The sequence below is a fragment of the Schistocerca gregaria genome, unplaced genomic scaffold (genome assembly GCF_023897955.1).
Source record: "Schistocerca gregaria isolate iqSchGreg1 unplaced genomic scaffold, iqSchGreg1.2 ptg000405l, whole genome shotgun sequence".
NCBI lineage: Eukaryota > Metazoa > Arthropoda > Insecta > Orthoptera > Acrididae > Schistocerca > Schistocerca gregaria.
Genome location: NW_026061842.1, coordinates 1,604,351 through 1,676,439, shown reverse-complemented (window position 1 = coordinate 1,676,439; position 72,089 = coordinate 1,604,351).

Sequence of the window (72,089 nt, the reverse complement as noted above, 5' to 3'; positions counted from 1 at the left end):
CGCAGTACGCGACATAGGTTTGCAGACGATAAATGTAACCGTTTCAGAGAGAAGAGCGGCCAGTGTGACGATCTGGCTTAAGTCGATTCGATAACAAATGACGAAAACGGACGGATATCTCAGGTTTTTACTACATATGAACACTTTTCACATTCTCGCGTGCAACGCGGCTGCTAGTCCTCCTTTCATGCTAAATCTTAAGGTCCTAGGTCATGTCCAAGCCACCAAAGCCGGCTAAAAAGTGAATAATCGACAACTAAAACTTGAATAGTACTACTTCTTACTGGCTATTACTTCAACTTAGAAGCTTCTTCTGTGTTCTACTATGGTGCTTTTAGTGTTTCGGCATACCGCAGCACGCGACATAGCTTTGCAGACGATAAATAAAACCGTTTCATAGAGAAGAAAGGCCAATGTGACGATCTGGCTTTAAGTCGATTCGATAAGCAATGACGAAAACGGACGGATTTCTCAGGTTTTTACTACATATGAACACTTTTCACATTCTCCCGTGGAACGCGGCTGCAAGTCCTCCTTTCATGGAAAATCTTATGGTCCTAGGTCATGTCCAAGCCACCAAAGCCGGCTAAAAAGTGAATAATCGACAACTAAAACTTCAATTGTACTACTTCTTACTGGCTATTACTTCAACTTAGAAGCTTCATCTGTGTTCTACTATGTTGCTTTTAGTGTTTCCGCATACCGCAGCACGCGACATAGCTTTGCAGACGATAAATGTAAACGTCTCTGAGAGAAAAGCGGCCAATGTGACGATCTGGCATTAAGTCGATTCGATAACAAATGACGAAATCGGACGGATTTCTCAGGTTTTTACTACATATAAACACTTTTCACATTCTCCCGTGCAACGGGACTGCTAGTCATCCTTTCATGCAAAATCTTAAGGTCCTAGGTCATATCCAAGCCACCAAAGCCGGCTAAAAAGTGAATAATCGATAACTAAAACTTGAATTGTACTACTTCTTACTGGCTATTACTTCAACTTAGAAGCTTCTTCTGTGTTCTACTATGGTGCTTTTAGTGTCTCCGCATACCGCAGCACGCGACATAGCTTTGCAGACGATAATTGTAACCGTCTCAGAGAGAAAAGCGGCCAATGTGACGATCCGGCTTTAAGTCGAATCGATAACAAATGTCGAAAACGGACGGATTTCTCAGGTTTTTACTACATATGAACACTTTTCACATTATCCCGTGCAACGCGGCTGCTAGTCCTCCTTTCATGCAAAATCTTATAGTCCTAGGTCATGTCATATCCACCAAAGCCGGCTAAAAAGTGAATAATCGACAACTAAAACTTGAATTGTACTACTTCTTACTGGCTATTACTTCAACTTAGAAGCTTCTTCTGTGTTCTACTATGGTGCTTTTGGTATCTCCGCATACCGCAGCACGCGACATAGCTTTGCAGACGATAAATGTAACCGTCTCAGATAGAAAAGCGGCCAATGTGACGATCTGGCTTTAAGTCGATTCGATAACAAATGACGAAAATGGACGGATTTCTCAGGTTTTTACTACATATGAACACATTTCACATTCTCCCATGCAACGCGGCTGCTAGTCCTCCTTTCATGCAAAATCTTAAGGTTCGAGGTCATGTCCAAGCCACCAAAGCCGGCTAAAAGGTGAATAATCGATAACAAAATCTTGAATTGTACTACTTCTTACTGGCTATTACTTCAAATTAGAAGCTTCTTCTGTATTCTACTATGGTGCTTTCAGTGTTTCCGCATACCGCAGCACGCGACATAGCTTTGCAGACGATAAATGTAACCGTCTCAGAGAGAAAAGCGGCCAATGTGACGATCTGGCTTTAAGCCGATTCGATAACAAAGGACGAAAACGGACGGATTTCTCAGGTTTTTACTACATATGAACACTTTTCACATTCTCCCGTGCAACGCGGCTCCTAGTCCTCCTTTCATGCAAATTCTTAAGGTCCTAGTTCATGTCATAGCCACCAAAGCCGGCTAAAAGGTGAACAATCGACAACTAAAACTGAAATTGTACTACTTCTTACTGGCTATTACTTCAACTTAGAAGCTTCTTCTGTGTTCTACTATGGTGCTTTTGGTGTCTCCGCATACCGCAGCACGCGACATGGCTTTGCAGACGATAAATGTAACCGTCTCAGAAAAAAAAGCGGCCAATGTGACGATCTGGCTTTAAGTCGATTCGATAACAAAGACGAAACCGGACGGATTTCTCAGGTTTTTACTACATATGAACACTTTTCACATTCTCCCGTGCAACGCGGCTGCTAGTCCTCCTTTCATGCGAAATCTTAAGGTCCTAGGTCATGTCCAAGCCACCAAAGCCGGCTAAAAAGTGAATAATCGACAACTAAAACTTGAATTGTACTACTTCTTACTGGCTATTACTTCAACTTAGAAGCTTCTTCTGTGTTCTACTATGGTGCTTTTAGTGTTTCCGCATACCGCAGCACGCGACATAGCTTTGCAGACAATAAATGTAACCGTTTCAGAGAGAAGAGCGGCCAGTGTGACGATCTGGCTTTAAATCGATTCGATAACAAATGACGAAAACGGACGGATGTCTCAGGTTTTTACTACGTATGAACACTTTTTACATTCTACCGTGAACGCGGCTGCTAGTCCCACATTCATGCAAAATCGTAAGGTTCCACCTCATGTCAAAGCCACCCAAGCCGGCTGAAAAGTGAATAATCAATAACTAAAACTTGAATTGTACTACTTCTTACTGGTTATTACTTCAACTTAGAAGCTTCTTCTGTGTTCTACTATGGTGCTTTTAGAGTCTCCGCATACCGCAGCACGTGACATAGCTTTGCAGACGATAAATGTAACTGTTTCAGAGAGAAAAGCGGCCAATGTGACGATCTGGCTTTAAGTCGATTCGATAAGAAATGACGAAAACGGACGGATTTCTCAGGTTTTTACTACATATGAACACTTTTCACATTCTCCCGTGCAACGCGGCTGCTATTCCTCCTTTCGTGCAAAATCTTAATGTCCTACGTCATATCCAAGCCACCAAAGCCGGATAAAAAGTGAATAATCGATAACTAAAACTTGAATTGTACTACTTCTTACTGGCTATTACTTCAACTTAGAAGCTTCTTCTGAGTTCTACTATGGTGCTTTTAGTGTCTTCGCATACCGCAGCACGCGACATAGCTTTGCAGACGATAAATGTAACCGTCTCAGACAGAAAAGCGGCCAAAGTGACGATCTGGCTTTAAGTCGATTCGATAACAAATGACGAAAACGGACGGATTTCTCAGGTTTTTACTACATATGAACACTTTTCACATTCTCCCGTGCAACGCCGCTGCTAGTCCTCCTTTCATGCAAAACCTTAAGGTCCTTGGTCATGTCCAAGCCACCAAAGCCGGCTAAAAAAGAATAATCGATAACTAAAACTTGAAATGTACTACATATTATTGGCTATTACTTCAACTTAGAAGCTCCTTCTGTGTTCTACTATGGTGCTTTTAGTGTCTCCGCATACCGCAGCACGCGACATAGCTTTGCAGACGATAAATGTAACCGTCTCAGAGAGAAAAGCGGCCAATGTGACGATCTGGCTTTAAGTCGATTCGATAACAAATGACGAAAATTGACGGATTTCTCAGGTTTTTACTACATATGAACACTTTTCACATTCTCCCGTGCAACGCGGCTGCTAGTCCTCCTTTCATGCAAAATCTTAAGGTCCTAGGTCATGTCCAAGCCACCAAAGCCGGCTAAAAAGTGAATAATCAACAACTAAAACTTGAATTGTACTACTTCTTACTGGCTATAACTTCAACTTAGAAGCTTCTTCTGTGTTCTACTATGGTGATATTAGTGTCTCCGCATAACGCAGCACGCGACATAGCTTTGCAGACAACAAATGTAACCGTCTCAGAGAGAAAAGCGGCCAATGTGACGATCTGGCTTTAAGTCAATTCGATAACAAATGACGAAAACGGACGGATTTCTCAGGTTTTTACTACATATGAACACTTTTCACATTCTCCCGTGCAACGCGGCTGCTAGTCCTCCTTTCATGCAAAATCTTAAGGTCCTAGGTCATGTCCAAGCCACCAAAGCCGGCTAGAAAGTGAATAATCGACAACTAAAACTTGAATTGTACTACTTCTCACTGGCTTTTACTTCAACTTAGAAGCTTCATCTGTGTTCTACTATGGTGCTTTTAGTGTTTCCGCATACCGCAGCACGCGACATAGCTTTGCAGACGATAAATGTAACCGTTTCAGAGAGAAGAGTGGCCATTGTGACGATCTGGCTTTAAATCGATTCGATAACAAATGACGAAAACGGGCGGTTTTCTCAGGTTTTTACTACATATGAACACTTTTCACATTCCCCCGTGCAACGCGGCTGCTAGACTTCTTTCATGCAAAATCTTAAGGTCCTAGGTCATGTCCAAGCCACCAAAGCCGGCTAGAAAGTGAATAATCGACAACTAAAACTTGAATTGTACTACTTCTCACTGGCTTTTACTTCAACTTAGAAGCTTCTTCTGTGTTCTACTATGTTGCTTTTAGTGTTTCCGCATACCGCAGCACATGAAAAATCTTTGTAGACGATAAATGTAACCGTTTCAGAGAGAAGAGCCGCCAATGTGACGATCTGGCTTTCAGTCGATTCGATAACAAATGACGAAAACGGATTTCTCAGGTTTTTACTACATATGAACACTTTTCACATTCTCCCGTGCAACGCGGCTGCTAGTCCTCCTTTCATGCAATATCTTAAGGTCCTAGCTCATGTCCAAGCCACCAAAGCCGGCTAAATGGTGAATAATCGATAACTAAAACTTGAATTGTACTACTTCTTACTGGCTATTACTTCAACATAGAAGCTTCTTCTGTGTTCTAATTTGGTGCTTTTAGAGTCTCCGCATACCACAGCACGCGACATAGATTTGCAGACGATAAATGTGACCCTCTCAGAGAGAAAAGCGGCCAATGTGACGATCTGGCTTTCAGTCGATTTGACAACAAATGACGAAAACAGACGGATTTCTCTTGTCTTTACTACATATGAACACATTTGACATTCTCCCGTGCAACGCGGCTGCAAGTACTCCTTTCATGCAAAATCTTAAGGTCCTAGGTCATGTCCAAGCCACCAAAGCCGGCTAAAAAGTGAATAATCGACAACTAAAACTTGAATTGTACTACTTCTTACTGGCTATTACTTCAACATAGAAGCTTCTTCTGTGTTCTACTATGGTGCTTTTAGTGTTTCAGCATACCGCAGCACGCGACATACCCTTGCAGACGATAAATGTAACCGTCTCAGAGAGAAAAGCGGCCAATGTGACGATCTGGCTTTAAGTCGATTCGATAACAAATGACGAAAACGGATGGATTTCTCACGTTTTTGCTACATATGAACACTTTTCACATTCTCGCGTGCAACGCGGCTGCTAGTCCTCCTTTCATGCAATATCTTAAGGTCCTAGCTCATGTCCAAGCCACCAAAGCCGGCTAAATGGTGAATAATCGATAACTAAAACTTGAATTGTACTACTTCTTACTGGCTATTGCTTCAACTTAGAAGCTTCTTCTGTGTTCTACTATGGTGCTTTTAGAGTCTCCGCATACCGCAGCACGTGACATAGCTTTGCAGACGATAAATGTAACTGTTTCAGAGAGAAAAGCGGCCAATGTGACGATCTGGCTATAAGTCGATTCGATAACAATTGACGAAAACGGACGGATTTCTCAGGTTTTTACTACATATGAACACTTTTCACATTCTCCCGTGCAACGTGTCTGCTAGTCCTCCTTTCATGCAAAATCTTAAGATCGTAGGACATGTCCAAGCCACCAAAGCCGGCTAAAAAGTGAATAATCGACAACTAAAACTTGAGTAGTACTACTTCTTACTGGCTATTACTTCCACTTACAAGCTTCTTCTGTGTTCTACTATGGTGCTTATAGTGTCTCCGCATACCGCAGCACGCGACATAGCCTTGCAGACAATAAATGTAACCTTCTCAGAGAGAAAAGCGGCCAATGTGACAATCTGGACTTAAGTCGATTCGATAACAAATGACGAAAACGGACGGATTTCTCAGGTTTTTACTACATATGAACACATTTCACATTCTCCCGTGCAACGCGGCTGCAAGTACTCCTTTCATGCAAAATCTTAAGGTCCTAGGTCATGTCCAAGCCACCAAAGCCGGCTAAAAAGTGAATAATCGGCAACTAAAACTTGAATAGTATTACTTCTTACTGGCTATTACTTCAACATAGAAGCTTCTTCTGTGTTCTACTACGGTGCTTTTAGTGTCTCCGCACACCGGAGCACGCGACATAGCTTTGCAGAAGATAAATGTAACCGTCTCAGAGAGAAAAGCGGCCAATGTGACGATCTGGCTTTAAGTCGATTCGATAACAAATGACGAAAACGGACGGATTTCTCAGGTTTTTACTACATATGAACACTTTTCACATTCTCCCGTGCAACGCGGCTGCTAGTCCTCCTTTCATGCAAAATCTTAAGGTCCTAGGTCATGTCCAAGCCACCAAAGCCGGGTAAAAGTGATTAATCGACAGCTAAAACTTGAATTGTACTACTTCTTACTGGCTATTACTTCAACTTAGAAGCTTCTTCTGTGTTCTACTATGGTGATATTAGTGTCTCCGCATAACGCAGCACGCGACATAGCTTTGCAGACAACAAATGTAACCGTCTCAGAGAGAAAAGCGGCCAATGTGACGATCTGGCTTTAAGTCAATTCGATAACAAATGACGAAAACGGACGGATTTCTCAGGTTTTTACTACATATGAACACTTTTCACATTCTCCCGTGCAACGCGGCTGCTAGTCCTCCTTTCATGCAAAATCTTAAGGTCCTAGGTCATGTCCAAGCCACCAAAGCCGGCTAGAAAGTGAATAATCGACAACTAAAACTTGAATTGTACTACTTCTCACTGGCTTTTACTTCAACTTAGAAGCTTCATCTGTGTTCTACTATGGTGCTTTTAGTGTTTCCGCATACCGCAGCACGCGACATAGCTTTGCAGACGATAAATGTAACCGTTTCAGAGAGAAGAGTGGCCATTGTGACGATCTGGCTTTAAATCGATTCGATAACAAATGACGAAAACGGACGGTTTTCTCAGGTTTTTACTACATATGAACACTTTTCACATTCCCCCGTGCAACGCGGCTGCTAGACTTCTTTCATGCAAAATCTTAAGGTAATAGGTCATGTCCAAGCCACCAAAGCCGGCTAAAAAGTGATTAATCGACAACTAAAACTTCAATTGTACTACTTCTTACTGGCTATTACTTCAACTTACAAGTTTCTTCTGTGTTCTAATATGGTGCTTTTAGTGTCTCCGCATACCGCAGCACGCGACATTGCTTTGCAGACGATAAATGTAACCGTCTCAGAGAGAAAAGCGGCCAATGTGACGACCTGGCTTTAAGTCGATTCGATAACAAATGACGAAAACGGACGGATGTCTCAGGTTTTTACTACATATGAACACTTTTCACATTCTCCCGTGCAACGCGGCTGCTAGTCCTACTTACATGCAAAATCGTAAGGTTCCACCTCATGTCCAAGCCACCAAAGCCGGCTAAAAAGTGAATAATCAATAACTAAAACTTGAATAGTACTACTTCTTACTGGCTATTACTTCCACTTAGAAGCTTATTCTGTGTCCTACTATGGTGCTTTTAGTGTCTCCGCATACCGCAGCACGCGACATAGATTTGCAGACAATAAATGTAACCTTCTCAGAGAGAAAAGCGGCCAATGTGACGATCTGCATTTAAGTCGATTCGATAACAAATGACGAAAACGGAAGGATTTCTCTGGTTTTTACTACATATGAACACATTTCACATTCTCCCGTGCAACGCGGCTGCAAGTACTCCATGCATGCAAAATCTTAAGGTCCTAGGTCATGTCCAAGCCACCAAAGCCGGCGAATAAGTGAATAATCGACAACTAAAACTTGAATGGTACTACTTCTTACTGGCTATTACTTCAACTTAGAAGCTTCTTCTGTGTTCTACTATGGTGATTTTAGTGTCTTCGCATAACGCAGCACGCGACATAGCTTTGCAGACAACAAATGTAACCGTCTCAGAGAGAAAAGCGGCCAATGTGACGATCTGGCTTTAAGTCGATTCGATAACAAATGACGAAAACGGACGGATTTCTCAGGTTTTTACTACATATGAACACTTTTCACATTCTCCCGTGCAACGCGGCTGCTAGTCCTCCTTTCATGCAAAATCTTAAGGTCCTAGGTCATGTCCAAGCCACCAAAGCCGGCTAGAAAGTGAATAATCGACAACTAAAACTGAAATTGTACTACTTCTTACTGGCTATTACTTCAACTTAGAAGCTTCTTCTGTGTTCTACTATGGTGCTTTTGGTGTCTCCGCATACCGCAGCACGCGACATAGCTTTGCAGACGATAAATGTAACCGTCTCAGAAAAAAAAGCGGCCAATGTGACGATCTGGCTTTAAGTCGATTCGATAACAAAGACGAAACCGGACGGATTTCTCAGGTTTTTACTACATATGAACACTTTTCACGTTCTCCCGTGCAACGCGGCTGCTAGTCCTCCTTTCATGCGAAATCTTAAGGTCCTAGGTCATGTCCAAGCCACCAAAGCCGGCTAAAAAGTGAATAATCGACAACTAAAACTTGAATTGTACTACTTCTTACTGGCTATTACTTCAACTTAGAAGCTTCTTCTGTGTTCTACTATGGTGCTTTTAGTGTTTCCGCATACCGCAGCACGCGACATAGCTTTGCAGACAATAAATGTAACCGTTTCAGAGAGAAGAGCGGCCAGTGTGACGATCTGGCTTTAAATCGATTCGATAACAAATGACGAAAACGGACGGATGTCTCAGGTTTTTACTACATATGAACACTTTTCACATTCTCCCGTGCAACGCGGCTGCTATTCCTCCTTTCGTGCAAAATCTTAATGTCCTAGGTCATATCCAAGCCACCAAAGCCGGATAAAAAGTGAATAATCGATAACTAAAACTTGAATTGTACTACTTCTTACTGGCTATTACTTCAACTTAGAAGCTTCTTCTGAGTTCTACTATGGTGCTTTTAGTGTCTTCGCATACCGCAGCACGCGACATAGCTTTGCAGACGATAAATGTAACCGTCTCAGAGAGAAAAGCGGCCAATGTGACGATCTGGCTTTAAGTCGATTCGATAACAAATGACGAAAATTGACGGATTTCTCAGGTTTTTACTACATATGAACACTTTTCACATTCTCCCGTGCAACGCGGCTGCTAGTCCTCCTTTCATGCAAAATCTTAAGGTCCTAGGTCATGTCCAAGCCACCAAAGCCGGCTAAAAAGTGAATAATCAACAACTAAAACTTGAATTGTACTACTTCTTACTGGCTATTACTTCAACTTAGAAGCTTCTTCTGTGTTCTACTATGGTGATATTAGTGTCTCCGCATAACGCAGCACGCGACATAGCTTTGCAGACAACAAATGTAACCGTCTCAGAGAGAAAAGCGGCCAATGTGACGATCTGGCTTTAAGTCAATTCGATAACAAATGACGAAAACGGACGGATTTCTCAGGTTTTTACTACATATGAACACTTTTCACATTCTCCCGTGCAACGCGGCTGCTAGTCCTCCTTTCATGCAAAATCTTAAGGTCCTAGGTCATGTCCAAGCCACCAAAGCCGGCTAGAAAGTGAATAATCGACAACTAAAACTTGAATTGTACTACTTCTCACTGGCTTTTACTTCAACTTAGAAGCTTCATCTGTGTTCTACTATGGTGCTTTTAGTGTTTCCGCATACCGCAGCACGCGACATAGCTTTGCAGACGATAAATGTAACCGTTTCAGAGAGAAGAGTGGCCATTGTGACGATCTGGCTTTAAATCGATTCGATAACAAATGACGAAAACGGACGGTTTTCTCAGGTTTTTACTACATATGAACACTTTTCACATTCCCCCGTGCAACGCGGCTGCTAGACTTCTTTCATGCAAAATCTTAAGGTAATAGGTCATGTCCAAGCCACCAAAGCCGGCTAAAAAGTGATTAATCGACAACTAAAACTTCAATTGTACTACTTCTTACTGGCTATTACTTCAACTTACAAGTTTCTTCTGTGTTCTAATATGGTGCTTTTAGTGTCTCCGCATACCGCAGCACGCGACATTGCTTTGCAGACGATAAATGTAACCGTCTCAGAGAGAAAAGCGGCCAATGTGACGACCTGGCTTTAAGTCGATTCGATAACAAATGACGAAAACGGACGGATGTCTCAGGTTTTTACTACATATGAACACTTTTCACATTCTCCCGTGCAACGCGGCTGCTAGTCCTACTTACATGCAAAATCGTAAGGTTCCACCTCATGTCCAAGCCACCAAAGCCGGCTAAAAAGTGAATAATCAATAACTAAAACTTGAATAGTACTACTTCTTACTGGCTATTACTTCCACTTAGAAGCTTATTCTGTGTCCTACTATGGTGCTTTTAGTGTCTTTGCATACCGCAGCACGCGACATAGCTTTGCAGACAATAAATGTAACCTTCTCAGAGAGAAAAGCGGCCAATGTGACGATCTGCATTTAAGTCGATTCGATAACAAATGACGAAAACGGACGGATTTCTCTGGTTTTTACTACATATGAACACATTTCACATTCTCCCGTGCAACGCGGCTGCAAGTACTCCATGCATGCAAAATCTTAAGGTCCTAGGTCATGTCCAAGCCACCAAAGCCGGCGAAAAAGTGAATAATCGACAACTAAAACTTGAATGGTACTACTTCTTACTGGCTATTACTTCAACTTAGAAGCTTCTTCTGTGTTCTACTATGGTGATTTTAGTGTCTCCGCATAACGCAGCACGCGACATAGCTTTGCAGACAACAAATGTAACCGTCTCAGAGAGAAAAGCGGCCAATGTGACGATCTGGCTTTAAGTCGATTCGATAACAAATGACGAAAACGGACGGATTTCTCAGGTTTTTACTACATATGAACACTTTTCACATTCTCCCGTGCAACGCGGCTGCTAGTCCTCCTTTCATGCAAAATCTTAAGGTCCTAGGTCATGTCCAAGCCACCAAAGCCGGCTAGAAAGTGAATAATCGACAACTAAAACTTGAATTGTACTACTTCTCACTGGCTTTTACTTCAACTTAGAAGCTTCTTCTGTGTTCTACTATGGTGCTTTTAGTGTTTCCGCATACCGCAGCACGCGACATAAATTGGCATTCAGTCGATTCGATAACAAATGACGAAAACAGACGGATTTCTCAGGTTTTTACTACATATGAACACTTTTCACATTTGCCCGTGCAACGCGGCTGCTAGACCTCCTTTCATGCAAAATCTTAAGGTCCTAGGTCATGTCCAAGCCACCAAAGCCGGGTAAAAGTGATTAATCGAAAGCTAAAACTTGAATTGTACTACTTCTTACTGGCTATTACTTCAACATAGAAGCTTCTTCTGTGTTCTACTATGTTGCTTTTAGTGTTTCCGCATACCGCAGCACATGAAAAATCTTTGTAGACGATAAATGTAACCGTTTCAGAGAGAAGAGCCGCCAATGTGACGATCTGGCTTTCAGTCGATTCGATAACAAATGACGAAAATTGACGGATTTCTCAGGTTTTTACTACATATGAACACTTTTCACATTCTCCCGTGCAACGCGGCTGCTAGTCCTCCTTTCATGCAATATCTTAAGGTCCTAGCTCATGTCCAAGCCACCAAAGCCGGCTAAATGGTGAATAATCGATAACTAAAACTTTAATTGTACTACTTCTTACTGGCTATTACTTCAACATAGAAGCTTCTTCTGTGTTCTAATTTGGTGCTTTTAGAGTCTCCGCATACCACAGCACGCGACATAGATTTGCAGACGATAAATGTGACCCTCTCAGAGAGAAAAGCGGCCAATGTGACGATCTGGCTTTCAGTCGATTTGACAACAAATGACGAAAACAGACGGATTTCTCTTGTTTTTACTACATATGAACACATTTGACATTCTCCCGTGCAACGCGGCTGCAAGTACTCCTTTCATGCAAAATCTTAAGGTCCTAGGTCATGTCCAAGCCACCAAAGCCGGCTAAAAAGTGAATAATCGACAACTAAAACTTGAATTGTACTACTTCTTACTGGCTATTACTTCAACATAGAAGCTTCTTCTGTGTTCTACTATGGTGCTTTTAGTGTTTCAGCATACCGCAGCACGCGACATACCCTTGCAGACGATAAATGTAACCGTCTCAGAGAGAAAAGCGGCCAATGTGACGATCTGGCTTTAAGTCGATTCGATAACAAATGACGAAAACGGACGGATTTCTCAGGTTTTTGCTACATATGAACACTTTTCACATTCTCGCGTGCAACGCGGCTGCTAGTCCTCCTTTCATGCAATATCTTAAGGTCCTAGCTCATGTCCAAGCCACCAAAGCCGGCTAAATGGTGAATAATCGATAACTAAAACTTGAATTGTACTACTTCTTACTGGCTATTGCTTCAACTTAGAAGCTTCTTCTGTGTTCTACTATGGTGCTTTTAGAGTCTCCGCATACCGCAGCACGTGACATAGCTTTGCAGACGATAAATGTAACTGTTTCAGAGAGAAAAGCGGCCAATGTGACGATCTGGCTATAAGTCGATTCGATAACAATTGACGAAAACGGACGGATTTCTCAGGTTTTTACTACATATGAACACTTTTCACATTCTCCCGTGCAACGTGTCTGCTAGTCCTCCTTTCATGCAAAATCTTAAGATCGTAGGACATGTCCAAGCCACCAAAGCCGGCTAAAAAGTGAATAATCGACAACTAAAACTTGAGTAGTACTACTTCTTACTGGCTATTACTTCCACTTACAAGCTTCTTCTGTGTTCTACTATGGTGCTTATAGTGTCTCCGCATACCGCAGCACGCGACATAGCCTTGCAGACAATAAATGTAACCTTCTCAGAGAGAAAAGCGGCCAATGTGACAATCTGGACTTAAGTCGATTCGATAACAAATGACGAAAACGGACGGATTTCTCAGGTTTTTACTACATATGAACACATTTCACATTCTCCCGTGCAACGCGGCTGCAAGTACTCCTTTCATGCAAAATCTTAAGGTCCTAGGTCATGTCCAAGCCACCAAAGCCGGCTAAAAAGTGAATAATCGGCAACTAAAACTTGAATAGTATTACTTCTTACTGGCTATTACTTCAACATAGAAGCTTCTTCTGTGTTCTACTACGGTGCTTTTAGTGTCTCCGCACACCGCAGCACGCGACATAGCTTTGCAGAAGATAAATGTAACCGTCTCAGAGAGAAAAGCGGCCAATGTGACGATCTGGCTTTCAGTCGATTCGATAACAAATGACGAAAACGTACGGATTTCTCAGGTTTTTACTACATATGAACACTTTTCACATTCTCCCGTGCAACGCGGCTCCTAGACTTCCATTCATGCAAAATCTTAAGGTCATAGGTCATGTCCTAGCCACCAAAGCCGGGTAAAAGTGAATAATCGACAACTAAAACTTGAATTGTACTACTTCTTACTGGCTATTACTTCAACATAGAAGCTTCTTCTGTGTTCTACTATGTTGCTTTTAGTGTTTCCGCATACCGCAGCACATGAAAAAGCTTTGTAGACGATAAATGTAACCGTTTCAGAGAGAAGAGCCGCCAATGTGACGATCTGGCTTTAAGTCGATTCGATAACAATTGACGAAAACGGACGGATTTCTCAGGTTTTTACTACATATGAACACTTTTCACATTCTCCCGTGTAACGCGTCTGCTAGTCCTCCTTTCATGCAAAATCTTATGGTCCTAGGTCATGTCATAGCCACCAAAGCCCGCTAAAAAGTGAACAATCGACAACTAAAACTTGAATTGTACTACTTCTCACTGGCTTTTACTTCAACTTAGAACCTTCTTCTGTGTTCTACTATGGTGCTTTTAGTGTCTCCGCATACCGCAGCACGCGACATAGCTTTGCAGACTATAAATGTAACCGTCTCAGGGAGAAAAGCTGCCAATGTGACAATCTGGCTTTAAGTCGATTCGATAACAAACACGAAGCCGGACGGATTTCTCAGGTTTTTACTACATATGAACACTTTTCACATTCTCCCGTGCAACGCGGCGGCTAGTCTTCCTTTCATGCAAAATCTTAAGGACCTAGGTCATGTCCAAGCCACCAAAGCCGGCTAAAAAGTGATTAATCGACAACTAAAACTTGACTTGTACTACTTCTTACTGGCTATTACTTCAACTTAGAAGCTTCTTCTGTGTTCTAATATGGTGCCTTTAGTGTCTCCGCATACCGCAGCACGCGACATAACTTTGCAGACGATAAATGTGACCGTCTAAGAGATAAAAGCGGCCAAAGTGACGATCTGGCTTTAAGTCGATTCGATAACAAATGACGAAAACGGACGGATTTCTCAGGTAATTACTACATATGAACACTTTTCACATTCTCCCGTGCAACGCGGCTGCTAGTCCTACTTTCATGCAAAATCTTAAGGTTCCACCTCATGTCCAAGCCACCAAAGCCGGCTAAAAAGAGAATAATCAATAACTAAAACTTGAATTGTACTACTTCTTACTTCCTATTACTTCAACTTAGAAGCTTCTTCTGTGTTCTACTATGGTGCTTTTAGTGTCTCCGCATACCGCAGCACGCGACATAGCCTAGCAGACGATAAATGTAACCGTCTCAGAGAGAAAAGCTGCCAATGTGACGATCTGGCTTTAAGTCGATTCGATAACAAAGACGAAGCCGGACGGATTTCTCAGGTTTTTACTACATATGAACACATTTCACATTCTCCCGTGCAACGCGGCGGCTAGTCTTCCTTTCATGCAAAATCTTAAGGACCTAGTTCATGTCCAAGCCACAAAAGCCGGCTAAAAAGTGATTAATCGACAACTAAAACTTGAATTGTACTACTTCTTACTGGCTATTACTTCAACTTACAAGCTTCTTCTGTGTTCTAATATGGTGCTTTTAGTGTCTCCGCATACCACAGCACGCGACATAGATTTGCAGACGATAAATGTGACCGTCTTAGAGAGAAAAGCGGCCAAAGTGACGATCTGGCTTTAAGTCGACTCGTTAACAAATGACGAAAACGGACGGATTTCTCAGGTTTTTACTACATATGAACACTTTTCACATTCTCCCGTGCAACGCGGCTGCTAGTCCTACTTTCATGCAAAATCTTAAGGTTCCACCTCATGTCCAAGCCACCAGAGCCGGCTAAAAAGTGAATAATCAATAACTAAAACTTGAAATGTACTACTTCTTACATCCTATTACTTCAACTTAGAAGCATCTTCTGTGTTCTACTATGGTGCTTTTAGTGTCTCCGCATACCGCAGCACGTGACATAGCTTTGCAGACGATAAATGTAACTGTTTCAGAGAGAAAAGCGGCCAATGTGAAGATCTGGCTTTAAGTCGATTCGATAACAAATGACGAAAACGGACGGATTTCCCAGGTTTTTACTACATATGAACACTTTTCACATTCTCCCATGCAACGCGGCTGGTAGTCCTCCTTTCATGCAAAATCTTAAGGTCCTAGGTCGTGTCGAAGCCACCAAAGCCGGCTAAAAAGTGAATAATCGACAACTAAGACTTCAATTGTACTACTTCTTACTGGCTATTACTTCAACTTAGAAGCTCCTTCTGTGTTCTACTATGGTGCTGTTAGTGTTTCCGCATACCGCAGCACGTGACATAGCTTTGCAGACAATAAATGTAACTGTTTCAGAGAGAAAAGCGGCCCATGTGAAGATCTGGCTTTAAGTCGATTCGATAACAAATGACGAAAACGGACGGATTTCCCAGGTTTTTACTACATATGAACACTTTTCACATTCTCCCATGCAACGCGGCTGCTAGTCTTCCTTTCATGCAAAATCTTAAGGTCCTAGGTCATGTCCAAGCCACCAAAGCCGGCTAAAATGTGAATAATCGACAACTAAAACTTGAATTGTATTACTTCTTACATCCTATTACTTCAACTTAGAAGCTTCTTCTGTGTTCTACTATGGTGCTTTTAGAGTCTCCGCATACCGCAGCACGTGACATAGCGTTGCAGACGATAAATGTGACCGTCTAAGAGAGAAAAGCGGCCAAAGTGACGATCTGGCTTTAAGTCGATTCGATAACGAATGACGAAAACGGACGGATTTCTCAGGTTTTTACTACATATGAACAGTTTTCACATTCTCCCGTGCAACGCGGCTGCTAGTCCTACTTTCATCCAAAATCTTAAGGTTCCACCTCATGTCCAAGCCACCAAAGCCGGCTAAAAAGTGAATAATCAATAACTAAAACTTGAAATGTACTACTTCTTACTTCCTATTACTTCAACTTAGAAGCTTCTTCTGTGTTCTACCATGGCGCTTTTAGTGTCTCCGCATACCGCAGCACGCGACATAGCTTTGCAGACGATAAATGTAACTGTTTCAGAGAGAAAAGCGGCCAATGTGACGATCTGGCTTTAAGTCGATTCGATAACAAATGCTGAAAACGGACGGATTTCTCAGGTTTTTACTACATATGAACACGTTTCACATTCTCCCGTGCAACGCGGCGGCTAGTCTTCCTTTCATGCAAAATCGTAAGGACCTAGGTCATGTACAGTCCACCAAAGCCAGCTAAAAAGTGATTAATCGACAACTAAAATTTGAATTGTACTACGTCTTATTGGCTATTACTTCAACTTACAAGCTTCTTCTGTGTTCTAATATGGTGCTTTTAGAGTCTCCGCATACCGCAGCACGCGACATAGATTTGCAGACGATAAATGTGACCGTCTCAGAGAGAAAAGTGGCCAATGTGACGATCTGGAAGTCAGTCGATTCGATAACAAATGACGAAAACAGACGGATTTCTCAGGTTTTTACTACATATGAACACATTTCACATTCTCCCGTGCAACGCGGCTGCTAGACCTCCTTTCATGCAAAATCTTAAGGTCCTAGGTCATGTCCAAGTCACCAAAGCCGGGTAAAAGTGAATAATCGACAGCTAAAACTTGAATTGTACTACTTCTTACTGGCTATTACTTCAACATAGAAGCTTCTTCTGTGTTCTACTATGTTGCTTTTAGTGTTTCCGCATACCGCAGCACATGAAAAAGCTTTGTAGACGATAAATGTAACCGTTTCAGAGAGAAGAGCCGCCAATGTGACGATCTGGCTTTAAGTCGATTCGATAACAAATGACGAAAACGGACGGATTTCTCAGGTTTTTACTACATATGAACCTTTTCACATTCTCCCGTGCAACGCGTCTGCTAGTCCTCCTTTCATGCAAAATCTTATGGTCCTAGGTCATGTCATAGCCACCAAAGCCCGCTAAAAATGAACAATCGACAACTAAAACTTGAATTGTACTACTTCTCATTGGCTTTTACTTCAACTTAGAACCTTCTTCTGTGTTCTACTATGGTGCTTTTAGTGTTTCCGCATACCGCAGCACGTGACATAGCTTTGCAGACGATAAATGTAACTGTTTCAGAGAGAAAAGCGGCCAATGTGACGATCTGGCTTTAAGTCGATTCGATAACAAATGACGAAAACGGACGGATTTCTCAGATTTTTACTACATATGAACACATTTCACATTCTCCCGTGCAACGCGGCGGCTAGTCTTCCTTTCATGCAAAATCTTAAGGACCTAGGTCATGTCCAAGCCACCAAAGCCGGCTAAAAAGTGATTAACCGACAACTAAAACTTGACTTGTACTACTTGTTACTGGCTATTACTTCAACTTAGAAGCTTCTTCTGTGTTCTACTATGGTGCTTTTAGTGTCTCCGCATACCGCAGCACGCGACATAGCTTTGCAGACTATAAATGTAACCGTCTCAGAGAGAAAAGCTGACAATGTGACGATCTGGCTTTAAGTCGATTCGATAACAAACACGACGCCGGACGGATTTCTCAGGTTTTTACTACATATGAACACTTTTCACATTCTCCCGTGCAACGCGGCGGCTAGTCTTCCTATCATGCAAAATCTTAAGGACCTAGGTCATGTCCAAGCCACCAAAGCCGGCTAAAAAGTGATTAATCGACAACTAAAACTTGACTTGTACTACTTCTTACTGGCTATTACTTCAACTTAGAAGCTTCTTCTGTGTTCTAATATGGTGCCTTTAGTGTCTCCGCATACCGCAGCACGCGACATAACTTTGCAGACGATAAATGTGACCGTCAAAGAGATAAAAGCGGCCAAAGTGACGCTCTGGCTTTAAGTCGATTCGATAACAAATGACGAAAACGGACGGATTTCTCAGGTTTTTACTACATATGAACACTTTTCACATTCTCCCGTGCAACGCGGCTGCTAGTCCTACTTTCATGCAAAATCTTAAGATTCCACCTCATGTCCAAGCCACCAAAGCCGGCTAAAAAGTGAATAATCAATAACTAAAACTTGAATTGTACTACTTCTTACTTCCTATTACTTCAACTTAGAAGCTTCTTCTGTGTTCTACTATGGTGCTTTTAGAGTCTCCGCATACCGCAGCACGCGACATAGATTTGCAGACGATAAATGTGACCGTCTCAGAGAGAAAAGCGGCCAAAGTCACGATCTGGCTTTAAGTCGATTCGATAACAAACACGAAGCCGGACGGATTTCTCAGGTTTTTACTACATATGAACACTTTCCACATTCTCCCGTGCAACGCGGCGGCTAGTCTTCCTTTCATGCAAAATCTTAAGGACCTAGTTCATGTCCAAGCCACCACAGCCGGCTATAAAGTGATTAATCGACAACTAAAACTTGAATTGTACTACTTCTTACTGGCTATTACTTCAACTTTGAAGCTTCTTCTGTGTTCTAATATGGTGCTTTTAGTGTCTCCGCATACCGCAGCACGCGACATAGATTTGCAGACGATAAATGTGACCGTCTCAGAGAGAAAAGCGGCCAAAGTCACGATCTGGCTTTAAGTCGATTCGATAACAAATGACGAAAACGGACGGATTTCTCAGGTTTTTACTACATATGAACACTTTTCACATTCTCCCGTGCAACGCGGCTGCTAGTCCTACTTTCATGCAAAATCTTAAGGTTCCACCTCATGTCCAAGCCACCAAAGCCGGCTAAAAACAGAATAATCAATAACAAAAACTTGAAATGTACTACTTCTTACTTCCTATTACTTCAACTTAGAAGCATCTTCTGTGTTCTACTATGGTGCTTTTAGTGTCTCCGCATACCGCATCACGTGACATAGCTTTGCAGACGATAAATGTAACTGTTTCAGAGAGAAAAGCGGCCAATGTGAAGATCTGGCTTTAAGTCGATTCGATAACAAATGACGAAAACGGACGGATTTCTCAGGTTTTTACTACATATGAACACTTTTCACATTCTCCCATGCAACGCGGCTGGTAGTCCTCCTTTCATGCAAAATCTTAAGGTCCTAGGTCATGTAGAAGCCACCAAAGCCGGCTAAAAAGTGAATAATCGACAACTAAAACTTCAGTTGTACTACTTCTTACTGGCTATTACTTCAACTTAGAAGCTCCTTCTGTGTTCTACTATGGTGCTTTTAGTGTTTCCGCATACCGCAGCACGCGACATATTTTTGTAGACGATAAATGTAAACGTTTCAGAGAGAAGAGCGGCCAATGTGACAATCTGGCTTTAAGTCGATTCGATAACAAATGACGAAAACGGACGGATTTCTCAGGTTTTTACTACATATGAACACTTTTCACATTCTCCCGTGCAACGCGGCTGCAAGTACTCCTTTCATGCAAAATCATAAGGTCCTAGGTCATGTCCAAGCCACCAAAGCCGGCTAAAAAGTGAATAATCGACAACTAAATCTTGAATTGTACTATTTGTTACTGGCTATTACTTCAACTTAGAAGCTTCTTCTATGTTCTACTATGGCGCTTTTAGTGTCTCCGCATACCGCAGCACGCGACATAGCTAAGCAGACGATAAGTGTAACCGTTTCAGAGAGAAGAGCTTCCAATGTGACGATCTGGCTTTAAGTCGATTCGATAACAAATGACGAAAACGGACGGATTTCTCAGGTTTTTACTACATATGAACACTTTTCACATTCTCCCGTGCAACGCGGCTGCTAGTCCTACTTTCATGCAAAATCTTAAGGTTCCACCTCATGTCCAAGCCACCAAAGCCGGCTAAAAAGTGAATAATCAATAACTAAAACTTGAATTGTACTACTTCTTACTTCCTATTACTTCAACTTAGAAGCTTCTTCTGTGTTCTACTATGGTGCTTTTAGAGTCTCCGCATACCGCAGCACGCGACATAGCTTTGCAGACGATAAATGTAACCGTCTCAGAGAGAAGAGCGGCCAATGTGACGATCTGGCTTTAAATCGATTCGATGACAACTGACGAAAACGGACGGATTTCTCAGGTTTTTACTACATATGAACACTTTTCACATTCTCGCGTGCAACGCGGCTACTAGTCCTCCTTTCATGCAAAATCTTAATGTCCTAGGTCATGTCCAAGCCACCAAAGCCGGGTAAAAAGTGAATAATCAACAACTAAAACTTGAATTTTACAACTTCTTACTGGCTATTACTTCGACTTAGAAGCTCCTTCTGTGTTCTACTATGGTGCTTTTAGTGTCTCCGCATACCGCAGCACGCGACATAGCTTTGCAGACGATAAATGTAACCGTCTCAAAGAGAAAAGCGGCCAATGTGACGATCTGTCTTTAAGTCGATTCGATAACAAATGACGAAAACGACGGATTTCTCAGGTTTTTACTACATATGAACACTTTTCACATTCTCCCGTGCAACGCGGCTGCTAGTCTTCCTTTCATGCAAAATCTTAAGGTCCTAGGTCATGTGCAAGCCACCAAAGCCGGCTAAAATGTGAATTATCGACAACTAAAACTTGAATTGTATTACTTCTTACTGGCTATTACTTCAACTTAGAAGCTTCTTCTGTGTTCTACTATGGCGCTTTTAGTGTGTCCGCATACCGCAGCACGCGACATAGCTTTGCAGACGATAAGTGTAACCGTTTTAGAGAGAAGAGCTTCCAATGTGACGATCTGGCTTTAAGTCGGTTCGATAACAAATGACGAAAACGGACGGATTTCTCAGGTTTTTACTACATATGAACACTTTTCACATTCTCCCGTGCAACGCGGCTGCTAGTCCTCCTTTCATGCAAAATCTAAAGGTCTTAGGTCATGTCCAAGCCACCAAAGCCGGCTAAAAAGTGAATAATTGACAACTAAAACTTGAATTTTACTACTTCTTACTGGCTATTACTTCAACTTAGAAGCTTCTTCTGTGTTCTACTGTGGTGCTTTAAGTGTGTCGGCATACCGCAGCATGCGACATAGCTTTGCAGACGATAAGTGTAACCGTTTCAGAGAGAAGAGCGGCCAATGTGACGATCTGGATTAAAGTCGATTCGATAATTAATGAAGAAAACGGACGGATTTCTCAGGTTTTTACTACATATGAACACTTTTCACATTCTCCCGTGCAACGCGGCTGCCAGTCCACCTTTCATGCAAAATTTTAACGTCCTAGGGGTCTCCAAGCCACCAAATCCGGCTAAAAAGTGAATAATCGACAACTAGAACTTGAATTGTACTACTTCTTACTGGCTATTGCTTCAACTTAGTAGCTTCTTCTCTGTTCTACTATGGTGCTTTTTGTGTCTCCGCATACCGCAGCACGCGACATAGCTTTGCAGACGATAAATGTAACCGTCTCAGAGAGAAAAGCGGCCAATGTGATGATCTGGCTTTAAGTCGATTCGATAACAAATGACGAAAACGGACGGATTTCTCAGGTTTTTACTACATATGAACACTTTTCACATTCTCCCGTGCAACGCGGCTCCTAGACCTCCTTTCATGCAAAATCTTAAGGTCCTAGGTCATGTCATAGCCACCAAAGTCGGCTAAAAGTGAATAATCGACAACTAAAACTTGAATTGTACTACTTCTTACTGGCTATTACTTCAACTTAGAAGCTTCTTCTGTGTTCTACTATGGTGCTTTTAGTGTTTCCGCATACCGCAGCACGCGACATAGCTTTGCAGACGATAAATGTAACCGTTTCAGAGAGAAGAGCGGCCAATGTGACGATCTGGCTTTAAATCGATTCTATAACAAATGCCGAAAACGGACGGATTTCTCAGGTTTTTACTACATATGAACACGTTTCACATTCTCCCGTGCAACGCGGCGGCTAGTCTTCCTTTCATGCAAAATCGTAAGGACCTAGGTCATGTCCAGGCCACCAAAGCCAGCTAAAAAGTGATTATTCGACAACTAAAATTTGAATTGTACTACTTCTTACTGGCTATTACTTCAACTTAGAAGCTTCTTCTGTGTTCTAATATGGTGCTTTTAGAGTCTCCGCATACCGCAGCACACGACATAGATTTGCAGACGATAAATGTGACCGTCTCAGAGAGAAAAGTGGCCAATGTGACGATCTGGCAGTCAGTCGATTCGATAACAAATGACGAAAACAGACGGATTTCTCAGGTTTTTACTACATATGAACACATTTCACATTCTCCCGTGCAACGCGGCTGCAAGTACTCCTTTCATGCAAAATCTTAAGGTCCTAGATCATGTCCAAGCCACCAAAGACTTCTAAAATGTGAATAATCGACAACTAAAACTTGAATTGTATTACTTCTTACTGGCTATTACTTCAACTTAGAAGCTTCTTCTGTGTTCTACTATGGCGCTTTTAGTGTGTCCGCATACCGCAGCACGCGACATAGCTTTGCAGACTATAAATGTAACCGTCTCAGAGAGAAAAGCTGCCAATGTGACGATCTGGCTTTAAGTCGATTCGATAACAAACACTAAGCCGGACGGATTTCTCAGGTTTTTACTACATATGAACACTTTTCACATTCTCCCGTGCAACGCGGCTGCTAGTCCTCCTTTCATGCAAAATCTAAAGGTCTTAGGTCATGTCCAAGCCACCAAAGCCGGCTAAAAAGTGAATAATCGACAACTAAAACTTGAATTATACTACTTCTTACTGGCTATTACTTCAACTTAGAAGCTTCTTCTGTGTTCTACTGTGGTGCTTTAAGTGTGTCGGCATACCGCAGCATGCGACATAGCTTTGCAGACGATAAGTGTAACCGTTTCAGAGAGAAGAGCGGCCAATGTGACGATCTGGATTTAAGTCGATTCGATAACAAATGACGAAAACGGACGGATTTCTCAGGTTTTTACTACATATGAACACTTTTCACATTCTCCCGTGCAACGCGGCTGCCAGTCCACCTTTCATGCAAAATTTTAACGTCCTAGGGGATCTCCAAGCCACCAAAGCCGGCTAAAAAGTGAATAATCGACAACTAAAACTTGAATTGTACTACTTCTTACTGGCTATTGCTTCAACTTAGAAGATTCTTCTCTGTTCTACTATGGTGCTTTTTGTGTCTCCGCATACCGCAGCACGCGACATAGCTTTGCAGACGATAAATGTAACCGTCTCAGAGAGAAAAGCGGCCAATGTGACGATCTGGCTTTAAGTCGATTCGATAACAAATGACGAAAACGGACGGATTTCTCAGGTTTTTACTACATATGAACACTTTTCACATTCTCCCGTGCAACGCGGCGGCTAGTCTTCCTTTCATGCAAAATCGTAAGGACCTAGGTCATGTCCACGCCACCAAAGCCAGCTAAAAAGTGATTAATCGACAACTAAAATTTTAATTGTACTACTTCTTACTGGCTATTACTTCAACTTAGAAGCTTCTTCAGTGTTCTAATATGGTGCTATTAGAGTCTCCGCATACCGCAGCACGCGACATAGATTTGCAGACGATAAATGTGACCGTCTCAGAGAGAAAAGTGGCCAATGTGACGATCTGGCAGTCAGTCGATTCGATAACAAATGACGAAAACAGACGGATTTCTCAGGTTTTTACTACATATGAACACATTTCACATTCTCCCGTGCAACGCGGCTGCAAGTACTCCTTTCATGCAAAATCTTAAGGTCCTTGGTCATGTCCAAGCCACCAAAGCCGGCTAAAAAGTGAATAACCGACAACTAAAACTTGAATTGTACTACTTCTTACTGGCTATTACTTCAACTTAGAAGCTTCTTCTGTGTTCTACTATGGTGCTTTTAGTGTCTCCGCATACCGCAGCACGCGACATAGCTTTGCAGACTATAAATGTAACCGTCTCAGAGAGAAAAGCTGCCAATGTGACGATCTGGCTTTAAGTCGATTCGATAACAAACACGAAGCCGGAACTATTTCTCAGGTTTTTACTACATATGAACACTTTTCACATTCTCCCGTGCAACGCGGCTGCTAGTCCTACTTTCATGCAAAATCTTAAGGTTCCACCTCATGTCCAAGCCACCAAATCCGGCTAAAAAGTGAATAATCGACAACAAAAACTTGAATTGTACTACTTCTTACTGGCTATTGCTTCAACTTAGAAGCTTCTCCTGTGTTCTACTATGGTGCTTTTAGTGTCTCCGCATACCGCAGCAAGCGACATATTTTTGTAGACGATAAATGTAAACGTTTCAGAGAGAAGAGCGGCCAATGTGACAATCTGGCTTTAAGTCTATTCGATAACAAATGACGAAAACGGACGGATTTCTTAGGTTTTTACTACATATGAACACTTTTAACATTCTCCCGTGCAACGCGGCTGCTTGTCTTCCTTTCATGCAAAATCTTAAGGTCCTAGGTCATGTCCAAGCCACCAAAGACGGCTAAAATGTGAATAATCGACAACTAAAACTTGAATTGTATTACTTCTTACTGGCTATTACTTCAACTTAGAAGCTTCTTCTGTGTTCTACTATGGCGCTTTTAGTGTGTCCGCATACCGCAGCACGCGACATAGCTTTGCAGACTATAAATGTAACCGTCTCAGAGAGAAAAGCGGCCAATGTGACTATCTGGCTTTAAGTCGATTCGATAACAAACACTAAGCCGGACGGATTTCTCAGGTTTTTACTACATATGAACACTTTTCACATTCTCCCGTGCAACGCGGCTGCTAGTCCTCCTTTCATGCAAAATCTAAAGGTCTTAGGTCATGTCCAAGCCACCAAAGCCGGCTAAAAAGTGAATAATCGACAACTAAAACTTGAATTATACTACTTCTTACTGGCTATTACTTCAACTTAGAAGCTTCTTCTGTGTTCTACTGTGGTGCTTTAAGTGTGTCGGCATACCGCAGCATGCGACATAGCTTTGCAGACGATAAGTGTAACCGTTTCAGAGAGAACGGCCAATGTAACGATCTGGATTTAAGTCGATTCGATAACAAATGACGAAAACGGACGGATTTCTCAGGTTTTTACTACATATGAACACTTTTCACATTCTCCCGTGCAACGCGGCTGCCAGTCCACCTTTCATGCAAAATTTTAACGTCCTAGGGGATCTCCAAGCCACCAAAGCCGGCTAAAAAGTGAATAATCGACAACTAAAACTTGAATTGTACTACTTCTTACTGGCTATTGCTTCAACTTAGAAGATTCTTCTCTGTTCTACTAAGGTGCTTTTTGTGTCTCCGCATACCGCAGCACGCGACATAGCTTTGCAGACGATAAATGTAACCGTCTCAGAGTGGAAAGCGGCCAATGTGACGATCTGGCTTTAAGTCGATTCGATAACAAATGACGAAAACGGACGGATTTCTCAGGTTTTTACTACATATGAACACTTTTCACATTCTCCCGTGCAACGCGGCTCCTAGACCTCCTTTCATGCAATATCGTAAGGTCCTAGGTCATGTCATAGCCACCAAAGCCGGCTAAAAGTGAATAATCGACAACTAAAACTTGAATTGTACTACTTCTTACTGGCTATTACTTCAACTTAGAAGCTTCTTCTGTGTTCTACTATGGTGCTTTTAGTGTTTCCGCATACCGCAGCACGCGACATAGCTTTGCAGACGATAAATGTAACCGTTTCAGAGAGAAGAGCGGCCAATGTGACGATCTGGCTTTAAATCGATTCGATAACAAATGCCGAAAACGGACGGATTTCTCAGGTTTTTACTACATATGAACACGTTTCACATTCTCCCGTGCAACGCGGCGGCTAGTCTTCCTTTAATGCAAAATCGTAAGGACCTAGGTCATGTCCAGGCCACCAAAGCCAGCTAAAAAGTGATTAATCGACAACTAAAATTTGAATTGTACTACTTCTTACTGGCTATTACTTCAACTTAGAAGCTTCTTCTGTGTTCTAATATGGTGCTTTTAGAGTCCCCGCATACCGCAGCACGGGACATAGATTTGCAGACGATAAATGTGACCGTCTCAGAGAGAAAAGTGGCCAATGTGACGATCTGGCAGTCAGTCGATTCGATAACAAATGACGAAAACAGACGGATTTCTCAGGTTTTTACTACATATGAACACATTTCACATTCTCCCGTGCAACGCGGCTGCAAGTACTCCATTCATGCAAAATCTTAAGGTCCTTGGTCATGTCCAAGCCACCAAAGCCGGCTAAAAAGTGAATAACCGACAACTAAAACTTGAATTGTACTACTTCTTACTGGCTATTACTTCAACTTAGAAGCTTCTTCTGTGTTCTACTATGGTGCTTTTAGTGTCTCCGCATACCGCAGCACGCGACATAGCTTTGCAGACTATAAATGTAACCGTCTCAGAGAGAAAAGCTGCCAATGTGACGATCTGGCTTTAAGTCGATTCGATAACAAACACGAAGCCGGACGGATTTCTCAGGTTTTTACTACATATGAACACTTTTCACATTCTCCCGTGCAACGCGGCTGCTAGTCCTACTTTCATGCAAAATCTTAAGGTTCCACCTCATGTCCAAGCCACCAAATCCGGCTAAAAAGTGAATAATCGACAACAAAAACTTGAATTGTACTACTTCTTACTGGCTATTGCTTCAACTTAGAAGCTTCTCCTGTGTTCTACTATGGTGCTTTTAGTGTCTCCGCATACCGCAGCACGCGACATATTTTTGTAGACGATAAATGTAAACGTTTCAGAGAGAAGAGCGGCCAATGTGACAATCTGGCTTTAAGTCGATTCGATAACAAATGACGAAAACGGACGGATTTCTCAGGTTTTTACTACATATGAACACTTTTCACATTCTCCCGTGCAACGTGGCTGCTTGTCTTCCTTTCATGCAAAATCTTAAGGTCCTAGGTCATGTCCAAGCCACCAAAGACGGCTAAAATGTGAATAATCGACAACTAAAACTTGAATTGTATTACTTCTTACTGGCTATTACTTCAACTTAGAAGCTTCTTCTGTGTTCTACTATGGCGCTTTTAGTGTGTCCGCATACCGCAGCACGCGACATAGCTTTGCAGACTATAAATGTAACCGTCTCAGAGAGAAAAGCGGCCAATGTGACTATCTGGCTTTAAGTCGATTCGATAACAAACACTAAGCCGGACGGATTTCTCAGGTTTTTACTACATATGAACACTTTTCACATTCTCCCGTGCAACGCGGCTGCTAGTCCTCCTTTCATGCAAAATCTAAAGGTCTTAGGTCATGTCCAAGCCACCAAAGCCGGCTAAAAAGTGAATAATCGACAACTAAAACTTGAATTATACTACTTCTTACTGGCTATTACTTCAACTTAGAAGCTTCTTCTGTGTTCTACTGTGGTGCTTTAAGTGTGTCGGCATACCGCAGCATGCGACATAGCTTTGCAGACGATAAGTACAACGGTTTCAGAGAGAAGAGCGGCCAATGTGACGATCTGGATTTAAGTCGATTCGATAACAAACGACGAAAACGGACGGATTTCTCAGGTTTTTACTACATATGAACACTTTTCACATTCTCCCGTGCAACGCGGCTGCCAGTCCACCTTTCATGCAAAATTTTAACGTCCTAGGGGATCTCCAAGCCACCAAAGCCGGCTAAAAAGTGAATAATCGACAACTAAAACTTGAATTGTACTACTTCTTACTGGCTATTGCTTCAACTTAGAAGATTCTTCTCTGTTCTACTAAGGTGCTTTTTGTGTCTCCGCATACCGCAGCACGCGACATAGCTTTGCAGGCGATAAATGTAACCGTCTCAGAGAGGAAAGCGGCCAATGTGACGATCTGGCTTTAAGTCGATTCGATGACAAATGACGAAAACGGACGGATTTCTCAGGTTTTTACTACATATGAACACTTTTCACATTCTCCCGTGCAACGCGGCTCCTAGACCTCCTTTCATGCAATACCTTAAGGTCCTAGGTCATGTCATAGCCACCAAAGCCGGCTAAAAGTGAATAATCGACAACTAAAACTTGAATTGTACTACTTCTTACTGGCTATTACTTCAACTTAGAAACTTCTTCTGTGTTCTACTATGGTGCTTTTAGTGTTTCCGCATACCGCAGCACGCGACATAGCTTTGCAGACGATAAATGTAACCGTTTCAGAGAGAAGAGCGGCCAATGTGACGATCTGGCTTTAAATCGATTCGATAACAAATGCCGAAAACGGACGGATTTCTCAGGTTTTTACTACATATGAACACGTTTCACATTCTCCCGTGCAACGCGGCGGCTAGTCTTCCTTTAATGCAAAATCGTAAGGACCTAGGTCATGTCCAGGCCACCAAAGCCAGCTAAAAAGTGATTAATCGACAACTAAAATTTGAATTGTACTACTTCTTACTGGCTATTACTTCAACTTAGAAGCTTCTTCTGTGTTCTAATATGGTGCTTTTAGAGTCTCCGCATACCGCAGCACGCGACATAGATTTGCAGACGATAAATGTGACCGTCTCAGAGAGAAATGTGGCCAATGTGACGATCTGGCAGTCAGTCGATTCGATAACAAATGACGAAAACAGACGGATTTCTCAGGCTTTTACTACATATGAACACATTTCACATTCTCCCGTTCAACGCGGCTGCAAGTACTCCTTTCATGCAAAATCTTAAGGTCCTTGGTCATGTCCAAGCCACCAAAGCCGGCTAAAAAGTGAATAACCGACAACTAAAACTTGAATTGTACTACTTCTTACTGGCTATTACTTCAACTTAGAAGCTTCTTCTGTGTTCTACTATGGTGCTTTTAGTGTCTCCGCATACCGCAGCACGCGACATAGCTTTGCAGACTATAAATGTAACCGTCTCAGAGAGAAAAGCTGCCAATGTGACGATCTGGCTTTAAGTCGATTCGATAACAAATGACGAAAACGGACGGATTTCTCAGGTTTTTACTACATATGAACACTTTTCACATTCTCCCGTGCAACGCGGCTCCTAGACCTCCTTTCATGCAATATCTTAAGGTCCTAGGTCATGTCATAGCCACCAAAGCCGGCTAAAAGTGAATAATCGACAACTAAAACTTGAATTGTACTACTTCTTACTGGCTATTGCTTCAACTTAGAAGCTTCTCCTGTGTTCTACTATGGTGCTTTTAGTGTCTCCGCATACCGCAGCACGCGACATATTTTTGTAGACGATAAATGTAAACGTTTCAGAGAGAAGAGCGGCCAATGTGACAATCTGGCTTTAAGTCGATTCGATAACAAATGACGAAAACGGACGGATTTCTCAGGTTTTTACTACATATGAACACTTTTCACATTCTCCCGTGCAACGTGGCTGCTTGTCTTCCTTTCATGCAAAATCTTAAGGTCCTAGGCCATGTCCAAGCCACCAAAGACGGCTAAAATGTGAATAATCGACAACTAAAACTTCAATTGTATTACTTCTTACTGGCTATTACTTCAACTTAGAAGCTTCTTCTGTGTTCTACTATGGCGCTTTTAGTGTGTCCGCATACCGCAGCACGCGACATAGCTTTGCAGACTATAAATGTAACCGTCTCAGAGAGAAAAGCGGCCAATGTGACTATCTGGCTTTAAGTCGATTCGATAACAAACACTAAGCCGGACGGATTTCTCAGGTTTTTACTACATATGAACACTTTTCACATTCTCCCGTGCAACGCGGCTGCTAGTCCTCCTTTCATACAAAATCTAAAGGTCTTAGGTCATGTCCAAGCCACCAAAGCCGGCTAAAAAGTGAATAATCGACAACTAAAACTTGAATTATACTACTTCTTACTGGCTATTACTTCAACTTAGAAGCTTCTTCTGTGTTCTACTGTGGTGCTTTAAGTGTGTCGGCATACCGCAGCATGCGACATAGCTTTGCAGACGATAAGTACAACGGTTTCAGAGAGAAGAGCGGCCAATGTGACGATCTGGATTTAAGTCGATTCGATAACAAATGACGAAAACGGACGGATTTCTCAGGTTTTTACTACATATGAACACTTTTCACATTCTCCCGTGCAACGCGGCTGCCAGTCCACTTTTCATGCAAAATTTTAACGTCCTAGGGGATCTCCAAGCCACCAAAGCCGGCTAAAAAGTGAATAATCGACAACTAAAACTTGAATTGTACTACTTCTTACTGGCTATTGCTTCAACTTAGAAGATTCTTCTGTGTTCTACTAAGGTGCTTTTTGTGTCTCCGCATACCGCAGCACGCGACATAGCTTTGCAGACGATAAATGTAACCGTCTCAGAGAGGAAAGCGGCCAATGTGACGATCTGGCTTTAAGTCGATTCGATGACAAATGACGAAAACGGACGGATTTCTCAGGTTTTTACTACATATGAACACTTTTCACATTCTCCCGTGCAACGCGGCTCCTAGACCTCCTTTCATGCAATATCTTAAGGTCCTAGGTCATGTCATAGCCACCAAAGCCGGCTAAAAGTGAATAATCGACAACTAAAACTTGAATTGTACTACTTCTTACTGGCTATTACTTCAACTTAGAAACTTCTTCTGTGTTCTACTATGGTGCTTTTAGTGTTTCCGCATACCGCAGCACGCGACATAGCTTTGCAGACGATAAATGTAACCGTTTCAGAGAGAAGAGCGGCCAATGTGACGATCTGGCTTTAAATCGATTCGATAACAAATGCCGAAAACGGACGGATTTCTCAGGTTTTTACTACATATGAACACGTTTCACATTTTCCCGTGCAACGCGGCGGCTAGTCTTCCTTTAATGCAAAATCGTAAGGACCTAGGTCATGTCCAGGCCACCAAAGCCAGCTAAAAAGTGATTAATCGACAACTAAAATTTGAATTGTACTACTTCTTACTGGCTATTACTTCAACTTAGAAGCTTCTTCTGTGTTCTAATATGGTGCTTTTAGAGTCTCCGCATACCGCAGCACGCGACATAGATTTGCAGACGATAAATGTGACCGTCTCAGAGAGAAATGTGGCCAATGTGACGATCTGGCAGTCAGTCGATTCGATAACAAATGACGAAAACAGACGGATTTCTCAGGCTTTTACTACATATGAACACATTTCACATTCTCCCGTGCAACGCGGCTGCAAGTACTCCTTTCATGCAAAATCTTAAGGTCCTTGGTCATGTCCAAGCCACCAAAGCCGGCTAAAAAGTGAATAACCGACAACTAAAACTTGAATTGTACTACTTCTTACTGGCTATTACTTCAACTTAGAAGCTTCTTCTGTGTTCTACTATGGTGCTTTTAGTGTCTCCGCATACCGCAGCACGCGACATAGCTTTGCAGACTATAAATGTAACCGTCTCAGAGAGAAAAGCTGCCAATGTGACGATCTGGCTTTAAGTCGATTCGATAACAAATGACGAAAACGGACGGATTTCTCAGGTTTTTACTACATATGAACACTTTTCACATTCTCCCGTGCAACGCGGCTCCTAGACCTCCTTTCATGCAATATCTTAAGGTCCTAGGTCATGTCATAGCCACCAAAGCCGGCTAAAAGTGAATAATCGACAACTAAAACTTGAATTGTACTACTTCTTACTGGCTATTGCTTCAACTTAGAAGCTTCTCCTGTGTTCTAGTATGGTGCTTTTAGTGTCTCCGCATACCGCAGCACGCGACATATTTTTGTAGACGATAAATGTAAACGTTTCAGAGAGAAGAGCGGCCAATGTGACAATCTGGCTTTAAGTCGATTCGATAACAAATGACGAAAACGGACGGATTTCTCAGGTTTTTACTACATATGAACACTTTTCACATTCTCCCGTGCAACGTGGCTGCTTATCTTCCTTTCATGCAAAATCTTAAGGTCCTAGGTCATGTCCAAGCCACCAAAGACGGCTAAAATGTGAATAATCGACAACTAAAACTTGAATTGTATTACTTCTTACTGGCTATTACTTCAACTTAGAAGCTTCTTCTGTGTTCTACTATGGCGCTTTTAGTGTGTCCGCATACCGCAGCACGCGACATAGCTTTGCAGACTATAAATGTAACCGTCTCAGAGAGAAAAGCTGCCAATGTGACGATCTGGCTTTAAGTCGATTCGATAACAAACACGAAGCCGGACGGATTTCTCAGGTTTTTACTACATATGAACACTTTTCACATTCTCCCGTGCAACGCGGCTGCTAGTCCTACTTTCATGCAAAATCTTAAGGTTCCACCTCATGTCCAAGCCACCAAAGCCGGCTAAAAAGTGAATAATCGACAACAAAAACTTGAATTGTACTACATCTTACTGGCTATTGCTTCAACTTAGAAGCTTCTCCTGTGTTCTACTATGTTGCTTTTAGTGTCTCCGCATACCGCAGCACGCGACATATTTTTGTAGACGATAAATGTAAACGTTTCAGAGAGAAGAGCGGCCAATGTGACAATCTGGCTTTAAGTCGATTCGATAACAAATGACGAAAACGGACGGATTTCTCAGGTTTTTACTACATATGAACACTTTTCACATTCTCCCGTGCAACGCGGCTGCTAGTCCTCCTTTCATGCAAAATCTAAAGGTCTTAGGTCATGTCCAAGCCACCAAAGCCGGCTAAAAAGTGAATAATTGACAACTAAAACTTGAATTTTACTACTTCTTACTGGCTATTACTTCAACTTAGAAGCTTCTTCTGTGTTCTACTGTGGTGCTTTAAGTGTGTCGGCATACCGCAGCATGCGACATAGCTTTGCAGACGATAAGTGTAACCGTTTCAGAGAGAAGAGCGGCCAATGTGACGATCTGGATTAAAGTCGATTCGATAATTAATGAAGAAAACGGACGGATTTCTCAGGTTTTTACTACATATGAACACTTTTCACATTCTCCCGTGCAACGCGGCTGCCAGTCCACCTTTCATGCAAAATTTTAACGCCCTAGGGGATTTCCAAGCCACCAAATCCGGCTAAAAAGTGAATAATCGACAACTAAAACTTGAATTGTACTACTTCTTACTGGCTATTGCTTCAACTTAGAAGCTTCTTCTCTGTTCTACTATGGTGCTTTTTGTGTCTCCGCATACCGCAGCACGCGACGTAGCTTTGCAGACGATAAATGTAACCGTCTCAGAGAGAAAAGCGGCCAATGTGACGATCTGGCTTTAAGTCGATTCGATAACAAATGACGAAAACGGACGGATTTCTCAGGTTTTTACTACATATGAACACTTTTCACATTCTCCCGTGCAACACGGCTCCTAAACCTCCTTTCATGCAAAATCTTAAGGTCCTAGGTCATGTCATAGCCACCAAAGTCGGCTAAAAGTGAATAATCGACAACTAAAACTTGAATTGTACTACTTCTTACTGGCTATTACTTCAACTTAGAAGCTTCTTCTGTGTTCTACTATGGTGCTTTTAGTGTTTCCGCATACCGCAGCACGCGACATAGCTTTGCAGACGATAAATGTAACCGTTTCAGAGAGAAGAGCGGCCAATGTGACGATCTGGCTTTAAATCGATTCGATAACAAATGCCGAAAACGGACGGATTTCTCAGGGTTTTACTACATATGAACACGTTTCACATTCTCCCGTGCAACGCGGCGGCTAGTCTTCCTTTCATGCAAAATCGTAAGGACCTAGGTCATGTCCAGGCCACCAAAGGCAGCTAAAAAGTGATTAATCGACAACTAAAATTTGAATTGTACTACTTCTTACTGGCTATTACTTCAACTTAGAAGCTTCTTCTGTGTTCTAATATGGTGCTTTTAGAGTCTCCGCATACCGCAGCACACGACATAGATTTGCAGACGATAAATGTGACCGTCTCAGAGAGAAAAGTGGCCAATGTGACGATCTGGCAGTCAGTCGATTCGATAACAAATGACGAAAACAGACGGATTTCTCAGGTTTTTACTACATATGAACACATTTCACATTCTCCCGTGCAACGCGGCTGCAAGTACTCCTTTCATGCAAAATCTTAAGGTCCTAGATCATGTCCAAGCCACCAAAGCCGGCTAAAAAGTGAATAATCGACAACTAAACTTGAATTGTACTACTTCTTACTGGCTATTACTTCAACTTAGAAGCTTCTTCTGTGTTCTACTATGGTGCTTTTAGTGTCTCCGCATAACGCAGCACGCGACATAGCTTTGCAGACTATAAATGTAACCGTCTCAGAGAGAAAAGCTGCCAATGTGACGATCTGGCTTTAAGTCGATTCGATAACAAACACGAAGCCGGAAGGATTTCTCAGGTTTTTACTACATATGAACACTTTTCACATTCTCCCGTGCAACGCTTCTGCTAGTCCTACTTTCATGCAAAATCTTAAGGTTCCACCTCATGTCCAAGCCACCAAATCCGGCTAAAAAGTGAATAATCGACAACAAAAACTTGAATTGTACTACTTCTTACTGGCTATTGCTTCAACTTAGAAGCTTCTCCTGTGTTCTACTATGGTGCTTTTAGTGTCTCCGCATACCGCAGCACGCGACATATTTTTGTAGACGATAAATGTAAACGTTTCAGAGAGAAGAGCGGCCAATGTGACAATCTGGCTTTAAGTCGATTCGATAACAAATGACGAAAACGGACGGATTTCTCAGGTTTTTACTACATATGAACACTTTTAACATTCTCCCGTGCAACGCGGCTGCTTGTCTTCCTTTCATGCAAAATCTTAAGGTCCTAGGTCATGTCCAAGCCACCAAAGACGGCTAAAATGTGAATAATCGACAACTAAAACTTGAATTGTATTACTTCTTACTGGCTATTACTTCAACTTAGAAGCTTCTTCTGTGTTCTACTATGGAGCTTTTAGTGTGTCCGCATAACGCAGCACGCGACATAGCTTTGCAGACTATAAATGTAACCGTCTCAGAGAGAAAAGCTGCCAATGTGACGATCTGGCTTTAAGTCGATTCGATAACAAACACTAAGCCGGACGGATTTCTCAGGTTTTTACTACATATGAACACTTTTCACATTCTCCCGTGCAACGCGGCTGCTAGTCCTCCTTTCATGCAAAATCTAAAGGTCTTAGGTCATGTCCAAGCCACCAAAGCCGGCTAAAAAGTGAATAATCGACAACTAAAACTTGAATTATACTACTTCTTACTGGCTATTACTTCAACTTAGAAGCTTTTTCTGTGTTCTACTGTGGTGCTTTAAGTGTGTCGGCATACCGCAGCATGCGACATAGCTTTGCAGACGATAAGTGTAACCGTTTCAGAGAGAAGAGCGGCCAATGTGACGATCTGGATTTAAGTCGATTCGATAACAAATGACGAAAACGGACGGATTTCTCAGGTTTTTACTACATATGAACACTTTTCACATTCTCCCGTGCAACGCGGCTGCCAGTCCACCTTTCATGCAAAATTTTAACGTCCTAGGGGATCTCCAAGCCACGAAAGCCGGCTAAAAAGTGAATAATCGACAACTAAAACTTGAATTGTACTACTTCTTACTGGCTATTGCTTCAACTTAGAAGATTCTTCTCTGTTCTACTATGGTGCTTTTTGTGTCTCCGCATACCGCAGCACGCGACATAGCTTTGCAGACGATAAATGTAACCGTCTCAGAGAGAAAAGCGGCCAATGTGACGATCTGGCTTTAAGTCGATTCGATAACAAATGACGAAAACGGACGGATTTCTCAGGTTTTTACTACATATGAACACTTTTCACATTCTCCCGTGCAACGCGGCTCCTAGATCTCCTTTCATGCAAAATCTTAAGGTCCTAGGTCATGTCATAGCCACCAAAGCCGGCTAAAAGTGAATAATCGACAACAAAAACTTGAATTGTACTACTTCTTACTGGCTATTACTTCAACTTAGAAGCTTCTTCTGTGTTCTACTATGCTGCTTTCAGTGTTTCCGCATACCGCAGCACGCGACATAGCTTTGCAGACGATAAATGTAACCGTTTCAGAGAGAACAGCGGCCAATGTGACGATCTGGCTTTAAATCGATTCGATAACAAATGCCGAAAACGGACGGATTTCTCAGGTTTTTACTACATATGAACACGTTTCACATTCTCCCGTGCAACGCGGCGGCTAGTCTTCCTTTCATGCAAAATCGTAAGGACCTAGGTCATGTCCAGTCCACCAAAGCCAGCTAAAAAGTGATTAATCGACAACTAAAATTTTAATTGTACTACTTCTTACTGGCTATTACTTCAACTTAGAAGCTTCTTCTGTGTTCTAATATGGTGCTATTAGAGTCTCCGCATACCGCAGCACGCGACATAGATTAGCAGACGATAAATGTGACCGTCTCAGAGAGAAAAGTGGCCAATGTGACGATCTGGCAGTCAGTCGATTCGATAACAAATGACGAAAAAAGACGGATTTCTCAGGTTTTTACTACATATGAACACATTTCACATTCTCCCGTGCAACGCGGCTGCAAGTACTCCTTTCATGCAAAATCTTAAGGTCCTTGGTCATGTCCAAGCCACCAAAGCCGGCTAAAAAGTGAATAACCGACAACTAAAACTTGAATTGTACTACTTCTTACTGGCTATTACTTCAACTTAGAAGCTTCTTCTGTGTTCTACTATGGTGCTTTTAGTGTCTCCGCATACCGCAGCACGCGACATAGCTTTGCAGACTATAAATGTAACCGTCTCAGAGAGAAAAGCTGCCAATGTGACGATCTGGCTTTAAGTCGATTCGATAACAAACACGAAGCCGGAAGGATTTCTCAGGTTTTTACTACATATGAACACTTTTCACATTCTCCCGTGCAACGCGGCTGCTAGTCCTACTTTCATGCAAAATCTTAAGGTTCCACCTCATGTCCAAGCCACCAAATCCGGCTAAAAAGTGAATAATCGACAACAAAAACTTGAATTGTACTACTTCTTACTGGCTATTGCTTCAACTTAGAAGCTTCTCCTGTGTTCTACTATGGTGCTTTTAGTGTCTCCGCATACCGCAGCACGCGACATATTTTTGTAGACGATAAATGTAAACGTTTCAGAGAGAAGAGCGGCCAATGTGACAATCTGGCTTTAAGTCGATTCGATAACAAATGACGAAAACGGACGGATTTCTTAGGTTTTTACTACATATGAACACTTTTAACATTCTCCCGTGCAACGCGGCTGCTTGTCTTCCTTTCATGCAAAATCTTAAGGTCCTAGGTCATGTCCAAGCCACCAAAGACGGCTAAAATGTGAATAATCGACAACTAAAACTTGAATTGTATTACTTCTTACTGGCTATTACTTCAACTTAGAAGCTTCTTCTGTGTTCTACTATGGCGCTTTTAGTGTGTCCGCATACCGCAGCACGCGACATAGCTTTGCAGACTATAAATGTAACCGTCTCAGAGAGAAAAGCGGCCAATGTGACAATCTGGCTTTAAGTCGATTCGATAACAAATGACGAAAACGGACGGATTTCTCAGGTTTTTACTACATATGAACACTTTTCACATTGTCCCGTGCAACGCGGCTGCCAGTCCACCTTTCATGCAAAATTTTAACGTCCTAGGGGATCTCCAAGCCACCAAAGCCGGCTAAAAAGTGAATAATCCACAACTAAAACTTGAATTGTACTACTTCTTACTGGCTATTGCTTCAACTTAGAAGATTCTTCTCTGTTCTACTATGGTGCTTTTTGTGTCTCCGCATACCGCAGCACGCGACATAGCTTTGCAGACGATAAATGTAACCGTCTCAGAGAGAAAAGCGGCCAATGTGGCGATCTGGCTTTAAGTCGATTCGATAACAAATGACGAAAACGGACGGATTTCTCAGGTTTTTACTACATATGAACACTTTTCACATTCTCCCGTGCAACGCGGCTCCTAGACCTCCTTTCATGCAATATCTTAAGGTCCTAGGTCATGTCATAGCCACCAAAGCCGGCTAAAAGTGAATAATCGACAACTAAAACTTGAATTGTACTACTTCTTACTGGCTATTACTTCATCTTAGAAGCTTCTTCTGTGTTCTACTATGGTGCTTTTAGTGTTTCCGCATACCGCAGCACGCGACATAGCTTTGCAGACGATGAATGTAACCGTTTCAGAGAGAAGAGCGGCCAATGTGACGATCTGGCTTTAAATCGATTCGATAACAAATGCCGAAAACGGACGGATTTCTCAGGTTTTTACTACATATGAACACGTTTCACATTCTCCCGTGCAACGCGGCGGCTAGTCTTCCTTTAATGCAAAATCGTAAGGACCTAGGTCATGTCCAGGCCACCAAAGCCAGCTAAAAAGTGATTAATCGACAACTAAAATTTGAATTGTACTACTTCTTACTGGCTATTACTTCAACTTAGAAGCTTCTTCTGTGTTCTAATATGGTGCTTTTAGAGTCTCCGCATACCGCAGCACGCGGCATAGATTTGCAGACGATAAATGTGACCGTCTCAGAGAGAAAAGTGGCCAATGTGACGATCTGGCAGTCAGTCGATTCGAAAACAAATGACGAAAACAGACGGATTTCTCAGGTTTTTACTACATATTAACACATTTCACATTCTCCCGTGCAACGCGGCTGCAAGTTCTCCTTTCATGCAAAATCTTAAGGTCCTTGGTCATGTCCAAGCCACCAAAGCCGGCTAAAAAGTGAATAACCGACAACTAAAACTTGAATTGTACTACTTCTTACTGGCTATTACTTCAACTTAGAAGCTTCTTCTGTGTTCTACTATGGTGCTTTTAGTGTCTCCGCATACCGCAGCACGCGACATAGCTTTGCAGACTATAAATGTAACCGTCTCAGAGAGAAAAGCTGCTAATGTGACGATCTGGCTTTAAGTCGATTCGATAACAAACACGAAGCCGGACGGATTTCTCAGGTTTTTACTACATATGAACACTTTTCACATTCTCCCGTGCAACGCGGCTGCTAGTCCTACTTTCATGCAAAATCTTAAGGTTCCACCTCATGTCCAAGCCACCAAATCCGGCTAAAAAGTGAATAATCGACAACAAAAACTTGAATTGTACTACTTCTTACTGGCTATTGCTTCAACTTAGAAGCTTCTCCTGTGTTCTACTATGGTGCTTTTAGTGTCTCCGCATACCGCAGCACGCGACATATTTTTGTAGACGATAAATGTAAACGTTTCAGAGAGAAGAGCGGCCAATGTGACAATCTGGCTTTAAGTCGATTCGATAACAAATGACGAAAACGGACGGATTTCTCAGGTTTTTACTACATATGAACACTTTTCACATTCTCCCGTGCAACGCGGCTGCTTGTCTTCCTTTCATGCAAAATCTTAAGGTCCTAGGTCATGTCCAAGCCACCAAAGACGGCTAAAATGTGAATAATCGACAACTAAAACTTGAATTGTATTACTTCTTACTGGCTATTACTTCAACTTAGAAGCTTCTTCTGTGTTCTACTATGGCGCTTTTAGTGTGTCCGCATACCGCAGCACGCGACATAGCTTTGCAGACTATAAATGTAACCGTCTCAGAGAGAAAAGCTGCCAATGTGACGATCTGGCTTTAAGTCGATTCGATAACAAACACGAAGCCGGAAGGATTTCTCAGGTTTTTACTACATATGAACACTTTTCACATTCTCCCGTGCAACGCGGCTGCTAGTCCTACTTTCATGCAAAATCTTAAGGTTCCACCTCATGTCCAAGCCACCAAATCCGGCTAAAAAGTGAATAATCGACAACAAAAACTTGAATTGTACTACTTCTTACTGGCTATTGCTTCAACTTAGAAGCTTCTCCTGTGTTCTACTATGGTGCTTTTAGTGTCTCCGCATACCGCAGCACGCGACATATTTTTGTAGACGATAAATGTAAACGTTTCAGAGAGAAGAGCGGCCAATGTGACAATCTGGCTTTAAGTCGATTCGATAACAAATGACGAAAACGGACGGATTTCTTAGGTTTTTACTACATATGAACACTTTTAACATTCTCCCGTGCAACGCGGCTGCTTGTCTTCCTTTCATGCAAAATCTTAAGGTCCTAGGTCATGTCCAAGCCACCAAAGACGGCTAAAATGTGAATAATCGACAACTAAAACTTGAATTGTATTCCTTCTTACTGGCTATTACTTCAACTTAGAAGCTTCTTCTGTGTTCTACTATGGCGCTTTTAGTGTGTCCGCATACCGCAGCACGCGACATAGCTTTGCAGACTATAAATGTAACCGTCTCAGAGAGAAAAGCGGCCAATGTGACAATCTGGCTTTAAGTCGATTCGATAACAAATGACGAAAACGGACGGATTTCTCAGGTTTTTACTACATATGAACACTTTTCACATTGTCCCGTGCAACGCGGCTGCCAGTCCACCTTTCATGCAAAATTTTAACGTCCTAGGGGATCTCCAAGCCACCAAAGCCGGCTAAAAAGTGAATAATCCACAACTAAAACTTGAATTGTACTACATCTTACTGGCTATTGCTTCAACTTAGAAGATTCTTCTCTGTTCTACTATGGTGCTTTTTGTGTCTCCGCATACCGCAGCACGCGACATAGCTTTGCAGACGATAAATGTAACCGTCTCAGAGAGAAAAGCGGCCAATGTGGCGATCTGGCTTTAAGTCGATTCGATAACAAATGACGAAAACGGACGGATTTCTCAGGTTTTTACTACATATGAACACTTTTCACATTCTCCCGTGCAACGCGGCTCCTAGACCTCCTTTCATGCAATATCTTAAGGTCCTAGGTCATGTCATAGCCACCAAAGCCGGCTAAAAGTGAATAATCGACAACTAAAACTTGAATTGTACTACTTCTTACTGGCTATTACTTCATCTTAGAAGCTTCTTCTGTGTTCTACTATGGTGCTTTTAGTGTTTCCGCATACCGCAGCACGCGACATAGCTTTGCAGACGATGAATGTAACCGTTTCAGAGAGAAGAGCGGCCAATGTGACGATCTGGCTTTAAATCGATTCGATAACAAATGCCGAAAACGGACGGATTTCTCAGGTTTTTACTACATATGAACACGTTTCACATTCTCCCGTGCAACGCGGCGGCTAGTCTTCCTTTAATGCAAAATCGTAAGGACCTAGGTCATGTCCAGGCCACCAAAGCCAGCTAAAAAGTGATTAATCGACAACTAAAATTTGAATTGTACTACTTCTTACTGGCTATTACTTCAACTTAGAAGCTTCTTCTGTGTTCTAATATGGTGCTTTTAGAGTCTCCGCATACCGCAGCACGCGGCATAGATTTGCAGACGATAAATGTGACCGTCTCAGAGAGAAAAGTGGCCAATGTGACGATCTGGCAGTCAGTCGATTCGAAAACAAATGACGAAAACAGACGGATTTCTCAGGTTTTTACTACATATTAACACATTTCACATTCTCCCGTGCAACGCGGCTGCAAGTTCTCCTTTCATGCAAAATCTTAAGGTCCTTGGTCATGTCCAAGCCACCAAAGCCGGCTAAAAAGTGAATAACCGACAACTAAAACTTGAATTGTACTACTTCTTACTGGCTATTACTTCAACTTAGAAGCTTCTTCTGTGTTCTACTATGGTGCTTTTAGTGTCTCCGCATACCGCAGCACGCGACATAGCTTTGCAGACTATAAATGTAACCGTCTCAGAGAGAAAAGCTGCTAATGTGACGATCTGGCTTTAAGTCGATTCGATAACAAACACGAAGCCGGACGGATTTCTCAGGTTTTTACTACATATGAACACTTTTCACATTCTCCCGTGCAACGCGGCTGCTAGTCCTACTTTCATGCAAAATCTTAAGGTTCCACCTCATGTCCAAGCCACCAAATCCGGCTAAAAAGTGAATAATCGACAACAAAAACTTGAATTGTACTACTTCTTACTGGCTATTGCTTCAACTTAGAAGCTTCTCCTGTGTTCTACTATGGTGCTTTTAGTATCTCCGCATACCGCAGCACGCGACATATTTTTGTAGACGATAAATGTAAACGTTTCAGAGAGAAGAGCGGCCAATGTGACAATCTGGCTTTAAGTCGATTCGATAACAAATGACGAAAACGGACGGATTTCTCAGGTTTTTACTACATATGAACACTTTTAACATTCTCCCGTGCAACGCGGCTGCTTGTCTTCCTTTCATGCAAAATCTTAAGGTCCTAGGTCATGTCCAAGCCACCAAAGACGGCTAAAATGTGAATAATCGACAACTAAAACTTGAATTGTATTACTTCTTACTGGCTATTACTTCAACTTAGAAGCTTCTTCTGTGTTCTACTATGGCGCTTTTAGTGTGTCCGCATACCGCAGCACGCGACATAGCTTTGCAGACTATAAATGTAACCGTCTCAGAGAGAAAAGCTGCCAATGTGACGATCTGGCTTTAAGTCGATTCGATAACAAACACGAAGCCGGACGGATTTCTCAGGTTTTTACTACATATGAACACTTTTCACATTCTTCCGTGCAACGCGGCTGCTAGTCCTACTTTCATGCAAAATCTTAAGGTTCCACCTCATGTCCAAGCCACCAAAGCCGGCTAAAAAGTGAATAATCGACAACAAAAACTTGAATTGTACTCCTTCTTACTGGCTATTGCTTCAACTTAGAAGCTTCTCCTGTGTTCTACTATGTTGCTTTTAGTGTCTCCGCATACCGCAGCACGCGACATATTTTTGTAGACGATAAATGTAAACGTTTCAGAGAGAAGAGCGGCCAATGTGACAATCTGGCTTTAAGTCGATTCGATAACAAATGACGAAAACGGACGGATTTCTCAGGTTTTTACTACATATGAACACTTTTCACATTATCCCGTGCAACGCGGCTGCCAGTCCTCCTTTCATGCAAAATCTTATGGTCCTAGGTCATGTCATAGCCACCAAAGCCGGCTAAAAATTGAATAATAGACAACTAAAACTTGAATTGTACTACTTCTTACTGGCTATTACTGAAACTTAGAAGCTTCTTCTGTGTTCTACTATGGTGCTTTTAGTGTCTCCGCATACCGCAGCACGTGACATAGCTTTGCAGACGATAATGTAACTGTTTCAGAGAGAAAAGCGGCCAATGTAACGATCTGGCTTTAAGTCGATTCGATAACAATTGACGAAAACGGACGGATTTTTCAGGTTTTTACTACATATGAACACGATTCACATTCTCCCGTGCAACGCGGCTGCAAGTACTCCTTTCATGCAAAATCTTAAGGTCCTAGGTCATGTCCAAGCCACCAAAGCCGGCTAAAAAGTGAATAATCGACAACTAAAACTTGAATTGTACTACATCTTACTGGCTATTACTTCAACTTAGAAGCTTCTTCTGTGTTCTACTAAGGTGCTTTTAGTGTCTCCGCACACCGCAGCACGCGACATAGCTTTGCAGACGATAAATGTAACCGGCTCAGAGAGAAAAGCGGCCAATGTGACGATCTGGCTTTCAGTCGATTCGATAACAAATGACGAAAACAGACGGATTTCTCAGGTTTTTACTACATATGAACACTTTTCACATTCTCCCGTGCAACGCGGCTGCAAGTACTCCTTTCATGCAATATCTAAAGGTCCTAGCTCATGTCCAAGCCACCAAAGCCGGCTAAATGGTAAATAATCGATAACTAAAACTTGAATTGTACTACTTCTTACTGGCTATTACTTCAACTTAGAAGCTTCTTTTGTGTTCTAGTATGGTGCTTTTAGTGTCTCCGCATACTGCAGCACGCGACATAGGTTTGCAGACGATAAATGTAACCGTCTCAGAGAGAAAAGCGGCCAATGTGACGATCTGGCTTTATATCGATTCGATAACAAATGACGGAAACGGACGGATTTCTCAGGTTTTTACTACATATGAACACTTTTCACATTCTCCCGTGCAACGCGGCTGCTAGTCCTCCTTTCATGCAAAATCTTATGGTCCTAGGTCATGTCGTAGCCACCAAAGCCGGCTAAAAAGTGAATAATCGACAACTAAAACTTGAATAGTACTACTTCTTACTGGCTATTACTTCAACTTAGAAGCTTCTTCTGTGTTCTACTATGGTGCTTTTAGTATCTCCGCATACCGCAGCACGCGACATAGGTTTGCAGACGATAAATGTAACCGTCTCAGAGAGAAAAGCTGCCAATGTGACGATCTGGCTTTAAGTCGATTCGATAACAAAGACGAAGCCGGACGGATTTCTCAGGTTTTTACTACATATGAACACTTTTCACATTCTCCCGTGCAACGCGGCTGCTAGTCCTACTTTCATGCAAAATTTTAAGGTCCTAGGTCATGTCCAAGCCACCAAAGCCGGGTAAAAGTGAATAATCGACATCTAAAACTTGAATTGTACTACTTCTTACTGGCTATTACTTCAACATAGAAGCTTCTTCTGTGTTTTACAATGTTGCTTTTAGTGTTTCCGCATACCGCAGCACATGACAAAGCTTTGTAGACGATAAATGTAACCGTTTCAGAGAGAAGAACTGCCAATGTGACGATCTGGCTTTAAGTCGATTCGATAACAAATGACGAAAACGGACGGATTTCTCAGGTTTATACTACATATGAACACATTTCACATTCTCCCGTGCAATGCGGCTGCAAGTACTCCTTTCATGCAAAATCTAAGGTCCCAGGTCATGTCCAAGCCACCAAAGCCGGCTAAAAAGTGAATAATCGATAATTAAAACTTGAATTGTACTACTTCTTACTGGCTATTACGTCAACTTAGAAGCTTCTTCTGTGTTCTACTATGGTGCTTTTAGTGTCTCCGCATAACGCAGCACGCGACATAGCTTTGCAGACGATAAATGTAACCGTCCCAGAGAGAAAAGCTGCCAATGTGACGATCTGGCTTTAAGTCGATTCGATAACAAAGACGAAGCCGGACGGATTTCTCAGGTTTTTACTACATATGAACACTTTTCACATTCTCCCATGCAACGCGGCGGCTAGTCATCCTATCATGCAAAATCATAAGGTCCTATGTCATGTCCAAGCCATCAAAGCCGGCTAAAATGTGAATAATCGACAACTAAAACTTGAATTATACTACTTCTTACTGGCTATTACTTCAACTTAGAAGCTTTTTCTGTGTTCTACTGTGGTGCTTTAAGTGTGTCGGCATACCGCAGCATGCGACATAGCTTTGCAGACGATAAGTGTAACCGTTTCAGAGAGAAGAGCGGCCAATGTGACGATCTGGATTTAAGTCGATTCGATAACAAATGACGAAAACGGACGGATTTCTCAGGTTTTTACTACATATGAACACTTTTCACATTCTCCCGTGCAACGCGGCTGCCAGTCCACCTTTCATGCAAAATTTTAACGTCCTAGGGGATCTCCAAGCCACGAAAGCCGGCTAAAAAGTGAATAATCGACAACTAAAACTTGAATTATACTACTTCTTACTGGCTATTACTTCAACTTAGAAGCTTCTTCTGTGTTCTACTATGGTGTTTTAAGTGTGTCGGCATACCGCAGCATGCGACATAGCTTTGCAGACGATAAGTGTAACCGTTTCAGAGAGAAGAGCGGCCGATGTGACGATCTGGATTTAAGTCGATTCGATAACAAATGACGAAAACCGACGGATTTCTCAGGTTTTTACTACATATGAACACTTTTCACATTCTCCCGTGCAACGCGGCTGCTAGTCCTCCTTTCATGCAAAATCTTATGGTCGTAGGTCATGTCATAACCACCAAAGCCGGCTAAAAAGTGAATAATCGACTACTAAAACTTGAATTGTACTACTTCTTACAGGTTATTACTGCAACTTAGAAGCTTCTTCTGTGTTCTACTATGGTGCTTTTAGTGTCTCCGCATACCGCAGCACGTGACATAGCTTTGCAGACGATAATGTAACTGTTTCAGAGAGAAAAGCGGCCAATGTGACGATCTGGCTTTAAGTCGATTCGATAACAAATGACGAAAACGTACGGATTTCTCAGGTTTTTACTACATATGAACGCATTTCACATTCTCCCGTGCAACGCGGCTGCAAGTACTCTTTTCATGCAAAATCTTAAGGTCCTAGGTCATGTCCAAGCCACCAAAGCCGGCTAAAAAGTGAATAATCGACAACCAAAACTTGAATTGTACTACTTCTTACTGGCTATTACTTCAACTTAGAAGCTTCTTCTGTGTTCTACTATGGTGCTTTTAGTGTCTCCGCATACCGCAGCACGCGACATAGCTTTGCAGACGATAAATGTAACCGTCCCAGAGAGAAAAGCTGCCAATGTGACGATCTGGCTTTAAGTCGATTCGATAACAAAGACGAAGCCGGACGGATTTCTCAGGTTTTTACTACATATGAACACTTTTCACATTCTCCCGTGCAACGCGGCGGCTAGTCATCCTATCATGCAAAATCATAAGGACCTAGGTCATGTCCAAGCCACCAAAGCCGGCTAAAATGTGAATAATCGACAACTAAAACTTGAATTGTACTACTTCTTACTGGCTATTACTTCAACTTAGAAGCTTCTTCTGTGTTCTACTATGGCGCTTTTAGTGTCTCCGCATACCGCAGCATGCGACATAGCTTTGCAAACGATAAGTGTAACCGTTTCAGACAGAAGAGCGGCCAATGTGATGATCTGGCTTTAAGTCGATTCGAAAACCAAAGACGAAAACTGACGGATTTCTCAGGTTTTTACTACATATGAACACTTTTCACATTCTCCCGTGCAACGTGGCTGCTAGTCCTCCTTTCATGCAAAATCTAAAGGTCTTTGGTCATGTCCAAGCCACCAAAGCCGGCTAAAAAGTGAATAATCGACAACTAAAACTTGAATTATACTACATCTTACTGGCTATTACTTCAACTTAGAAGCTTCTTCTGTGTTCTACTATGGTGCTTTAAGTGTGTCGGCATACCGCAGCATGCGACATAGCTTTGCAGACGATAAGTGTAACCGTTTCAGAGAGAAGAGCGGCCAATGTGACGATCTGGATTTAAGTCGATTCGATAACAAATGACGAAAACCGACGGATTTCTCAGGTTTTTACTACATATGAACACTTTTCACATTCTCCCGTGCAACGCGGCTGCTAGACCTCCTTTCATGCAAAATCTTAAGGTCCCAGGTCATGTCCAAGCCACCAAAGCCGGGTAAAAGTGAATAATCGACATCTACAACGTGTATTGTACTACTTCTTACTGGCTATTACTTTAACATAGAACCTTCTTCTGTGTTCTACAATGTTGCTTTTAGTGTTTCCGCATACCGCAGCACATGACAAAGCTTTGTAGACGATAAATGTAACCGTTTCAGAGAGAAGAACTGCCAATGTGACGATCTGGCTTTAAGTCGATTCGATAACAAATGACGAAAACGGACGGATTTCTCAGGTTTTTACTACATATGTACACATTTCACATTCTCCCGTGCAACGCGGCTGCAAGTACTCTTTTCATGCAAAATCTTAAGGTCCTAGGTCATGTCCAAGCCACCAAAGCCGGCTAAAAAGTGAATAATCGACAACTAAAACTTGAATTGTACTACTTCTTACTGGCTATTACTTCAACTTAGAAGCTTCTTCTGTGTTCTACTATGGTGCTTTTAGTGTCTCCGCACACCGCAGCACGCGACATAGCTTTGCAGACGACAAATGTAACCGTCTCAGAGAGAAAAGCGGCCAATGTGACGATCTGGCCTTCAGTCGATTCGATAACAAATGACGAAAACAGACGGATTTCTCAAGTTTTTACTACATATGAACACTTTTCACATTCTCCCGTGCAACGCGGCTGCTAGACCTCCTTTCATGCAAAATCTTAAGGTCCTAGGTCATGTCCAAGCCACCAAAGGCGGGTAAAAGTGAATAATTGACATCTAAAACTTGAATTGTACTACTTCTTACTGGCTATTACTTCAACATAGAAGCTTCTTCTGTGTTCTACTATGTTGCTTTTAGTGTTTCCGCATACCGCAGCACATGACAAAGCTTTGTAGACGATAAATGTAACCGTTTCAGAGAGAAGAGCGGCCAATGTGACGATCTGGCTTTAAGTCGATTCGATAACAAATGACGAAAACGGACGGATTTCTCAGGTTTTTACTACATATGAACACTTTTCACATTCTCCCATGCAACGCGGCTGCTAGTCCTACTTTCATGCAAAATCTTAAGGTTCCACCTCATGTCCAAGCCACCAAAGCCGGCTAAAAAGTGAATAATCAATAACTAAAACTTGAATTGTACTACTTCTTACTTCCTATTACTTCAACTTAGAAGCATCTTCTGTGTTCTACTATGGTGCTTTTAGTGTTTCCGCATACCGCAGCACATGACAAAGCTTTGTAGACGATAAATGTAACCGTTTCAGAGAGAAGAACTGCCAATGTGACGATCTGGCTTTAAGTCGATTCGATAACAAAGACGAAGCCGGACGGATTTCTCAGGTTTTTACTACATATGAACACTTTTCACATTCTCCCGTGCAACGCGGCTGCTAGTCCTACTTTCATGCAAAATCTTAAGGTCCTAGGTCATGTCCAAGCCACCAAAGCCGGGTAAAAGTGAATAATCGACATCTAAAACTTGAATTGTACTACTTCTTACTGGCTATTACTTCAACATAGAAGCTTCTTCTGTGTTCTACAATGTTGCTTTTAGTGTTTCCGCATACCGCAGCACATGACAAAGCTTTGTAGACGATAAATGTAACCGTTTCAGAGAGATGAACTGCCAATGTGACGATCTGGCTTTAAGTCGATTCGATAACAAATGACGAAAACGGACGGATTTCTCAGGTTTATACTACATATGAACACATTTCACATTCTCCCGTGCAATGCGGCTGCAAGTACTCCTTTCATGCAAAATCTAAGGTCCCAGGTCATGTCCAAGCCACCATAGCCGGCTAAAAAGTGAATAATCGACAACTAAAACTTGAATTGTACTACTTCTTACTGGCTATTACTTCAACTTAGAAGCTTCTTCTGTGTTCTACTATGGTGCTTTTAGTGTCTCCGCACACCGCAGCACGCGACACAGCTTTGCAGACGATCAATGTAACCCTCTCAGAGACAAAAGCGGCCAATGCGACGATCTGGCTTTCAGTCGATTCGATAACAAATGACGAAAACAGACGGGTTTCTCAGGTTTTTACTACATATGAATACTTTTCACATTCTCCCGTGCAACGCGTCTGCTAGTCCTCCTTTCATGCAAAATCTTATGGTCCTAGGTCATGTCATAGCCACCAAAGCCGGCTAAAAGTGAACAATCGACAACTAAAACTTGAATTGTACTACTTCTCACTGGCTTTTACTTCAACTTAGAAGTTTCTTCTGTGTTCTCCTATGGTGCTTTTAGTGTCTCTTCATACCGCAGCACGCGACATAGCTTTGCAGACGATAAATGTAACCGTCTCAGACAGAAAAGCGGACAATGTGACGATCTGTCTTTCAGTCGATTCGATAACAAATGACGAAAACGGACGGATTTCTCAGGTTTTTAATACATATGAACACTTTTCACATTCTCCCGTGCAACGCGGCTGCTAGTCCTCCTTTCATGCAAAATCTTAAGGTCCTAGGTCATATCCAAGCCACCAAAGCCGGCTAAAAAGTGAATAATCGATAATTAAAACTTGAATTGTACTACTTCTTACTGGCTATTACTTCAACTTAGAAGCTTCTTCTGTGTTCTACTATGGTGCTTTTAGTGTCTCCGCATAACGCAGCACGCGACATAGCTTTGCAGACGATAAATGTAACCGTCCCAGAGAGAAAAGCTGCCAATGTGACGATCTGGCTTTAAGTCGATTCGATAACAAAGACGAAGCCGGACGGATTTCTCAGGTTTTTACTACATATGAACACTTTTCACATTCTCCCATGCAACGCGGCGGCTAGTCATCCTATCATGCAAAATCATAAGGTCCTATGTCATGTCCAAGCCATCAAAGCCGGCTAAAATGTGAATAATCGACAACTAAAACTTGAATTGTATTACTTCTTACTGGCTATTACTTCAAATTAGAAGTTTCTTCTGTGTTCTACTATGGTGCTTTTAGTGTCTCCGCATACCGCAGCACGCGACATAGCTTTGCAGACGATAAATGTAACCGTCTGAGAGAGAAATGCGGCCAATGTGACGATCTGGCTTTAAGTCGATTCGATAACAAATGACGAAAACGGACTGATATCTCAGTTTTTTACTACATATGAACACATTCACATTCTCCCGTGCAACGCGGCAGCAAGTACTCCTTTCATGCAAAATCTTAAGGTAGTAGGTCATGTCCAAGCCACCAAAGCCGACTAAAAAGTTAATAATCGACAACTAAAACTTGAATTGTACTACTTCTTACTGGCTATTACTTCAACTTAGAAGCTTCTTCTGTGTTCTACTATGGCGCTTTTAGTGTCTCCGCATACCGCAGCATGCGACATACCTTTGCAGACGATAAGTGTAACCGTTTCAGACAGAAGAGCGGCCAATGTGACGATCTGGCTTTAAGTCGATTCGATAACAAAAGACGAAAACTGACGGATTTCTCAGGTTTTTACTACATATGAACACTTTTCACATTCTCCCGTGCAACGCGGCTGCTAGTCCTCCTTTCATGCAAAATCTAAAGGTCTTTGGTCATATCCAAGCCACCAAAGCCGGCTAAAAAGTGAATAATCGACAACTAAAACTTGAATTATACTACTTCTTACTGGCTATTACTTCAACTTAGAAGCTTCTTCTGTGTTCTACTATGGTGCTTTAAGTGTGTCGGCATACCGCAGCATGCGACATAGCTTTGCAGACGATAAGTGTAACCGTTTCAGAGAGAAGAGCGGCCAATGTGACGATCTGGATTTAAGTCGATTCGATAACAAATGACGAAAACCGACGGATTTCTCAGGTTTTTACTACATATGAACACTTTTCACATTCTCCCGTGCAACGCGGCTGCTAGTCCTCCTTTCATGCAAAATCTTATGGTCGTAGGTCATGTCATAACCACCAAAGCCGGCTAAAAAGTGAATAATCGACTACTAAAACTTGAATTGTACTACTTCTTACAGGCTATTACTGCAACTTAGAAGCTTCTTCTGTGTTCTACTATGGTGCTTTTAGTGTCTCCGCATACCGCAGCACGTGACATAGCTTTGCAGACGATAATGTAACTGTTTCAGAGAGAAAAGCGGCCAATGTGACGATCTGGCTTTAAGTCGATTCGATAACAAATGACGAAAACGTACGGATTTCTCAGGTTTTTACTACATATGAACACATTTCACATTCTCCCGTGCAACGCGGCTGCAAGTACTCTTTTCATGCAAAATCTTAAGGTCCTAGGTCATGTCCAAGCCACCAAAGCCGGCTAAAAAGTGAATAATCGACAACCAAAACTTGAATTGTACTACTTCTTACTGGCTATTACTTCAACTTAGAAGCTTCTTCTGTGTTCTACTATGGTGCTTTTAGTGTCTCCGCATACCGCAGCACGCGACATAGCTTTGCAGACGATAAATGTAACCGTCCCAGAGAGAAAAGCTGCCAATGTGACGATCTGGCTTTAAGTCGATTCGATAACAAAGACGAAGCCGGACGGATTTCTCAGGTTTTTACTACATATGAACACTTTTCACATTCTCCCGTGCAACGCGGCGGCTAGTCATCCTATCATGCAAAATCATAAGGACCTAGGTCATGTCCAAGCTACCAAAGCCGGCTAAAATGTGAATAATCGACAACTAAAACTTGAATTGTACTACTTCTTACTGGCTATTACTTCAACTTAGAAGCTTCTTCTGTGTTCTACTATGGCGCTTTTAGTGTCTCCGCATACCGCAGCATGCGACATAGCTTTGCAAACGATAAGTGTAACCGTTTCAGACAGAAGAGCGGCCAATGTGATGATCTGGCTTTAAGTCGATTCGAAAACCAAAGACGAAAACTAACGGATTTCTCAGGTTTTTACTACATATGAACACTTTTCACATTCTCCCGTGCAACGTGGCTGCTAGTCCTCCTTTCATGCAAAATCTAAAGGTCTTTGGTCATGTCCAAGCCACCAAAGCCGGCTAAAAAGTGAATAATCGACAACTAAAACTTGAATTATACTACATCTTACTGGCTATTACTTCAACTTAGAAGCTTCTTCTGTGTTCTACTATGGTGCTTTAAGTGTGTCGGCATACCGCAGCATGCGACATAGCTTTGCAGACGATAAGTGTAACCGTTTCAGAGAGAAGAGCGGCCAATGTGACGATCTGGATTTAAGTCGATTCGATAACAAATGACGAAAACCGACGGATTTCTCAGGTTTTTACTACATATGAACACTTTTCACATTCTCCCGTGCAACGCGGCTGCTAGACCTCCTTTCATGCAAAATCTTAAGGTCCCAGGTCATGTCCAAGCCACCAAAGCCGGGTAAAAGTGAATAATCGACATCTACAACGTGTATTGTACTACTCCTTACTGGCTATTACTTTAACATAGAACCTTCTTCTGTGTTCTACAATGTTGCTTTTAGTGTTTCCGCATACCGCAGCACATGACAAAGCTTTGTAGACGATAAATGTAACCGTTTCAGAGAGAAGAACTGCCAATGTGACGATCTGGCTTTAAGTCGATTCGATAACAAATGACGAAAACGGACGGATTTCTCAGGTTTTTACTACATATGTACACATTTCACATTCTCCCGTGCAACGCGGCTGCAAGTACTCTTTTCATGCAAAATCTTAAGGTCCTAGGTCATGTCCAAGCCACCAAAGCCGGCTAAAAAGTGAATAATCGACAACTAAAACTTGAATTGTACTACTTCTTACTGGCTATTACTTCAACTTAGAAGCTTCTTCTGTGTTCTACTATGGTGCTTTTAGTGTCTCCGCACACCGCAGCACGCGACATAGCTTTGCAGACGACAAATGTAACCGTCTCAGAGAGAAAAGCGGCCAATGTGACGATCTGGCCTTCAGTCGATTCGATAACAAATGACGAAAACAGACGGATTTCTCAAGTTTTTACTACATATGAACACTTTTCACATTCTCCCGTGCAACGCGGCTGCTAGACCTCCTTTCATGCAAAATCTTAAGGTCCTATTTCATGTCCAAGCCACCAAAGGCGGGTAAAAATGAATAATTGACATCTAAAACTTGAATTGTACTACTTCTTACTGGCTATTACTTCAACATAGAAGCTTCTTCTGTGTTCTACTATGTTGCTTTTAGTGTTTCCGCATACCGCAGCACATGACAAAGCTTTGTAGACGATAAATGTAACCGTTTCAGAGAGAAGAGCGGCCAATGTGACGATCTGGCTTTAAGTCGATTCGATAACAAATGACGAAAACGGACGGATTTCTCAGGTTTTTACTACATATGAACACTTTTCACATTCTCCCATGCAACGCGGCTGCTAGTCCTACTTTCATGCAAAATCTTAAGGTTCCACCTCATGTCCAAGCCACCAAAGCCGGCTAAAAAGTGAATAATCAATAACTAAAACTTGAATTGTACTACTTCTTACTTCCTATTACTTCAACTTAGAAGCATCTTCTGTGTTCTACTATGGTGCTTTTAGTGTCTCCGCATACCGCAGCACGCGACATTGCTTTGCAGACGATAAATGTAACTGTTTCAGAGAGAAAAGCGGCCAATGAGACGATCTGGCTTTAAGTCGATTCGATAACAAATGACGAAAACGGACCGATTTCTCAGGGTTTTACTACATATGAACACATTTCACATTCTCCCGTGCAACGCGGCTGCAAGTACTCCTTGCATGCAAAATCTTAAGGTCCTAGGTCATGTCCAAGCCACCAAAGCCGACTAAAAAGTGAATAATCGACAACTAAATCTTTAATAGTACTACTTCTTACTGGCTATTACTTCAACTTAGAAGCTTCTTCTGTGTTCTACTATGGTGCTTTTAGTGTCTACGCATACCGCAGCACGCGACATAGCTTTGCAGACGATAAATGTAACCGTCCCAGAGAGAAAAGCTGCCAATGTGACGATCTGGCTTTAAGTCGATTCGATAACAAAGGCGAAGCCGGACGGATTTCTCAGGTTTTTACTACATATGAACACTTTTCACATTCTCCCGTGCAACGCGGCGGCTAGTCATCCTATCATGCAAAATCATAAGGTCATAGGTCATGTCCAAGCCACCAAAGCCGGCTAAAATGTGAATAATCGACAACTAAAACTTGAATTGTATTACTTCTTACTGGCTATTACTTCAAATTAGAAGTTTCTTCTGTGTTCTACTATGGTGCTTTTAGTGTCTCCGCATACCGCAGCACGCGACATAGCTTTGCAGACGATAAATGTAACCGTTTCAGAGAGAAGAGCGGCCAAAGTGGCGATCTGGCTTTAAGTCGATTCGATAACAAACACGAAGCCGGACGGATTTCTCAGGTTTTTACTACATATGAACACTTTTCACATTCTCCCGTGCAACGCGGCTGCTAGTCCTCCTTTCATGCAAAATCTAAAGGTCTTTGGTCATGTCCAAGCCACCAAAGCCGGCTAAAAAGTAAATAATCGACAACTAAAACTTGAATTATACTACTTCTTACTGGCTATTACTTCAACTTAGAAGCATCTTCTGTGTTCTACTATGGTGCTTTAAGTGTGTCGGCATACCGCAGCATGCGACATAGCTTTGCAGACGATAAGTGTAACCGTTTCAGAGAGAAGAGCGGCCAATGTGGCGATCTGGCTTTAAGTCGATTCGATAACAAACACGAAGCCGGACGGATTTCTCAGGTTTTTACTACACATGAACACTTTTCACATTCTCCCGTGCAACGCGGCGGCTAGTCATCCTATCATGCAAAATCATAAGGACCTAGGTCATGTCCAAGCCACCAAAGCCGGCTAAAAAGTGATTAATCGACAACTAAAACTTGAATTGTACTACTTCTTACTGGCTATTACTTCAACTTAGAAGCTTCTTCTGTGTTCTAATATGGTGCTTTTAGTGTCTCCGCATACCGCAGCACGCGACATAGATTTGCAGACGATAAATGTAACCGTCTAAGAGATAAAAGCGGCCAAAGTGACGATCTAGCTTTAAGTCGATTCGATAACAAATGACGAAAACGGAGGGATTTCTCAGGTTTTTACTACATATGAACACTTTTCACATTCTCCCGTGCAACGCGGCTGCTAGTCCTCCTGTCATGCAAAATCTAAATGTCTTAGGTCATGTCCATGCCACCAAAGCCGGCTTAAAAGTAAATAATCGACAACTAAAACTAGAATTGTACTACTTCTTACTGGCTTTTACTTCAACTTAGAAGCTTCTTCTGTGTTCTACTATGGTGCTTTTAGTGTTTCCGCATACCGCAGCACGCGACATATTTTTGTAGACGATAAATGTAAACGTTTCAGAGAGAAGAGCGGCCAATGTGACAATCTGGCTTTAAGTCGATTCGATAACAAATGACGAAAACGGACGGATTTCTCAGGTTTTTACTACATATGAACACTTTTCACATTCTCCCGTGCAACGCGGCTGCTAGTCCTCCTCTCATGCAAAATTTTAACGTCCTAGGTCATGTCCAAGCTACCAAAGCCGGCTAAAAAGTGAATAATCGACAACTAAAACATCAATTGTACTACATCTTACTGGCTATTACTTCAACTTAGAAGCTTCTTCTGTGTTCTACTATGGTGCTTTTAGTGTTTCTGCATACCGCAACACGCGACATATTTTTGTAGACGATAAATGTAAACGTTTCAGAGAGAAGAGCGGCCAATGTGACAATCTGGCTTTAAGTCGATTCGATAACAAATGACGAAAACGGACGGATTTCTCAGGTTTTTACTACATATGAACACTTTTCACATTCTCCCGTGCAACGCGGCTGCTAGTCTTCCTTATATGCAAAATCTTAAGGTCCTAGGTCATGTCCAAGCCACCAAAGCCGGCTAAAAAGTGAATAATCGAGAACTAAAACTTGAATTGTACTACTTCTTACTGGCTATTACTTCAACTTAGAAGCTTCTTCTGTGTTCTACTATGGCGCTTTTAGTGTCTCCGCATACCGCAGCACGCGACATAGCTTTGCAGACGATAAGTGTAACCGTTTCAGAGAGAAGAGCGGCCAATGTGACGATATGGCTTTAAGTCGATTCGATAAAAAAAGACGAAAACGGACGGATTTCTCAGGTTTTTACTACATATGAACACTTTTCACATTCTCCCGTGCAACGCGGCTGCTAGTCCTCCTTTCATGCAAAATCTAAATGTCTTAGGTCATGTCCATGCCACCAAAGCCGGCTTAAAAGTAAATAATCGACAACTAAAACTTGAATTATACTACTTCTTACTGGCTATTACTTCAACTTAGAAGCTTCTTCTGTGTTCTACTATGGTGCGTTAAGTGTGTCGGCATACCGCACCATGCGACATAGCTTTGCAGACGATAAGTGTAACCGTTTCAGAGAGAAGAGCGGCCAATGTGACGATCAGGATTTAAGTCGATTCGATAACAAATGACGAAAATGGACGGATTTCTCAGTTTTTTACTACATATGAACGCTTTTCACATTCTCCCGTGCAACGCGGCTGCTAGTCCTCCTTTCATGCAAAATCTAAAGGTCTTAGGTCATGTCCAAGCCACCAAAGCCGGCTTAAAAGTGAATAATCGACAAGTAAAACTTGAATTGTACTACTTGTTACTGGCTATTACTTCAACTTAGAAGCTTCTTCTGTGTTCTACTATGGTGCTTTTAGTGTTCCCGCATACCGCAGCACGCGACATATTTTTGTAGACGATAAATGTAAACGTTTCAGAGAGAAGAGCGGCCAATGTGACAATCTGGCTTTAAGTCGATTCGATAACAAATGACGAAAACGGACGGATTTCTCAGGTTGTTACTACATATGAACACTTTTCACATTCTCCCGTGCAACGCGGCTGCAAGTACTCCTTTCATGCAAAATCTTAAGGTCCTAGGTCATGTCCAAGCCACCAAAGCTGGCTAAAAAGTGAATAATCGACAACTAAAACTTGAATTGTACTACATCTTACTGGCTATTACTTCAACTTAGAAGCTTCTTCTGTGTTCTACTATGGTGCTTTTAGTGTCTCCGCACACCGCAGCACGCGACATAGCTTTGCAGACGATAAATGTAACCGTCTCAGAGAGTAAAGCGGCCAATGTGACGATCTGGCCTTCAGTCGATTCGATAACAAATGACGAAAACAGACGGATTTCTCAGGTTTTTACTACATATGAACACTTTTCACATTCTCCCGTGCAACGTGGCTGCTAGTCCTAGTTTCATGCAAAATCTTATGGTTCTAGATCATGTCCAAGCCACTAAAGCCGGCTAAAAAGTAAATAATCAATAACTAAAACTTTAAATGTACTACTTCTTACTTCCTATTACTTCAACTTAGAAGCATCTTCTGTGTTCTACTATGGTGCTTTTAGTGTCTCCGCATACCGCAGCACGTGACATAGCTTTGCAGACGATAAATGTAAACGTTTCAGAGAGAAAAGCGGCCAATGTGACGATCTGGCTTTAAGTTGATTCGATAACAAATGACGAAAACGGACGGATTTCTCAGGTTTTTACTACATATGAACACTTTTCAAATTCTCCCATGCAACGCGGCTGCTAGTCCTCCTTTCATGAAAACTTTTAACGTCCTAGGTCATGTCCAAGCTACCAAAGCCGGCTAAAAAGTGAATAATCGACAACTAAAACATCAATTGTACTACATCTTACTGGCTATTACTTCAACTTAGAAGCTTCTTCTGTGTTCTACTATGGTGCTTTTAGTGTTTCTGCATACCGCAGCACGCGACATATTTTTGTAGACGATAAATGTAAACGTTTCAGAGAGAAGAGCGGCCAATGTGACAATCTGGCTTTAAGTCGATTCAATAACAAATGACGAAAACGGACGGATTTCTCAGGTTTTTACTACATATGAACACTTTTCACATTCTCCCGTGCAACGCGGCTGCTAGTCTTCCTTATATGCAAAATCTTAAGGTCCTAGGTCATGTCCAAGCCACCAAAGCCGGCTAAAAAGTGAATAATCGACAACTAAAACTTGAATTGTATTACTTCTTACTGGCTATTACTTCAAATTAGAAGCTTCTTCTGTGTTCTACTATGGTGCTTTTAGTGTCTCCGCATACCGCAGCACGCGACATAGCTTTGCAGACGATAAATGTAACCGTCTGAGAGAGAAAAGCGGCCAATGTGACGATCTGGCTTTAATTCAATTCGATAACAAATGACGAAAACGGACAGATTTCTCAGTTTTTTACTACATATGAACACATTCACATTCTCCCGTGCAACGAGGCTGCAAGTACTCCTTTCATGCAAAATCTTAAGGTCCTAGGTCATGTCCAAGCAACCAAAGCCGGCTAAAAAGATTATAATCGACAAATGAAACTTGAATTGTACTACTTCTTACTGGCTATTACTTCAACTTAGAAGCTTCTTCTGTGTTCTACTGTGGTGCTTTTAGTGTCTCAGCATACCGCAGCACGCGACATAGCTTTGCAGACGAAAAGTGTAACCGTTTCAGAGAGAAGAGCGGCCAATGTGACGATCTGGCTTTAAGTCGATTCGATAACAAAAGACGAAAACCGACGGATTTCTCAGGTTTTTACTACATATGAACACTTTTCACATTCTCCCGTGCAACGCGGCTGCTAGTCCTCCTTTCATGTAAAATCTAAAGGTCTTAGGTCATGTCCAAGCCACCAAAGCCGGCTAAAAAGGAATAATCGACAACTAAAACTTGAATTATACTACTTCTTACTGGCTATTACTTCAACTTAGAAGCTTCTTCTGTGTTCTACTATGGTGCTTTTAGTGTTTCCGCATACCGCAGCACGCGACATAGCTTTGCAGACAATAAATGTAACATTCTCAGAGAGAAAAGCGGCCAATGTGACGATCTGGCTTTAAGTCGATTCGATAACAAATGACGAAAACGGACGGATTTCTCAGGTTTTTACTATATATGAACACTTTTCACATTCTCCCGTGGATCGCGGTTGCAAGTACTCGTTTCATGCAAAATCTTAACGTCCTAGGTCATGTCCAAGCCACCAAAGCCGGCTAAAAAGTGAATATTCGACAACTAAAACTTGAATTGTACTACTTTTTACTGGCTATTACTTCAACTTAGAAGCTTCTTCTGTGTTCTACTATGGTGCTTTTAGTGTCTCCGTATACCGCAGCACGCGACATAGCTTTGCAGACAATAAATGTAACCTTCTCAGAGAGAAAAGCGGCCAATGTGACGATCTGGCTTTAAGTCGATTCCATAACAAATGACGAAAACGGACGGATTTCTCAGGTTTTTACTACATATGAACACTTTTCACATTCTCCCGTGCAACGCGGCTGCTAGTCCTCCTTTCATGCAAAATCTTAAGGTCCTAGGTCATGTCCAAGCCACCAAAGCCGACTAAAAAGTGAATAATCGACAACTAAAACTTGAATTGTACTACTTCTTACTGGCTATTACTTCAACTTAGAAGCTTCTTCTGTGTTCTACTATGGTGCTTTTAGTGTCTCCGCACACCGCAGCACGCGACATAGCTTTGCAGACGATAAATGTAACTGTCTCAGAGAGAAAAGCGGCCAATTTGACGATCTGGCTTTAAGTCGATTCGATAACAAATGACGGCAAGGGACGGATTTCTCAGGTTTTTACTCCATATGAACACTTTTCACATTCTCCTGTGCAACGCGGCTGCCAGTCCTCCTTTCATGCAAAATCATAAGGTCCTAGGCCATGTCCAAGCCACCAAAGCCGGCTAAAAAGTGAATAATCGACAACTAAAACTTGAATTGTACTACTTCTTACTGGCTATTACTTTGACTTAGAAGTTTCTTCTGTGTTCTACTATGGTGCTTTTAGTGTCTCCGCACACCGCAGCACGCGATATAGCTTTGCAGACGATAAATGTAACCGTCTCAGAGAGAAAAGCGGCCAATGTGACGATTTGGCCTTCAGTCGATTCGATAACAAATGACGAAAACAGACGGATTTCTCAGGTTTTTACTACATATGAACACTTTTCACATTCTTTCGTGGAACGTGGCTGCTAGTCCTACTTTCATGCAAAATCTTATGGTTCTAGGTCATGTCCAAGCCACTAAAGCCGGCAAAAAAGTGAATAATCAATAACTAAAACTTCAAATGTACTACTTCTTACTTCCTATTACTTCAACTTAGAAGCATCTTCTGTGTTCTACTATGGTGCTTTTAGTGTTCCCGCATACCGCAGCACGCGACATATTTTTGTAGACGATAAATGTAAACGTTTCAGAGAGAAGAGCGGCCAATGTGACGATCTGGCTTTAAGTCGATTCGATAACAAATGACGAAAACGGACTGATTTCTCAGTTTTTTACTACATATGAACACATTCACATTCTCCCGTGCAACGCGGCTGCAAGTACTACTTTCATGCAAAACCTTAAGGTCCTAGGTCATGTCCAATCCACCAAAGCCGGCTAAAAAGTGATTAATCGACAACTAAAACTTGAATTGTACTACTTCTTACTGCCTATTACTTCAACTTAGAAGCATCTTCTGTGTTCTAATATGGTGCTTTTAGTCTCTCCGCATACCGCAGCACGCGACATAGCTTTGCAGACGATAAATGTAACCGTCTGAGAGAGAAAAGCGGCCAATGTGACGATCTGGCTTTAAATCGATTCGATAACAAATGACGAAAACGGACTGATTTCTCAGGTTTTTACTACATATGAACACATTCACATTCTCCCGTGCAACGCGGCTGCAAGTACTACTTTCATGCAAAACCTTAAGGTCCTAGGTCATGTCCAAGCTACCAAAGCGGACTAAAAAGGAATAATCGACAACTAAAACTTGAATTATACTACTTCTTACTGGCTATTACTTCAACTTAGTAGCTTCTTCTGTGTTCTACTATGGTGCTTTTAGTGTTTCCGCATACTGCAGCACGCGACATAGCTTTGCAGACAATAAATGTAACATTCTCAGAGAGAAAAGCGGCCAATTTGACGATATGGCTTAAAGTCGATTCGATAACAAATGACGAAAACGGACGGATTTCTCAGGTTTTTACTACGTATGAACACATTCCACATTCTCCCATGCAACGCGGCAGCTAGTCCTCCTTTCATGCAAAATCTTAAGGTCCTAGGTCATGTCCAAGCCACCAAAGACGGCTAAAAAGTGAATAATCGATAACTAAAACTTGAATTGTACTACTTGTTACTGGCTATTACTTCAACTTAGAAGCTTCTTCTGTGTTCTACTATGGTGCTTTTAGTGTTTCCGCATACTGCAGCACGCGACATAGCTTTGCAGACGATAAATGTAACCGTTTCAGAGAGAAGTGTGGCCAATGTGACGATCTGGCTTTAAGTCGATTTGATAACAAATGACGAAAACCCCACGGACTTCTCAGGTTTTTACTACATATGAACACTTTTCACATTCTCCCGTGCAACGCGGCTGCAAGTCCTCCTTTCATGCAAAATCTTAAGGTCCTAGGTCACGTCCAAGCCACCAAAGACGGCTAAAAAGTGAATAATCGACAACTAAAATTGAATTGTACTACTTCTTACTGGCTATTACTTCAACTTAGAAGCTTCTTCTGTGTTCTACTATGGTGCTTTTAGTGTTTCCACATACCGCAGCACGCGACATAGCTTTGCAGACGATAAATGTAACCGTCTCAGAGAGAAAAGCGGCCAATGTGACGATCTGACTTTAAGTCGATTCGATAACAAATGACGAAAACGGACGGATTTCTCAGGTTTTTACTACATATGAACACATTTCACATTCTCCCATGCAACGCGGCAGCTAGTCCTCCTTTCATGCAAAATCTTAAGGTCCTAGGTCATGTCAAAGCCACCAAAGACGGCTAAAAAGTGAATAATCGATAACTAAAACTTGAATTGTACTACTTGTTACTGGCTATTACTTCAACTTAGAAGCTTCTTCTGTGTTCTACTATGGTGCTTTTAGTGTTTCTGCATACCGCAGCACGCGACATAGCCTTGCAGACGATAAATGTAACCGTTTCAGAAAGAAGAACGGCCAATATGACGATCTGGCTTTAAATCGATTCGATAACAAATGATGAAAACGGATGGATTTCTCACGTTTTTACTACATATGAACATTTTTCACATTCTCCCATGCAACGCGGCTGCCAGTCCTCCTTTCTTGCAAAATCTTAACGTCCTAGGTGATGTCCAAGCCACCAAAGCCGGCTAAAAAATGAATAATCGACAACTAAAACTTGAATTGTACTACTTCTTACTGGCTGTTACTTCAACTTAGAAGCTTATTCTGTGTTCTACTATAGTGCTTTTAATGTTTCCGCATACTGCAGCACGCGACATAGCTTTGCAGACGATAAATGTAACTGTTTGAGAAAGAAGAATGGCCAATGTGACGATCTGGCTTGAAGTCAATTCGATAACAAATGACGAAAACGGACGGATTTCTCAGGTTTTTACTACATATGAACACTTTTCACATTCTCCCGTGCAACGCGGCTGCTAGTCCTCCTTTCATGCAAAATCTTAAGGTCCTAGGTCATGTCCAAGCCACCAAAGCCGGCTAAAAAGTGAATAATCGACAACTAAAACTTGAATTGTACTACTTCTTACTGTCTATTACTTCAACTTAGAAGCTTCTTCTGTGTTCTACTATGGTGCTTTTAGTGTCTCCGCATACCGCAGCACGCGACATAGCTTTGCAGACGATAAATGTAACCCTCCCTGAGAGAAAAGCAGCCAATGTGTCGATCTGGCTTTAAGTCGATTCGATAACAAATGACGAAAACGGACGGATTTCTCAGGTTTTTACTACATATAAACACATTTCACATTCTCCCATGCAACGCGGCAGCTAGTCCACCTTTCATGCAAAATCTTAAGGTCCTAGGTCATGTCCAAGCCACCAAAGACGGCTAAAAAGTGAATAATCGATAACTAAAACTTGAATTGTACTACTTGTTACTGGCTATTACTTCAACTTAGAAGCTTCTTCTGTGTTCTACTATGGTGCTTTTAGTGTTTCCGCATACTGCAGCACGCGACATAGCTTTGCAGACGATAAATGTAACCGTTTCAGAGAGAAGAGTGGCCAATGTGACGATCTGGCTTTAAGTCGATTTGATAACAAATAACGAAAACCGACGGATTTCTCAGGTTTTTACTACATATGAACACTTTTCACATTCTCCCATGCAACGCGGCTGCTAGACCTCCTTTCATGCAAAATCTTAAGGTCCTAGGTCATGTCTAAGCCACCAAAGCCGGCTAAAAAGTGAATAATATATAACTAAAACTTGAATTGTTCTACTTCTTACTGGCTATTACTTCAACTTAGAAGCTTCTTTTTGTTGTACTATGGTGCTTTTAGTGTTTCCGCATACCGCAGCACGCCACATAGCTTTGCAGACGATAAATGTAACCGTTTCAGAGAGAAGAGCGGCCAATGTGACGATCTGGCTTTAAGTCGATTAGTTAACAAATGACGAAAACGGACGGATTTCTCAGGTTTTTACTGCATGTGAGCACTTTTCACATTCTCCCGTGCAACGCGGCTGCTAGTCCTCCTTGCATGCAAAATCTTAAGGTCCAAGGTCATGTCCAAGCCACCAAAGCCGGCGAAAAAGTGAATAATCGATAATTAGAACTTGAATTGTACTACTTGTTACTGGCTATTACTTCAACTGAGAAGCTTCTTCTGAGTTCTACTATGGTGCTTTTAGTGTTTCCGCATACCGCAGCCCGCGACATAGCTTTGCGGACGATAAATGTAACCGTTTCAGAGAGAAGAGCGGCCAATATGACGATCTGGCTTTCAATCGATTCGATAGCAAATGATGAAAACGGACGGATTTCTCAGGTTTTTACTAGATATGAACACTTTTCACATTCTCCCGTGGAACGCGGCTGCTAGTCTTCCTTTCATGCAAAATCTTAAGGTCCTAGGTCATGTCCAATCCACCAAAGCCGGCTAAAAAGTGATTAATCGACAACTAAAACTTGAATTGTACTACTTTTTACTGGCTATTACTTCAACTTAGAAGCATCTTCTGTGTTCTAATATCGTGCTTTTAGTGTCTCCGCATACCGCAGCACGCGACATAGCTTTGCAGACGATAAATGTAACCGTCTCAGAGAGAAAAGCGGACAATGTGACGATCTGGCTTTAAGTCGATTCGATAACAAATAACGAAAACGGACGGATTTCTCAGGTTTTTACTACATATGAACACTTTTCACATTCTCCCGTGCAACGCGGCTGCAAGTTTTCCTCTCGTGCAAAATCGTAAGGTCCTAGGTCATATCCAAGCCACCAAAGCCGGCTAAAAAGTGAATAATCGATAATTAAAACTTGAATTGTACTACTTCTTACTGGCTATTACTTCAACTTAGAAGCTTCTTCTGTGATCTACTATGGTGCTTTTAGTGTTTCCGCATACCGCAGCACGCGACATAGGTTTGCAGACGATAAATGTAACCGTTTCAGGGAGAAGAGCGGCCAATGTGACCATCTGTCTGTAAGTCAATTCGATAACAAATGACGTAAACGGACGGATTTCTCAGCTTTTTACTGCATATGAACTCTTTTCGCATTCTCCCGTGCAACGCGGCTGCTAGTCCTCTTTTCATGCAAAATCTTAAGGTCCTAGGTCATATCCAAGCCACCAAAGCCGGCTAAAAAGTGAATAATCGATAATTAAAACTTGAATTGTACTACTCCTTACTGGCTATTGCTTCATTTTAGAAGCTTCTTCTGTGTTCTACTATGGTGCTTTTAGTGTCTCCGCATACCGCAGCACGCGACATAGCTTTGCAGACGATAAATGTAACCGTCTCAGAGAGAAAAGCGGCCAATGTGACGATCTGGCTTTAAGTCGATTCGATAACAAATGACGAAAACGGACGGATTTCTCAGGTTTTACTACATATGAACACTTTTCACATTCTCCCGTGCAAAGCGGCTGCTAGTCGTAATTTCATGCAAAATGTTAAGGTCCTAGGTCATACCCAAGCCACCAAAGCCGGCTAAAAAGTGAATAATCGATAATTAAAACTTGAATTGTACTACTCCTTACTGGCTATTGCTTCATTTTAGAAGCTTCTTCTGTGTTCTACTATGGTGCTTTTAGTGTCTCCGCATACCGCAGCACGCGACATAGCTTTGCAGACGATAAATGTAACCCTCTCAGAGAGAAAAGCAGCCAATGTGACGATCTGGCTTTAAGTCGATTCGATAACAAATGACGAAAACGGACGGATTTCTCAGGTTTGTACTACATATGAACACTTTTCACATTCTCCCGTGCAACGCGGCTGCTAGTCCTCCTTTCATGCAAAATCTTAAGGTCCTAGGTCATGTCCAAGCCATCAAAGCCGGCTAAAAAGTGAATAATCGATAGTTAAAACTTGAATTGTACTACTTCCTACTGGCTATTACTTCAACTTAGAAGCTTCTTCTTGTTGTACTATGGTGTTTTTAGTGTTTCCGCATACCGCAGCACGTGACATAGATTTGCAGACGATAAGCGTAACCGATTCAGAGAGAAGAGCGGCCAATGTGACTATCTGGCTTTAAGTCAATTCGATAACAAGTGACGAAGACGTACAGATTTCTCAGGTTTTTACTACATATGAACACATTTCACATTCTCCCGTGCAACGCGGCTGCTAGTCCTGCTTTCATGCAAAATCTTATGGTCCTAGGTCATGTCCAAGCCACCAAAAACGGCCAAAAACTGAATAATCGACAACTAAAATTTGAATTCTTCTACTTCTTACTGGTTATTGCTTCAACTTAGAAGCTTCTTCTGTGTTCTGCTATGGTGCTTTTAGTGTCTCCGCATACCGCAGCACGCGACATAGCTTTGCAGACGATAAATGTAACCGTCTCAGAGAGAAAAGCGGCCAATGTGACGAACTGGCTTTAAGTCGATTCGATAACAAATGACGAAAACGGACGGATTTCTCAGGTTTTACTACATATGAACACTTTTCACATCCTCCCGTGCAACGCGGCTGCTAGTCGTAATTTCATGCAAAATCTTAAGGTCCTAGGTCATGTCCAAGCCACCAAAGCCGGCTAAAAAGTGAATAACCGACAACTAAAACTTGAATTGTACTACTTCTTACTGGCTATTACTTCAACTTAGAAGCTTCTTCTGTGTTCTACTATGGTGCTTTTAGTGTCTCCGCATACCGCAGCACGAGACATAGCTTTGCAGACGATAAATGTAACCCTCTCAGAGAGAAAAGCAGCAAATGTGACGATCTGGCTTTAAGTCGATTCGATAACAAATGACGAAAACGGACCGATTTCTCAGGTTTGTACTACATATGAACACTTTTCACATTCTCCCGTGCAACGCGGCTGCTAGTCCTCCTTTCATGCAAAATCTTAAGGTCCTAGGTCATGTCCAAGCCATCAAAGCCGGCTAAAAAGTGAATAATCGATAGTTAAAACTTGAATTGTACTACTTCTTGCTGGCTATTACTTCAACTTAGAAGGTTCTTCTTGTTGTACTATGGTGCTTTTAGTGTTTCCGCATACCGCAGCACGCGACATAGCTTTACAGACGATAAGTGGACCCGTTTCAGAGAGAAGAGCGGCCAATGTGGCGATCTGGCTTTAAGTCGATTCGATAACAAATGACGGCAAGGGACGGATTTCTCAGGTTTTTACTAGATATGAACACATTTCACATTCTCCCGTGCAACGCGGCTGCTAGTCCTCCTTTCATGCAAAAGCTTAAGGTCCTAGGTCATGTCCAAGCCACCAAAGCCGGCCAAAAACTGAATAATCGACAACTAAAACTTGAATTGTTCTACTTCTTACTGGCTATTGCTTAAACTTAGAAGCTTCTTATGTGTTCTACTATGGTGCTTTTAGTGTTTCCGCATACCGCAGCACGCGACATAGCTTTGCAGACGATAAATGTAATCGTTTCAGAGAGAAGAGCGGCCAATGTGACGATGTGGCTTTAAGTCCATTCGTTAACAAATGACGAAAACGGACGGATTTCTCAGGTTTTTACTGCATATGAACACTTTTCACATTCTCCCGTGCAACGCGGCTGCTAGTCCTCCTTTCATGCGAAATCTTAAGGTCCTAGGTCATGTCCAAGCCACCAAAGCCGGCTAAAAAGTGAATAATCGACAACTAAAACTTGATTTGTACTACTTCTTACTGGCTATTACTTCAACTTAGAAGCGTCTTCTGTGTTCTACTATGGTGCTTTTAGTGTTTCCGCATACCGCAGCACGCGACATAGCTTTGCAGACGATAAATGTAACCGTTTCAGTGAGAAGAGCGGCCAATGTGACGATGTGGCTTTAAGTCGATTCGATAACAAATGACGAAAACGGACGGATTTCTCAGGTTTGTACTACATATGAACACTTTTCACATTCTCCCGTGCAACGCGGCTGCTAGTCCTCCTTTCATGCAAAATCTTAAGGTCCTAGGTCATGTCCAAGCCATCAAAGCCGGCTAAAAAGTGAATAATCGATAGTTAAAACTTGAATTGTACTACTTCTTACTGGCTATTACTTCAATTTAGAAGCTTCTTCTTGTTGTACTATAGTGGTTTTAGTGTTTCCGCATACCGCAGCACGCGACATAGCTTTGCAGACGATAAGTGTAACCGTTTCAGAGAGAAGAGCGGCAATTGTGACGATCTGGCTTTAAGTCGATTAGTTAACAAATGACGAAAACGGACGGATTTCTCAGGTTTTTACTAGATATGAACCCATTTCACATTCTCCCGTGCAACGCGGCTGCTAGTCCTCCTTTCATGCAAAATCTTAACGTCCTAGGTCATGTCCAAGCCACCAAAGCCAGCCAAAAACTGAATAATCGACAACTAAAACTTGAATTGTTCTACTTCTTACTGGCTATTGCTTCAACTTAGAAGCTTCTTATGTGTTCTACTATGGTGCTTTTAGTGTTTCCGCATACCGCAGCACGCGACATAGCTTCGCAGACGATAAATGTAACCGTTTCAGAGAGAAGAGCGGCCAATGTGACGATCTGGCTTTAAGTCGATTAGTTAACAAATGACGAAAACGGACGGATTTCTCAGGTTTTTACTGCATATGAACACTTTTCACATTCTCCCGTGCAACGAGGCTGCTAGTCCTCCTTTCATGCAAAATCTTAAGGTCCTAGGTCATGTCCAAGCCACCAAAGCCGGCTAAAAAGTGAATAATCGACAACTAAAACTTGAATTGTACTACTTCTTACTGGCTATTACTTCAACTTAGAAGCTTCTTCTGTGTTCTACTATGGTGCTTTTAGTGTCTCCGCATACCGCAGCACGCGACATAGCTTTGCAGACGATAAATGTAACCCTCTCAGAGAGAAAAGCAGCCAATGTGATGATCTGGCTTTAAGTCGACTCGATAACAAAAGACGAAAACGGACGGATTTCTCAGGTTTTTACTACATATGAACACTTGTCACATTCTCCCATGCAACGCGGCTGCTAGTCCTCCTTTCATGCAAAATCTTAAGGTCCTAGGTCATGTCCAAGCCACAAAAGCCGGCTAAAAAGTTAATAATCGACAACTAAAACTTCAATTGTACTACTTCTTACTGGCTATTACTTCAACATAGAAGCTTCTTCTGTGTTCTACTATGGTGCTTTTAGTGTTTCCGCATACCGCAGCACGCAACATAGCTTTGTAGACGATTAATGTAACCGTTTCAGAGAGAAGAGCGGCCAATGTGACGATCTGGCTTTAAGTTGATTCGATAACAAATGACGAAAACGGACGGATTTCTCAGGTTTTTAATACATATGAACTCTTTTCACATTCTCCAGTGCAACGTGGCTGCTAGTCCTCCTTTCATGCAAAATCTTAAGGTCCTAGGTCATATCCAAGCCACCAAAGCCGGCTAAAAAGTGAATAATCGATAATTAAAACTTGAATTGTACTACTTCTTACTGGCTATTGCTTCATTTTAGAAGCTTCTTCTGTGTTCTACTATGGTGCTTTTAGTGTCTCCGCAACCCGCAGCACGCGACATAGCTTTTCAGACGATAAATGTAACCGTCTCAGAGAGAAAAGCGGCCAATGTGATGTTCTGTCTTTAAGTCGATTCGATAACAAATGACGAAAACGGACGGATTTCTCAGGTTTTTACTACATATGAACACTTTTAACATTCTCCCATGCAACGCGGCTGCTAGTCCTCCTTTCATGCAAAATCTTAAGGTCCTAGGTCATGTCCAAGCCACCAAAGCCGGCTATAAAGTGAATAATCGACAACTAAAACTTGAATTGTACTACTTCTTACTGGCTATTACTTCAACTTAGAAGCTTCTTCTGTGTTCTACTATGGTGCTTTTAGTGTCTCCGCATACCGCAGCACGCGACATAGCTTTGCAGACGATAAATGTAACCCTCTCAGAGAGAAAAGCATCCAATGTGACGATCTGGCTTTAAGTCGATTCGATAACAAATGACGAAATCGGACGGATTTCTCAGGTTTGTACTACATATGAACACTTTTCACATTCTCCCGTGCAACGCGGCTGCTAGTCCTCCTTTCATGCAAAATCTTAAGGTCCTAGGTCATGTCCAAGCCATCAAAGCCGGCCAAAAACTGAATAATCGACAACTAAAACTTGAATTGTTCTACTTCTTACTGGCTATTGCTTCAACTTAGAAGCTTCTTCTGTGTTCTACTATGGTGCATTTAGTGTTTCGGCATACCGCAGCTCGCGACATAGCTTTGCAGACGATAAATGTAACCTTTTCAGTAAGAAGAACGGCCAATGTGACGATCTGGCTTTAAGTCGCTTCGATAACAAAAGACGAAAACTGACGGATTTCTCAGTTTTTTACTACATATGAACACTATTCACATTCTCCCGTGCGGCGCGGCTGCAAGTCCTCCTTTCATGCAAAATCTTAAGGTCCTAGGTGATGTCCAAGCCACCAAAGCCGGCCAAAAACCGAATAATCGACAACTAAAACTTGAATTGTTCTACTTCTTACTGGTTATTGCTTCAACTTAGAAGCTTCTTCTGTGTTCTACTATGGTGCTTTTAGTGTCTCCGCATACCGCAGCACGCGACATAGCTTTGCAGACGATAAATGTAACCGTCTCAGAGAGAATAGCGGCCAATGTGACGATCTGGCTTTAAGTCGATTCGACAACAAATGACGAAAACGGACGGATTTCTCAGGTTTTACTACATATGAACACTTTTCACATTCTCCCGTGCAACGCGGCTGCAAGTCCTCCTTTCATGCTAAATCTTAAGGTCCTAGGTCATGTCCAAGCCACCAAAGCCGGCTAAAAAGTGAATAATCGACAACTAAAACTTGAATTGTACTACTTCTTACTGGCTATTACTTCAACTTAGAAGCTTCTTCTGTGTTCTACTATGGTGCTTTTAGTGTCTCCGCATACCGCAGCACGCGACATAGCTTTGCAGACAATAAATGTAACCCTCTCAGAGAGAAAAGCAGCCAATGTGACGATCTGGCTTTAAGTCGATTCGATAACAAATGACGAAAACGGACGGATTTCTCAGGTTTTACTACATATGAACACTTTTCACATTCTCCCGTGCAACGCGGCTGCTAGTCCTCCTTTCATGCAAAATCTTAAGGTCCTAGGTCATGTCCAAGCCATCAAAGCCGGCTAAAAAGTGAATAATCGATAGTTAAAACTTGAATTGTACTACTTCTTACTGGCTATTACTTCAACTTAGAAGCTTCTTCTTGTTGTACTATGGTGCTTTTAGTGTTTCCGCATACCGAAGCAGGCGACATAGCTTTGCAGACGATAAATGTAACCGTTTCAGAGGGAAGAGCGGCCAATGTGACGATCTGGCTTTAAGTCGATTCGTTAACAAATGACTTAAACGGACGGATTTCTCAAGTTTTTACTGCATATGAACACTTTTCACATTCTCCCGTGCAACGCTGCTGCTAGTCCTCCTTTCATGCAAAATCTTAAGGTCCTAGGTCATGTCCAAGCCACCAAAGCCGGCTAAAAAGTGAATAATCGACAACTAAAACTTGAATTGTACTACTTCTTACTGGCTATTACTTCAACTAAAGAAGCTTCTTCTGTGTTATACTATGGTGCTTTTAGTGTCTCCGCATACCGCAGCACGCGACATAGCTTTGCAGACGATAAATGTAACCCTCTCAGAGAGAAAAGTAGCCAATGTGACGATCTGGCTTTAAGTCGATTCGATAACAAATGACGAAAACTGACGGATTTCTCAGGTTTGTATTACATATGAACACTTTTCACATTCTCCCGTGCAACGCGGCTGCTAGTCCTCCTTTCATGCAAAATCTTAAGGTCCTAGGTCATGTCCAAGCCATCAAAGCCGGCTAAAAAGTGAATAATCGATAGTTAAAACTTGAATTGTACTACTTCTTACTGGCTATTACTTCAACTTAGAAGCTTCTTCTTGTTGTACTATGGTGTTTTTAGTGTTTCCGCATACCGCAGCACGCGACATAGATTTGCAGACGATAAGTGTAACCGTTTCAGAGAGAAGAGCGGCCAATGTGACGATCTGGCTTTAAGTCGATTCGATAACAAATGACGAAGACGTACGGATTTCTCAGGTTTTACTACATATGAACACTTTTCACATTCTCCCGTGCAACGCGGCTGCTAGTCGTAATTTCATGCAAAATCTTAAGGTCCTAGGTCATGTCCAAGACACCAAAGCCGGCTAAAAAGTGAATAATCGACAACTATAACTTGAATTGTACTACTTCTTACTGGCTATTGCTTCAACTTAGAAGCTTCTTCTGTGTTCTACTATGGTGCTTTTAGTGTCTCCGCATACCGCAGCACGCACATAGCTTTGCAGACGATAAATGTAACCGTCTCAGAGAGAAAAGCGGCCAATGTGACGATC